Source organism: Mytilus californianus, unplaced genomic scaffold (assembly GCF_021869535.1).
Source record: "Mytilus californianus isolate M0D057914Y unplaced genomic scaffold, xbMytCali1.0.p SCAF_45, whole genome shotgun sequence".
Taxonomy (NCBI): domain Eukaryota; kingdom Metazoa; phylum Mollusca; class Bivalvia; order Mytilida; family Mytilidae; genus Mytilus; species Mytilus californianus.
In genome coordinates, this window is record NW_026262696.1 from 667464 (window position 1) to 739552 (window position 72089).

The 72089-nt window shown below is 32.1% G+C and overlaps 2 long non-coding RNA genes across 2 annotated transcripts; one reads left to right on the forward strand and one right to left on the reverse strand.

The window, feature by feature from the left end:
• Positions 1–23743: 23743 nt before the first annotated feature.
• LOC127699963 (uncharacterized) lies at positions 23744–30949 on the reverse strand. Its single transcript, XR_007981316.1, has 4 exons — positions 30832–30949; positions 26855–27063; positions 26136–26260; positions 23744–25651 (listed from the first exon to the last, which is right to left on the reverse strand). It is a non-coding gene; the product is annotated as an uncharacterized LOC127699963 (long non-coding RNA).
• LOC127699964 (uncharacterized) lies at positions 29314–38136 on the forward strand. Its single transcript, XR_007981317.1, has 3 exons — positions 29314–29374; positions 32996–33112; positions 37118–38136. It is a non-coding gene; the product is annotated as an uncharacterized LOC127699964 (long non-coding RNA).
• Positions 38137–72089: the final 33953 nt, after the last annotated feature.

The following is a 72089-nucleotide window of genomic DNA, read 5'->3' on the forward strand; positions in this document are numbered from 1 at the left end:
ATATTGTTAAGTCTAAGAAATAATTTTTTTAACGAATACACGTGCACAGAACAAAACCTTCAATCCATCGACTTTTAATAACACATTGTTGACTGTTGTGTCCTTATTTTTGACATTTTTACCTATTCTGTCTGTTTGTTTTGTTCACACAACGTTTTTAATATAATGGAATTTTATGCGACTATCATACAAGTGCGAGGTAGCTATAAAACCAAGTTTAAGCCATTATTTTCTACTTAAGAAAATGCCTATACCATGTCAGGATTATGACAGTTGTTATCAATTCGTTTGATTTGTTTAAGCTTTTGATGTTGCCATTTGATTACGGACTTATGTTCAAAACTTTTCCAGAGTTCGTTTGTTTTTGTTATTATTAGGTCTTTCCACTTTTCTGTGGAAAGACCTATTGTATTTGTTCTGATTATTATTTTTTTTTCTTCCGCCTAATTTTGTTTCGCAAGATGTCGCTTAGATATTTCTTATATAATATCATACAGTTTATGCGCTTTTTATTTTCACCAATTCTAAGCCGAACAATTTTCTTTGTAGGAGTTATCTCCCCGAACACTGTTTTCCTTGTGACTGCATCTCCTCTGTAACCGTAAAAGAAAGCGACAAATTTATTTTACCAAATTGCTCGTTATATCCTCAGGATGTTTTGTCCAATTTTGACCAAAGCGATACGTAAACTCCATATGAGAGTTATTTCCCCTTCTGTATTTGACACAAGGGATATATAAATGTATAGCATGAATGGTAAGTAATATAGACCTAAGGTATACTGATTTGAGTTCCTTGGTTCATTTAAATGAAAGTGAGGCCAAGGTCAAAGGTCAAGGTCATATTCTAAATTTTGACTTTTCCTTGTTATTTGATCTCCTCTGTCACTTTTAAAGATACAAATTAAAGAACAAGTGCAAAATGTTGCCTAATTGTGATTAAGATATGATACATTTGGTCTGAAACAATCCAATGACATCTTATAGGAGTTGTCCCTGAAATGATTCAATTTAAGGTTAATTGATTATTACTCCAATTTGGAACATGATAAAGCCATAGGGTCTTTTGCAAACTGTTGGTTGACATATGACTTTGAAAAATGTTAATCGGAAGTGACCTTGAGTGAACCGGAAGTAGTATTTTTTGCACTTATTTCATGGAAAAGTACCTAGAAACCATATATTTTTTGAATGATCATAGGTTAACCTATCTTTTGAGACCGGAAGTGACATTTTATAAACCGGAAGTAGCATATTATCTCCCTTATTACAGGCATAAGTATATACAAACTTATATTTTTGGAATCAGTGTGAATAAAGCTATCATATGAGACCGGAAGTGACATTTTCTAAACCGGAAGTTGGCAATTATCTCACTTATTTCAGGCAAAAGTATATAGAAACCATTTATTTATTAAATCAGTATGAAGAAATCTATACTTTGACGCTATTAATAACTTTGAGAAAACCAGTAGTAGCTTCCTATCAATTATTTAGAAAATTGATGTGGAAAGACCTTCATTTGTTCTTTGAACAATTGGTTTTCAATTTGACTTTCTATTTCTTAAGCATTCTTGCTATACTTGTTTATCATAAATATAAGCCGGTGATGTTTAAAACTTACCATGTTTACATATATAGAAATGCCTCCAGTAACTTTAAAACATGAAAACTTCAAATGACAATGTTGTTGATATACATGATATAGAGGTTAGAGGTTTTATTTATGGATTGTATACTAGAAATCTTTCATTAACATAACTTATTCGCTGACAATAAGAAAACCAGTGTTAAATTATAATATTAAACGTACCTCGACAAGAAGTTCTCGACGAACCCCATCTGAGGCTACTGAAGACTGAGCTGTAACTTCTATATATATAGGTCCTAATGACCGAGGTAAGATAGGAAAGTAAACTGATGTTGATTCTCCTGCTAAAACCTACATGTGAACACCACAACATTTTCAGTTTATATAGAATTAACAAGCAAAATAAGAAATAAACCAAATAAATTGAGAATGCGAAAAGGGAATGTGTCAACACCAAAAACAGAAAATAGCCGAATACCACTAATGGTACTTCAACATAGCGAGAAATTCTTGCACCTGGAGACGGGCCTCAGCTGGCCCCTTAAAAATATGCATGCATGTACTAGTTCAGCAAAAATGGATGTCACACTAAACTCCGAAACACATAAATGAACCAAAGTTAAAAAGAACATACAAGACTTACAAAGGCCAGAGGTTCCTAAATTGGGACAATCGCAACAATGCGGTGGTGTTAAACCTGTTTTTGATTGAGATCTCACCCCCTCCTTATACCTTTAGCCAATATGGAATAAAAATAAGCTTAGCAATACGCACAGTAAAACTCAGTCTACAGGAAGTCCGATTCCGGTGTAAGATAAGGTTACAGAAGAAACTTAGCAAAATTTCAATGATGCACATAATTATTTTAACAAAGGACTATAAACTGTTACTGACAAGCCAGCTACAGACCTCAATTAAACTGATTAAAAGATTATGTCTTCATCATATAAAAATTATTCAAAAATCCGATCCGTAAGGGTTAAGTATTATATCATCATAAAATGCACGAGAAGAACATATCCCGTATCATTTCACATTTGAATAACTGAATACATGACTTATTTCCAGCGCATAGACCTTATGAGCAGATGAGAGTGAATCAATATTTCTCTAAATTTTCGTCAATTTATCCCTTTCTGCACCCATTGTATAAAAAAAATGTAATCAACGTGTGGTTCGCTTGATCTCAGTTCTTCATTGGTTAAAATCCGATTATGACGTCGAATTTTCTTGCTTTCCTCTGAATTTCCTATTGTGACGGCATGAAAAAAGGCGACCATGCCTGATGACGTCACATAGAAAGAACACATCTTTTTGCAGATCATTCGAAAAGAAGGAATAAATTTGCCTGTGTATTGTTTGAAAATCATTAGAGAAACAGATTTCACCACCAAATCTCGTGTATAACGATATTTATCCACTCTCGACAGTTAAATCTTAAATATTTAAAATGATCGGCAAGCCTCGCGTTTTATATTTGAAAATTTAACTGTCTCGAGTGGATAAATATCGTATCACACTCGATGCAGTGGTAGAATCTATATTCAACTAAAAATTGCCATCTTTAATGATTTGATAACAGTAACGTAGCTATATCATACATATTCCTCCTGAATAAGTGTTTTTGAACGTTTCGGTAGCTTTTGAGTTAAAAGAAGGCATGAATGTGTTTTGTAAAGAATACTACAATAACAGGTGTGATGTGAAATACCTGAACGTACAAGATACCTGCACGTTGATGATATCGGATATGTTCCTTATGTCTACAATCCTGTCCCCTTTTTATGAATGTGACCTACCGAATTGGACTATTTACCGGATTTGTAATAACATGAGCAACACGACGGGTACCACATGTGGAGCAGGATCTGGTTATCCTTCCAGAGCACCTGAGATCACCTACAGTTTTTGGTTGGTTCCGAGTTGCTTAGTCATTACTTTTCTATTTTGTGTCTTGTGTAACATTATTTGTCTGTTTGTCTTTTTCTTTTTTAGCCATGGCGTTGTACGTTAATTGCCGATCTATGAATTTGAATGTCCCTCTGGAATCTTTCGCCCCTCTTTTGATTTATATTTACGAATTATCCATTAACAGAATTAAATGTACATACGAATGTATTCTCCGACTGAGTTTTTGAGAACATCAACTGTTGCGTTCCATTAACTGTTCTGACAACATTTTGGAAGTCGTCATTCTTCTTCAGAACAATCAAAACCTAAAACACGAAAATTGCCAGAATCTTTGAAGTGTTTTGTTTTTTTATTCTTTTAAACGTTCATAGCATGAATAGTGTCTATCACAACAAAAGACTTGATGGTGATGGAAGATTTTCGGTAGACTATTAAAATTAGTCAACCATAATTCGACCCACTTGTATGGATAAAATGAGATATGGTGTAACTTCTATAAGATGCAACGAAACAACACAAAAACTTCATCCCATGATACATTGTAAGCACGTTTTCGTCATCAATTGATGAATGTAGTTATACAATTTGTTAAGATCAAAGGTATACCATCGACAATCAGATGCTACCTAAATTGGTTTTTATTAACTTATATAAATCTGATCGAGTTTTGAAAGAAATATAAATGATAATATGATGCAAAAGAAATATTGGTACAATATAAATTAGATATATCAAATCAGCTTAAACAAAAGAATCCATTTTGCTGTCGGTTAGGTTCTCCATTTGCGTGAATAGATTCCACTACTTTACCAGAACTAAGAACTAGATTGTCGGACTTTATGTTGTGGCTTTTATATTTTTAATTGGTTTATCCAAGTGCGTTTAAAATTAAGAATGGAATGGGGAATGTGTAAAAGAGACAACAAGCAGAACAAAAAGCAAAAAACAGATCTTTTTAAAGAGGGATTGCTTTTAATATAATTGTATATAATTTGTAAAATTGGCAAATACATAAATCAAAAGGACTTATTTCATGTGTATCAAAATGTTAATTATGAGAAAACATTTTAAACAAACAATTGTGACAAAATAACTCTGATATGCTAATACTAAAAACGCAAAGATCAAACGTCACATTTATGATTCTTGTCAAAATTTCAAAAAAAAAAAAAGAAAAAAAATATAATCCTTACCGTCATATTCATATTCTGGTAGTTAAACATATTTACTTGCAATGCGACTTCTTCCCCTCTGACAACAGAGAACGGCAAATTGAGGCTGATGAAAAAAGTCTTTGTATCCCACAATCTAAAAAAAAACTTTATGAGTACAGAATGAGAGAAAATATTTTCACAGTAATAAGTATAAACAGGCAAATACTAAAATGACAAGGAGAGGGTACCAATGGGTAGACTGTAGCAAAGTAGAATAAACAGACAATAATATGGCGTTAAAAGAAAGAAAAAAAAATAAACATTAAATATGAAGACCTCTAATAAACATGATAGAAATACGCTTAGGATGTTCAATTCCTTTAGAGAGTACAGCTACAAGGGGTGGGGGCTTTGCTAGCTTCGGAAAATTCCTTGAGTTAGGTATTTTGTAATACTTTGTTTCTGTTTGAAACTGACATTGAATCATTGAATAATTATTAGTATAAGTAAAAGTGATCATAATGCCAAGTTGTCTAATACTAATATTGAAGTCTTGAAAATTTATATAGCTGGAATTAAGGGACAGTAGGTAATTTAATTGTTTGTACCCAAAAAATGAAAACAGTGTCACGTTGTATGTCGGGGCTTATTTTTTATCGTTATTAAGCATCTTCAGCGGTTTGAAGTACACATTTGAAAATATTATCCAGAATGCAGAATGAAGACCTCTGATTAACATGACAAAAATATGCTCAGCGTGTTTAATTCCTTTATTGACCTCAGCTACGTTAATCTAGTGAAACATGTTGATGAAAGAAGACCGATTTTGAGTTACCCACTTACACAATAATATTTCTCAAATTCTTATCTATACATAATAGGAATGTGATGATTTTAATCGAAAAGGAAGTTTACATAGAACAATGATAACAATCATGACAGGTCGACCACATATAGTATCACGTGCAAATGACGTGTGACACAGACATTCTTTCATTGTAAACAATTTGATGAAGTATATAGTGGGAAACATGGAATCATCTTTTTCGTCCAAAAATTTACTTATTTAACTGACAATCACTACGTGAATGTGTTGGTAACGATCTGATGCAGCGCTTAAGGTTTTGCGCAGTGTCCTTTGTTAGAATGTAAATCGGACAGACCAATCACCACATTCATGGAATTTTTAAACCAATCGAAATAATAATGTCTTCGAATGGATTAAACCCTGCGTGTCGAGAATTGACGCAAATGTATCAACTATCATTCTGTTGCAAAGTGTATTGAAATTATCATGTCTATGACCTCACCGAATCTATAATTATCCCATAATGGCTATTACTACAATAATTGCAGAACATATTTTTCTGTGCAAATTTGTACTTGAAGAAACGGCCTTTACTAGGAAAACATTAAAATAAGTAAGTTCCAAAATGATAAATTATTGCTAACAATATGAATAAAAGTCCATGCAAGACATAGCTGTTAATTCTCTGTGTCATTGTGTCTCTTGCTGAGAGTTGTCTCATTGGCAATCATACTACATCTTCTTTTTTATATAGATTGCTATACATGTTATTCATTGCAAATATACGTATAAACTGTTTTCGTTCAAAAGGGAAAAAAGGTAACAAATATATTAAAGTATGTGGGTCCGCACTTATATTATACAGTTAATAATATGATGACGACTGGTTTACTTTACTACAAATTGTAAAATAATACATAATGACCTTTACAGCAGAGGTACTTAAGTTGAACCCTGTAAGTTTGTTTACTACAAAAGCACTGGCCACCCATGAAGTAATAGTATCAGGTAGGACAGCTGTGATATTAAGATGACCATTAATTCTGAAATAGAGACGAACCTGCTGTTAATTGGTTGTTGTTCGATGTGTGGTTCATACGTGTTTATCGTTTTTGTTTTTTTATATAGATTATATCGTTGGTTTTCCTGTTTGAATGCTTTTACACTTTTCATTTTTGGGGTCCTCTATAGCTTGCTGTTCGGTGTGAGCTCAGGTATCGTGTTGAAGGCCGTACTCTGACATATAATTGTTTACTTTTACAAAGTGAGACTTGGATGAAGAGTTGTATCATTTGCACTCATACTACATCTTCCTATATCTATCTACAAATTGTTGTCGCTACATCCAACGTTTTAGTGTAGGGACTGAACTAAGGAATACTTGATGTTTATATTTTTCTATTTTAATCCTATTACTTTCTTGTCTCTTACAAGATTTAAAGATTGGACAATATAAGTAAAGATTGAAAAAGGAAAGCCATTACTTAATTCTAATCAGCTGTAATCGTAAGATAGGAAAAAGTGCTGTCGTCCTTTACACTGCATGCGGCGAAAACGTTATACATTTGGAACTTATATATTTAATAAGATCTTTGATTATTTAAAACTATGTAGATATGTTTTGTTGAATACCACTGTGATCACTGATCATTACAATAAAATGCATTTTCTCTTACTGTCCAAAAGTGATAACGGCAGCAATAGACATCAAACACAATCATGATTTATCGAGTTTGAATGGCGTCGTTAGTACTAGTAAATATTGGTCCAGGTTGTTGATTAGTGTACTTTCATTTGCTTTCCTAATCCTGCTATTCATTTAATACAATTTGATGTATCTAAAATTAATATAATTAGCCTTAGCGGTTTTAATGGCAACAATACACTCTGCATGGTCCTTAGATAGTCAATGTTTCCACTCGAAGTCCTGTTTAGTACGTACCTACGTATATTTATATGCAGATATTATACAAAGTTATGTCTGCCTAGGTTGCTAAAACCATTTGCTCAATACAACGAAATTACTAGTACAAAGAACTGTCATACAGGAAGGGGGTGGGGCTTTGCTAGCTTCGGAAAATTCCTTGAGTCTGGTATTTTGTAAAACATTTTGTTTTTATCGGAATCTGATATTAAGCATTGTATTATTATTAATATTAGTACCTAAAATTGTATAAGACAATTTTATGAAATAATCTATAGTAAAAACTGTGGGGTCTCAATAGATAAATAATTCTTAATGATCATTATGCCAAGTTGTCTAATACTAATATTGAAGTCTTGAAAATTATTATAGCTGGAATTAAGGGACAGTAGGTAAAAAAATTGAAAACAGTGTCACGTCGTTTGTTTGTCTTTATTTTTTAACGTTGTTAGGCAACATCAGCGGTTTGAAGTACACATTTAAAAATAATACCTAGAATGCATTATAATCTGAATTGGTGATTTATAATGGAAACTGCATTTTCTTCAGGCGACGTTGAACGGTTCAAACTGTTTTTGCAGGTCGTTGTGTATAAGTACTTTGCAATTATTATATATTTAGTGTTTTACTTTCTAAACTGTTGGTTTCGAACTTATCTGATAGATGTACATGAACAGAATCTCACCCTGTTAAGTAAGATGACCACATCCATGTTTCCGGGAATTTTTTCCGCGTTCTTTTAACAGGTTTAAAAAATGGATGAGTTTTTCCTGTAAAAGATCCGCTAGTCACTGTTCAAGTACCTGTTCCTGTCCCAGGCAATGCACCTGCAAACAAATCAGTCACATGACATTTTACAAGCATATCAATAATTTCAAGCGATTTTCAATAGAAAACAAAAAATGTTACACAGGCATTTCGTTAAAAAGTTCTGGATTTAAAATTTTACTGTTTAAATTCTGGGGTTTATTTACACATGTCTATCATATTCTTTGGTAACCAAGTAGTATCTGCTATTTTGAAAGAAGAAATTTAAGAAATATTGAGTGTTTTAACAACTAACAAAATATGTGATGTGATGCATTAGTATAACAAGTTTGTATCGAATGCTATGTAATCAACAATATGACAATGATGTAGGTACCAAACATACAACATTGAGGGGCCTCTGTGGCCAAGTGGTCTATGCAGTTCTACTACTAAAATCACTAGCCATTCAACACTGAGGTTGTGAGGTCGAACCCCGCTCATGTGGGTGCACTTCACTCCAATCTTAATTGACTAGGATTATCAATTTTCCTATCGAAGTTATGTGGTTTTCTCCGGGCACTTCGCTTTCCTCGACCATTAAAACTGGCCGCCACGACATTGCACAAACGTGGCGTTAAAACACCAACAATCAATCAATATAATAAATTGATATACTTTTTCAAAGATTTTTTTGTTTTTGTTGAAAGATAAGAGATTAATAATTGTACCAATGAAGAAAAGAAACCCATTTTTGTACGTGATGACGTGCCTCTTATTTTTATTACTTTTGTTGCAATTAAATAGAAAGTACATGATGTTGTTCATGTTCAAATGAAACCAAAAATTTATCACGTGAACGAAATTATTTAATGTTGCTCCTATAACGTCATACACCATTGTGTCTTGTCAAGAAATTGCTTCATAACGAAATAAGACAGGGAAGAAAGGGTGTAAGAAAAAAATTGGTATCAAAGAATTCAAAAATCACAAAATAATACAATTTGCGATTACACAACAGCGATTATTCACTCATGCGCTATAATCCGTGTATTTTTCATATCTTAATCGTGATTAATATTTTTTACCTTTTTTACTTGAAGAAGTTATCATATGGGTGACAGATACATTGATTTGTTCAATTAAAGTGCTAACTTTTAACCTAATCTAACAATATCCAAATGACACCAGTTAGATGGTTGTAGTACTTAACGTCATCAGGATGCTAAAGTTTTATTCTTAGTATATACTAGGTTTAATCTGCGAAACCATAACACTATATACATGTACTGTTTCCCCTGAGTATCGGACTATTCTATATAAACTCATCATAGAAACCAGGATTGAAAGTTTGTATTTGCGCCAGACATGCGTTTCGACAACAAAAAACTCATCAGTGACGCTCGAATCCAAAAACAAAAAAAATAAACAGGCCAAATAAAGTACGAAGTTGAAGAGCTTTAAGGACCAAAAAGTCCTAAGCTAATGTAAACTATTCCTGAGGTAGAAAGTATTATTGTTATGGTGAACGATTAGACAGAAATGTGAAATAAGCACTAAACAAACATAATTTAATACAACCACAATTATGAATTATTGTGTAGCAATGATCCAATTTCAGCTATTACTTACTGCACAATCCACAATATTTTATACAATTGTCCAATGCCCAAGTGTAGTAAATACCAGTGCATGCATCATCTCCATAATCTCTACAATTCGGTAGTTTATCTCCGCAATGAGGGTCTGGAATAACAAAATCGGCTTGTGTTAACGTTCTCTATTGCATTGTATTTTGATTCCATGAAAATTAGTTAAAATGATTTGTTTGTTTTAAAAGGACCTGTTTCCTATTGTTATTTCATTTTTAGATGGTGACGTTCCCTTGTCACCATCTCATGGTGTTTATATATCTCAACTTGTTCGATTCGCTCGTGTATGTAACAACGTATTTGATTTCAACGAAAGAAATCTCTGTATTACTGAAAAATTATTACACCAAGATTTTCGATATCGCAAACTAGTCAAAACATTTACAAAATTTTATCATCGGTACAAGGAAATAGTTCGTAAATATAAGTCAACGTCTAGACATCTTATACAGTCAGGTATTTCACATCCAGTATTTTATGGTAATATTTTTTAATTTACAAAGCACAAAAATGTCGGCATTCACCTCAAAAGCTAACCAAACCTTTAAACAGTTTTATTCGGGAAGGATATAGTTACAATACTGTCAAGTCAGTAAGGATTGCATATTTTGGTATTAATATTGATTCACTCATAGGGTCTTTGCATCGGATATAAACACATTTATTCTAAAACCAGTTGTTCATGTTGTTGGCATGATACAGGTTATATTCTTCTCATTTATTTTATGATGGTATGATACTAAACCCTTAACGGGAGGGATTGTACTTATCACTTGGCGTCCGTCGTTCGTCGTCCGTTAACTTTTACAAAAATCTTCTCCTCTGAAACTACTGGGCCAAATTTAACCAAACTTGGCCACAATCATCATTGGGGTATCTAGTTTTAAAAATTGTGTCCGGTGACCCCGCCAACCAACCAAGATGGCCGCCATGGCTAAAAATAGAACATAGGGGTAAAATGTATATTTTGGCTTATATCTCTGACACCAAAGCATTTAGAGTAAATCTGATAGGGTAAAACTGATTATCAGGTCAAGATCTATCTGCTCTAAAATTTTCAGACAAATCTGACAAACCGTTGTTGGGTTGCTGCCCATGAATTGGTAATTTTAAGGAAATTTTGCATTTTTTGGTTATTATCTTGAATATTATTATAGATAGAGATAAACTGTAAACAGCAATAATGTTCAGCAAAGTAAGATCTACAAATATGTCGTCATGACCAAAATTGTCAGTCAACCCCTTTAGGAGTAATTGCCCTTTATAGTCAATTTTTAACAATTTTTCGTAAATTTTTGTAATCTTTTACAAAAATCTTCTTCTCTGAAACTACTGAGATAAATTTAACCATACTTTGCCATAATCATTATTAGGGTATCTAGTTTAAAAAATTTGTCCGATGACCCCGCCGTCCAACCATCATGGCCGACATGGTTAAAAATAGAACATAGGGGTAAAATGCATTTTTTGGTTTATATCTCTGAAACTAAAGCATTTAGAGCAAATCTGTCAGGTGGCAAAAATGTTCATCAGGATATGATTTATCTGCTCTAAAATTTTCAGACAAATCTGACAATCCGTTGTTGGGTTGCTGCCCATGAATTGGTAATTTTAAGGAAATTTTGCATTTTTTGGTTATTATCTTGAATATTATTATAGATAGAGATAAACTGTAAACAGCAATAATGTTCAGCAAAGTAAGATCTACAAATATGTCGTCATGACCAAAATTGTCAGTCAACCCCTTTAGGAGTAATTGCCCTTTATAGTCAATTTTTAACAATTTTTCGTAAATTTTTGTAATCTTTTACAAAAATCTTCTTCACTGAAACTACTGAGACAAATTTAACCATACTTTGCCATAATCATTATTAGGGTATCTAGTTTAAAAAATTTGTCCGATGACCCCGCTTTCCAACCATCATGGCCGACATGGTTAAAAATAGAACATAGTGGTAAAATGCAGTTTTTGGTTTATATCTCTGAAACTAAAGCATTAAGAGCAAATCTGACAGGTGGCAAAAATGTTCATCAGGATATGATTTATCTGCTCTAAAATTTTCAGACAAATCTGACAATCCGTTGTTGGGTTGCTGCCCATGAATTGGTAATTTTAAGGAAATTTTGCATTTTTTGGTTATTATCTTGAATATTATTATAGATAGAGATAAACTGTAAACAGCAATAATGTTCAGCAAAGTAAGATCTACAAATATGTCGTCATGACCAAAATTGTCAGTCAACCCCTTTAGGAGTAATTGCCCTTTATAGTCAATTTTTAACAATTTTTCGTAAATTTTTGTAAACTTTTACAAAAATCTTCTTCACTGAAACTACTGAGACAAATTTAACCATACTTTGCCATAATCATTATTAGGGTATCTAGTTTAAAAAATTTGTCCTATGACCCCGCTTTCCAACCATCATGGCCGACATGGTTAAAAATAGAACATAGTGGTAAAATGCAGTTTTTGGTTTATATCTCTGAAACTAAAGCATTTAGAGCAAATCTGACAGGTGGCAAAAATGTTCATCAGGATATGATTTATCTGCCCTGAAATTTTCAGACGAATCCAACAACCTGTTGTTGGGTTGCTGCCCCTGAGTTAGTAATTTTACAGAAACTTTGCAGTTTTTTGTTATTATCTTAGATATCAATATAATATCTAATATCTAATACTATTAATTATGGTTTTATCCTTATTTTACATGATTTCCAAAGCATCAGTAAATACAGGTGAGCGACACAGGCTCTTGAGAGCCTGTAGTTCGTTAGAGTTATCATTAACATTCTAAAATAATTCCTTCTGCAGATATCGAGGCAATCAGAAAATAGGAAAAACATCATTTGAAATATGTTACCCTTACACTGTACGCACATAAATTACGCAAGAATCGGACTTAAATATATTTTAATCTTATTCAAATAGATATAAATCGGGTTAATTATTGATGTTCCGACTCATACATTCTGCAAAATTTCATTCAAACACTTACAACTGCATTTTCCATGAAAAATAAAAATTTTAACATAGGTGTACTGAAAATTCGACATTTTTTTTTTAAATGACCCATATCATGTATATATTGAATAGAGAAAAAAAAGTATTATGAATTAAGTTATTTATCAATTTATATGACAAAAAATTTTACTGTTTAAATTCTGGGGTTTATTTACACATGTCTATCATATTTTTTGGTAACCAAGTAGTATCTGCTATTTTGAAAGAAGCAATTTAAGAAATATTGAGTGTTTTAACAACTAACAAAATATGTGATGTGATGCATTAGTATAACAAGTTTGTATCGAATGCTATGTAATCAACAATATGACAATGATGTAGGTACCAAACATACAACATTGAGGGGCCTCTGTGGCCAAGTGGTCTATGCAGTTCTACTACTAAAATCACTAGCCATTCAACACTGAGGTTGTGAGGTCGAACCCCGCTCGTGTGGGTGCACTTCACTCCAATTTTAATTGACTAGGATTATCAATTTTCCTATCGAAGTTATGTGGTTTTCTCCGGGCACTTCGCTTTCCTCGACCATTAAAACTGGCCGCCACGACATTGCACAAACGTGGCGTTAAAACACCAACAATCAATCAATATAATAAATTGATATACTTTTTCAAAGATTTTTTTGTTTTTGTTGAAAGATAAGAGATTAATAATTGTACCAATGAAGAAAAGAAACCCATTTTTGTACGTGATGACGTGCCTCTTATTTTTATTACTTTTGTTGCAATTAAATAGAAAGTACATGATGTTGTTCATGTTCAAATGAAACCAATAATTTATCACGTGAACGAAATTATTTAATGTTGCTCCTATAATGTCATACACCATTGTGTCTTGTCAAGAAATTGCTTCATAACGAAATAAGACAGGGAAGAAACGGTGTAAGAAAAAAAATTGGTATCAAAGAATTCAAAAATCACAAAATAATACAATTTGCGATTACACAACAGCGATTATTCACTCATGCGCTATAATCCGTGTATTTTTCATATCTTAATCGTGATTAATATTTTTTACCTTTTTTACTTGAAGAAGTTATCATATGGGTGACAGATACATTGATTTGTTCAATTAAAGTGCTAACTTTTAACCTAATCTAACAATATCCAAATGACACCAGTTAGATGGTTGTAGTACTTAACGTCATCAGGATGCTAAAGTTTTATTCTTAGTATATACTAGGTTTAATCTGCGAAACCATAACACTATATACATGTACTGTTTCCCCTGAGTATCGGACTATTCTATATAAACTCATCATAGAAACCAGGATTGAAAGTTTGTATTTGCGCCAGACATGCGTTTCGACAACAAAAAACTCATCAGTGACGCTCGAATCCAAAAACAAAAAAAATAAACAGGCCAAATAAAGTACGAAGTTGAAGAGCTTTAAGGACCAAAAAGTCCTAAGCTAATGTAAACTATTCCTGAGGTAGAAAGTATTATTGTTATGGTGAACGATTAGACAGAAATGTGAAATAAGCACTAAACAAACATAATTTAATACAACCACAATTATGAATTATTGTGTAGCAATGATCCAATTTCAGCTATTACTTACTGCACAATCCACAATATTTTACACAATTGTCCAATGCCCAAGTGTAGTAAATACCAGTGCATGCATCATCTCCATAATCTCTACAATTCGGTAGTTTATTTCCGCAATGAGGGTCTGGAATAACAAAATCGGCTTGTGTTAACGTTCTCTATTGCATTGTATTTTGATTCCATAACAATTAGTTAAAATGATTTGTTTGTTTTAAAAGGACCTGTTTCCTATTGTTATTTCATTTTTAGATGATGACGTTCCCTTGTCACCATCTCATGGTGTTTATATATCTCAACTTGTTCGATTCGCTCGTGTATGTAACAACGTATTTGATTTCAACGAAAGAAATCTCTGTATTACTGAAAAATTATGACACCAAGATTTTCGATATCGCAAACTAGTCAAAACATTTACAAAATTTTATCATCGGTACAAGGAAATAATTCGTAAATATAAGTCAACGTCTAGACATCTTATACAGTCAGGTATTTCACATCCAGTATTTTATGGTAATATTTTTTAATTTACAAAGCACAAAAATGTCGGCATTCACCTCAAAAGCTAACCAAACCTTTAAACAGTTTTATTCGAGAAGGATATAGTTACAATACTGTCAAGTCAGTAAGGATTGCATATTTTGGTATTAATATTGATTCACTCATAGGGTCTTTGCATCGGATATAAACACATTTATTCTAAAACCAGTTGTTCATGTTGTTGGCATGATACAGGTTATATTCTTCTCATTTATTTTATGATGGTATGATACTAAACCCTTAACGAGAGGGATTGTACTTATCACTTGGCGTCTGTCGTCCGTCGTCCGTTAACTTTTACAAAAATCTTCTCCTCTGAAACTACTGGGCCAAATTTAACCAAACTTGGCCACAATCATCATTGGGGTATCTAGTTTTAAAAATTGTGTCCGGTGACCCCGCCAACCAACCAAGATGGCCGCCATGGCTAAAAATAGAACATAGGGGTGAAATGTATATTTTGGCTTATATCTCTGACACCAAAGCATTTAGAGTAAATCTGATAGGGTAAAACTAATTATCAGGTCAAGATCTATCTGCTCTAAAATTTTCAGACAAATCTGACAACCCGTTGTTGGGATGCTGCCCATGAATTGGTAATTTTATGGAAATTTTGCATTTTTTGGTTATTATCTTGAATATTATTATAGATAGAGATAAACTGTAAACAGCAATAATGTTCAGCAAAGTAAGATCTACAAATATGTCGTCATGATTAAAATTGTCAGTCAACCCCTTTAGGAGTAATTGCCCTTTATAGTCAATTTTTAACAATTTTTCGTAAATTTTTGTAATCTTTTACAAAAATCTTCTTCTCTGAAACTACTGAGACAAATTTAACCATACTTTGCCATAATCATTATTAGGGTATCTAGTTTAAAAAATTTGTCCGATGACCCCGCCTTCCAACCATCATGGCCGACATGGTTAAAAATAGAACATAGGGGTAAAATGCATTTTTTGATTTATATCTCTGAAACTAAAGCATTTAGAGCAAATCTGTCAGGTGGCAAAAATGTTCATCAGGATATGATTTATCTGCTCTAAAATTTTCAGACAAATCTGACAATCCGTTGTTGGGTTGCTGCCCATGAATTGGTAATTTTAAGGAAATTTTGCATTTTTTGGTTATTATCTTGAATATTATTATAGATAGAGATAAACTGTAAACAGCAATAATGTTCAGCAAAGTAAGATCTACAAATATGTCGTCATGACCAAAATTGTCAGTCAACCCCTTTAGGAGTAATTGCCCTTTATAGTCAATTTTTAACAATTTTTCGTAAATTTTTGTAATCTTTTACAAAAATCTTCTTCACTGAAACTACTGAGACAAATTGAACCATACTTTGCCATAATCATTATTAGGGTATCTAGTTTAAAAAATTTGTCCGATGACCCCGCTTTCCAACCATCATGGCCGACATGGTTAAAAATAGAACATAGTGGTAAAATGCAGTTTTTGGTTTATATCTCTGAAACTAAAGCATTTAGAGCAAATCTGACAGGTGGCAAAAATGTTCATCAGGATATGATTTATCTGCCCTGAAATTTTCAGACGAATCCAACAACCTGTTGTTGGGTTGCTGCCCCTGAGTTAGTAATTTTACAGAAACTTTGCAGTTTTTTGTTATTATCTTAGATATCAATATAATATCTAATATCTAATACTATTAATTATGGTTTTATCCTTATTTTACATGATTTCCAAAGCATCAGTAAATACAGGTGAGCGACACAGGCTCTTGAGAGCCTGTAGTTCGTTAGAGTTATCATTAACATTCTAAAATAATTCCTTCTGCAGATATCGAGGCAATCAGAAAATAGGAAAAACATCATTTGAAATATGTTACCCTTACACTGTACGCACATAAATTACGCAAGAATCGGACTTAAATATATTTTAATCTTATTCAAATAGATATAAATCGGGTTAATTATTGATGTTCCGACTCATACATTCTGCAAAATTTCATTCAAACACTTACAACTGCATTTTCCATGAAAAATAAAAATTTTAACATAGGTGTACTGAAAATTCGACATTTTTTTTTTAAATGACCCATATCATGTATATATTGAATAGAGAAAAAAAAGTATTATGAATTAAGTTATTTATCAATTTATATGACAAAAATAATTTCAAAATTGCTCAGTTGAAAACATGATAAAATTTAAATAGTCTTAGTAGACCATTTGATTTTCAGTGGGAGATTTTTTGCTGATTATATATTCATTTTACACCTGTACTGCTTATTTATTTAAGTGACCTTCTGTAAAGCAAAATTTCTGTCCCTTTTCATTAAACTCTCATTTTCCAATGGCAAATCCAAATTTCCCCGATCTTCATTCCGGACGGCCTCTAGTATAGTAATTATTGTTAATTTGTTCTCGTCCTGAACATGTATGAAAAATTGCCACTGGACGATAATCAACCAATAATCAATCAATCGTTTCCAAAATCTTTTTTTCCTGTTATTCTTACGCTACTTTATTGTTCAGGACGAGAACAAATTAACATAAAAAACAATGGTTTCAGACGAATTTTGTCACTTTCCTCCTAAAGAAAATGTATTTGTTCTATATAAAAATAGAACCTTACAATAATATATCTGCGCCTAACTGACACAAGGGTTACAGAGACTTTTTCAATTCAATTCTATGTAACGTACATTTAAACTACGTGTACACGTAGTTTATTGGTGTGAACAGGTAGTTAAAACCGATGTACCGATGTCATCATAAATAAATTCAAAGTGAAAATCGTGTTCATTACATGCAACGAATTGTCAACAGGTTTACATTACGCGACGTTTGGTGTCAAAACGGCATTAGATGTGAGAAATGTTTTGTTGGAACTGAAACATTTCAATTTTTGATTGCAAAGCGTCAACTTAGAACTGAAAAATGTAAATACATACAAATGGGATAAATTATTGCTACTTGATTGTGTTGATAAATGGCCTTAAGAGTAAAGGTCTGGATAACTGTATCATTCAAATTAATTCTGATTAAATCTTCATTTATGGCTGTAGGTTATGAACAGGACCAAAAAAACGTTGTTTTCATTACAGAAAGTAACATCTTTTCATATCGTTGTGCACGCATTTAGAATCAATAAAAAAACAAATATGAAAAAATAACAAGGTTGCCAACTAGCAATAGGACATTGCATACCAGCTGTGAACTGTGAACATTTGCCAAACATTAGTTAGTCAAATCTTTTGTTTTAATACCCACTTTAAAATTATAGGTGCGCTTTCTGCAAGACATGCATCAATTATGTTAGTTATTTAACCATTTTAAACATTTGAAACATTAATGATTCTACAATTAATAATAAATGTATGTTGGTTTGGGATGGAGGGAGCTCACAGTAAGAGCCTTCCTGTCATCTTCACTTGCACACTGGACATTGGCAGTGAGGTTCGACCGAGAACTTAATTGTACGGCATTTTGTATTGCCAACGTACATCATTGTTATTTGTGTTTCTGTAAAAGAAGTGGCCAAATCAATAGACGTTCCAAAACAAAACAAAAATAGTATACATTAAAGAAATTATATTTAAAGTAGTAAAAAACAAACCTTCAAACACGAGCACTTTCTCATAAAATGAAATAACTCTTTCTTGAAACTATTTTATTTTTAGAAATGCAGCATAGGTCAACCCTTGGTTGGAACTGTCAGTAAGATAACGACCGATAGTGTTGCATGCATGTTGATTTTTTTTTCTTGAACTTATCAAAAGTTTGTAAAATGATCAATAAAAGTTATTAATATTTATTGTGTATCCTTATTTACAAAGCACTGATGTTAACTAGTTTTTAATCCGTCTGTCACCTTGCGCACCCGTTTGTCACTTCCTTAGATTATTGGTCATCTTGGTTTTCGAATGGTTCCTCAACTATTTCATCATATTGAGAGAGAATTAAAACTATACAAAGATATTTGGCAAAATGAGGTATATCTCCATTGATTTGCCGGTTGTATGTCTAAAGTCAAGGTCAAAACCATTAAAAACAAAATAAACTGAAATTAGTATAAAAAAGGCTTTTGCACTGATAGAATTATAAATTATAGGGAACTTTGAGGTAAATAGGTACCGACATAATCAGCAGACATCCTTATAAAACGTCGGAATGATTCTATCAGACGAGAATTAACATTTAAGTTTAAATATGACTGAGTCATTACACTAGGGGCAATATCATTCTTCCAATTCAATTCTTTTTTATTTGAAAAAAAGTATCATTTATATTGTGAGGTGGTAAATAATCGTACCGTCTGCAAAAATGTGTCGATCAATTGTGTTAAAACATTTGTTAAAAGGGGTTCGTGTTGCTCTAAGTTTTGAGTGTTGATCTTTGTGCTTTTGATTTTCCAATGTCTGTATTGTTATACCGAGAACAGTCTTGTCTATCACTTTTCATGAAAAACGTGATTCAATTCAGTTTTCAAAATTCACATCCGGTCAAATTTTAGGGTTAGAACAATTTACATAACCGACGGTTTTTGATGACCACTTGATATAGCTTATCGAAGTAATGAATAGGTGTAATACGACGGGTCTTACATTTGATGCATCCTGAGCACCTGAGATCACTCTAGATTTTTTTTTGGTTCCTGTTACTCAGTTTTGTTTTCTTTGTACTTTGCTTTATATACTGTTATTTGTCGTTTTGCCGTTTTTCGTTATTTGACATGGCGTTGTCAGTTTGACATTGACTTATGAGTTTAAAAATATCTCTTTGGTATCTTCTGCCTCTCTTTTATTTTAATCCAAAACACTAAAAGTTAATTTTGTGAATTCCAGAATAATTGAATTCAATGAACATTATTTTTTTGTTTATTTGTTTCTTCATTGGTTAAATGAAATGTGACTTTATTAATCATATTAATAGCGTATAAACATTTAAATAAATAAAACTAAATCACTTATGTCTCACTACATTAGATTAAATCATGGCCTAATTTTCAATCCGGTAGACTCATGTACTTTGCCATTTCCATAAAAAACAAGAATGATATGGTTATTGTTTTCAATTATTTAACATGTAATTAAAATCTGAGAGTGAGCTCCGACATTTTTTCTCCCTTGGAAAATATGGAATAGGTAATGGTAACGGGGAATGAGGCAAAGAGACAACGACTCGACAACAGAGCAGAAAACAGCCCAAGGCCACCAATGGGTCTTCAACGCAGCGTCAAAATCCCGCACCCGTGGGCGTGATTCAGCTAGCCCCCAAACAATAATGTATTCTAGTTCAGCAAAATTGACTCAAAACTAAACACCGAAACAAACAGATGAGCTAAAATTTAAAAAAAAACACAAAACTAACAAATGCTAGAGGTTCCTGACATTGGACAGGCGCAAATATGCAGCGGGGCTAAACATGTTACACGTCCACTTTGTGTTTTTGTTAGATTTATTTCTATCCATCTGATAAGTTAAGCATAACCCGTAACATGCCAACATCTGGTTTTAGTATGTATTTTTGGCTTCTTACTAAAATGCTAGTATAAGAAATGTTTTTTCTCTACTTTTTAAATAATACTGTAATGTATGTAATAAAACGTTAGATGTACTTACTATAAGTGTGATGAGATGATTAAAGCGCCCAATTTCCCTTGACACCCTATATGTACATGTACGTTTTTGCAATACATTTTAACGACAGTTGTAGGTATTTCAATAGACATCAATTTCGCCCCTCCGTATGACAGACTTGTTTCTTTATCATGTTTATGTGATGAGTCTAAATGTCTGGCTATTTAATTGATTAATTTAAAAACATCTACCATTAAATTGATTACAATAATTTTGCGTTTAACAACCAAGAATTTTCTATATTTAATTCCTAAATGTATCCAAGGAAACTTACTTTGAATTAATGTTATATCAACAGCAATAACTGCCTACTCTTAAATTTAACTACACGACACGAGGAACCAATGGTTCGTTCCCTATTGCTTTTTCCATTTTTGAACGTTCCTTTGGATTCGTCTTCCGGAATGTTTATATACCAAGTCGTTCGCTATGCATATGTTTGTAGTGGCGTTTTATATTTCAATGAACATGATCTAGGTTACACTGGTAAGTGATTTCGTCATCACAGATTACTTGCAATAAAACTGTTATTAAAAACTTTCGTAAATACCACTACATGGTGTTGAGGTTTGACTACGTTTAAAAAAATCTTACTAATAGAGGTGAAAGATACCAAAGGGACATTCAAATTCATAAGTCGAAAATAAACTGACAACGTCATGGCTAATAAAGAAAAAGACACACAGACAAATGACAGTTCATACAACATAACATAGCAAACTAGAGACTGAGCAACACGAACCCCACTTAAATCTTGGGGTGATATCAGGTGCTCCAGAAGCTAAAATACTGCTCATGCAAACGTATCCCTCCTGTGACTAAACTAATTCTTAAATCTTGCCAATTTACCACTGATATACGATCCTTACATATTGTTTTCGTCGGTACTATCATTGCCAAATTTTGATAATCAATGAAAACGTTATTAAATATGTATTCCTATACAGATGCAAATGTTTTATAAAAAAAATCATTTTTAAACTTGAATAAATAACAGAACTAACACATATCAAAGACCAAGGACGTACTTTTTAACAAGAGAAGACAAAGTCTATTCATTTTGTATCATTTAATCCGTATATCTAATTAATGTCTTGCAGAGAAAATATACTACATACTGCGCTTGAAGTCCTCGAGGACAAGAACTGTTCTAACCTAGAACAGATTCGAACGGTTCTACCCTAGAACAGATTCAAACAGTTGTATCCCGAATCATTTATACGGTAAAACTGTTCTTAACTTATTTCAAACAGAATAGCACATCCTAAATTTTACGGTGATTTTGTAAACCGAGCCCGGAAGTTTAGATACGATCCGGGTAAACTTATCAATCCTTTAAATAAACTTATTCTGAAAGGTTACCTATTCAACACTGTAATTAAATCTTTGAATTTTGTTTTTATTGGTATACATATTTTGTTATCAGTAAATTAAAACCATACTAAATATTACACATATGTACTTTGACGGTACTACAATTTGTCGATACCTATAGTTTGGCATTGTACAAGGTCATGTTTTTACTGTTAAAGACGTCTTTACACTAAATACATTGGTTGTTAGATGTCTTCTGATTGATATTTTAGTCTTAGATACATGATTTTTTTCATTAGTTGTTATTGACTTTGAACTAGCTCTCAGTAACTGCGAGTACTCTCAGATCTGTACTTAGTGTCTTTTTGTTTTTGGGATGTATAAGTACCCGTCCACGTCCACTCTGTGGTTAGTTGGATGTATTTCTATTTGCTGTTACACCACTGTCTCAGGTTAGGAGGAGGGTTGAGCGCTCACAAACATATTTAACCCCGCCACATTCTTTATGTGCCAGTCCCAAGTCAGGAGCCTGTAGTTCAGTGGAAGCGTTGGTTCATGTCTGTCATATTTGTTTTTCGTAAATTGTTTTGTTATAAATTAGGCCGTTAGTTTTCTCAATTGAATGTTTTCATGTCGGGACCTTTTATATCCGACCATACGGTATGGGTTTTTCTAATTGTTGAAGGCCATACGGTTGCCTATAATTGCTAATATTTGAACTTTGGTGGATAGTTGTCTCATTGGCAATCATACACCGGGGTTGTAAGTTCGACCTCTGTAAACAGTCAGGAATGTTAAGATTTCCGAGCATCCATGCATTCCGAGTACCTAAACTTAGTAAACACATAAATTTGAATTAAATGTATTGGTTGTTGATTATTAACTCTCATTAACTTTGCACAAAATTAACAAATTCAAACAAATTTAATTATGAATAAATATTGAAGACATCTGGTATTCTTGTTTATACCTGGGTGAACTCACATACCTTATTTTTACAATCATAAAACACAACATTGAATAAATGCAAAATTGCAAGAGATACCCATATACCATATTTATTAAGTAACTAGAATGTTTAACCCAAAAGTACAAACAAGAACACAGTTTTAGACTTTGTAATGATATATATGACAGGAAGACATGTAACTTCATGTTATTATGAAAGAAAAAAAAAAGAATTACCGAACTCCAAGGAAAATTCAAAACGGAAAGTCCCTTATCAAGCTAAAAGCTCCACACCTCAAACGAATGAAATTCGTTCTCAACGGTGACAAATATTGAGAATTTTGTTTTGAAAACATATAAGACGCAATAGCATCACAACTTAATATAAAGGAAATATTGTAAATGCTATCTAAGTCTTGTTACTAACCACTGGGTTTGTTCTTACATGAGCATTACGTGAAACATTGTATGTTCACCCTTCCGGGGTACTTGAGATCATCCTTGGTTTTTGGTAGAGCTCGTGTTGATCAGTCTCCCGTTTTGTATATTGTGTTTTGTATTTAAGAAATAATTCCTTCATGTCATGCTCTATGCTCATTTTAACATGGGTAGGCATTATATTTGTCGATATTTTACACTGAGCGTTCCGTTTATTTCGATTCTAATAGGATAAAAACGGCGTTTTTATATGTCAAAGCGTACGAAAATACCTTAGGAATGTTTGGTCATTCATGCTTCCTCCCCATGAATCATGTACATTTCATTCTCATATTTAATTTTACTGTTCGGTGTGAGCCAAGGCTCCGTGTTGAAGACCTATACTGGTTTACTTTTATAAATTTTGACTTGGATGGAGATTTGTCTCATTGGCACTCATATCACATCTTCTTATATCTATTAATAAATTTAAAAACTAGTAGCAGGGTAAATATGTGATGTTGTAATAACAATATATATAAAATTTATATAAGCAGCTAAAATGTATATATTTTATTATGATAAAAAAGAAAATAACAAGAATGTTAACAGTAAGTTTGTGCGCATGTGTCAAACATATTTTGTGCTAATTAGAACACGGCTTTGTTTACAAAACGTAATAAGGACGTCATATTAGAATCTGCTGTTTGTTACTTGATGGTTTGTCGTTTTTGTTTTGCCATGGCATTGTCAGTCTATTTTCGGTGGACAATTTTCACTATCCCTTTTTTATCATTCGTCTCTCTTTTTTATTCTTCAACAATAATAATGCAAGAATGATTTTATTTAAAGCATAATGCATTCTAAATAAAGTAAACTGATTCCGTCTGGTCAGACAAAGCAGATGATGTTACCAATTTTCCTTAACAACATAGTGATTTACTGAAAAAAAAAAACGAACAGAAACAATGTTGAATCAGTGTTTCAGAATTATAAATAATATATAATTAGTTATGAAAGGTAATATATAAACCTTTCAACATAACGAAACTATTTCATATTATTTTGAAATTCACAAGGAAAGTATTAAGTTTGTTCTTGTTCAAATACATATAACGTTATATAGGTGTTAAATACAGATACTTTCAAATTAAAAGACTTTCCCAGCGTAAAATACTTGAAATTGCAAAAGGTTCTCGAAACAGCCGAAGGGAATATTACCAACTCTGTCCAACTGAGCAATCCCAACAATGTATATCGTTTCTGGATCAAAATTTTAATTTTACTTACAATACTTACTTATTCGCAAAATTAATGGTATAGCCCCACTAACTGGGCTCAATGAAATGAATCCTTTGCTCAGGTAATATTTCAAAGTGGCACATTTACATTCAAAATTTAATGAAACTACCATTCAAGAATTAATTAAAAGATTAGAGCGAAAATAAAACTTTTACAGATAATATAGAAAACTATTAAATTGAATGCTGATTCTGAAATCTACAGGCATTTCTATGTGCATTATTTGAATATTAATCAATCTTAATTATAAATTTGTTTTCTTTTAATCAGTTTGCCGTTGAAGAAACTTCCATGAACTGGTTGATTTTACAGAATTTTAATTGAATGATCCTTGTGTGATCTGGTATTAAGTTTTTTTCTTAACCAACAAAACAACCAACAAACATATACGGTCACCATGGCTTAAACAGAACATTGAAGTTCATTAATTTTCATTCAACTTATTGTCTATTTTTTTTAAACCACAATACATAAAATCAGCAGGGCATAAATGGACACATTGTTTTCTTTTTTCTATTAAGTATCTGATGCCTTCTTTATGGTGTTTTTCTTGCAAAACACAATATCGGCCAATTCTTTGATTTTTGCCTAACCTCTTCATAATTAAAAGGTTAATACAAACGTTGAATATTAACACAAGCACCATAGGAAAAATCAAGCTAGAATAACCCATCTAGCAAGAAGTGTGTGTTCTGTCATCAATAACTTAGATGTCTTTGGGAATGAAAAAATAATAGCAAACCAAATACATAATGAATTGTTAATGAGTCTCCCATGTCTGTTAAATTTATAATGTTAAACAAATCTGCATATTTTATAAGTTAAATTTCAAACTGTTTCAACTGTTTCAATACACAAACAAGAGTAATAAAACAGTTTTTTTTAGAAAGTGTGATCCTTTTAGATATTTCGAGTGACTTGTATATTGTATATAAATATTGAAACATCAATAAAAATTCCTATGTGTTCTGTGCTAAAATATTAAAGATGTTAAACTGCATCCACATTTGTTTAAAAAACTTTATGAACAGGTTTATTTTGATGTGTTACAGCTTAGAATGGTGTTTCCATCACAAAATTTATCAGGTGTTGTGTTAATAATGTCCAACTTGGTAGATTCATTGGTACTGGTATTCACTATTTTATTCATCAAAAGACAATTTCCTAAAATAAAACAGAAATTATGTTCATCTCACTCAAAATATCATGAATATTTCCAACAGTAGTTCAAAATTGAAGCATTTTTGGAAAAGGGGTGTAAAATGAGTACGTAGAGTGTGTGCAAGTCATACCTATGAGTGAAAGGCAGAAATTATTCTTTCGTGAAGGTTAAATTGAACGGAATTAAATGTTGGAATGAAATACGATCCATTATTTTTTAGATTATAATACTAAAAAAAAACAGAAACAGTGTCCATTTAAAATAAGAATCCTGAATATATTCACAACCTACCTTTTTAAACTCTGCATAATATATAACTTTGAAATTGAAGCTGTTTGCAATAAAACCGTGGTTACTCCGTCATGTTCGCGGAATGCACACATAGACTGTTTTATAAAAAGGAAGCGTAATTAATTTCTTCCTCAAAATTTATAGATTTTTGAAAAGAGGATAGACATCAAATGTGACAACGAAAATAGTCCTTACCTTTTAGGGTAATCACGCTCCACATATTTGTTTCCTCTGACTAGAACTATTATACATACTGGTGTCCGTTATACTATACAACATAAATGTTGGCAACCATAATCTTTTTCGCTTCTAACGGGAAGCTGCAAACATATATTATAGATTAAAATGACACATATGTACTAAATACTTACATCTTCATTTTACCGATATAATTCTATATGTATGCACAAACCTACATATAAAAATTTACCGACACATCAGACTTTATAAATGACCAGACACCCGAAGTTGTTTAAAACGGTACATGTATCATGACTTTAAATATTTAATAAAAGTAAATGACATATTTAAAAAACCATTCTATTTTAAGAATTTATTCATTGAAACTATTTTCAAAATTGAATTACTTATACTTAACTTGAATATATTACCTATTTATTAAAAAAAAATAATATAATTCTTTTTTAAGTTCCTTACACATAAGTAAACGTTAATCCGGTTCACTTCAAAATTTCTTTTGACCATACCATTAAAATATTATTGAATATGGCAAGTGGATATGCGGACTTATCTGCATTTAGAGAAGAATATACATGATATATGACGACAAAATTGCTGATTAAAAAAAAACTAATAAAAATTTGTTTTAAGCTAATTAAAGGGTTATAATTTTACTGTACTGTTTAAACGAAAGTCATTATTTTACAAACGTAGTAAAACAAGCCTCTTCGTACCTTGAGAAAAATTGAGAATGGAAACGCAGAGTATGTCATCTACAAAAAACCCGACCAAAGAGGAGAACACAACTTAACGCCTACACCAATTGTATCCATAACATTCTTTCTTGTACTGTCTCCTCTGCTTCTAGCCAAGAAATCCCATCATCTTTCGTTTTACTTTCCACAGTTCTTCTCCATTATTTGTATCGATAACATCACTGCAACTAAAATTGATTCCGAATTAGCTTTACTTTATAGCAATAGTTTGCAGAAAAAAAAAAACCTCACAGGCTGTACCGCTGTGACCTTTCTAAAGAAAAAACTATTAAATAATTTGTTATACATGTTAATGGTAGCAAAGGGATATTCAAACTCATGATAAGTCGAAAACAAACTGACAAGTGTAAGTGCTGCTCGCAAAATGATGTTGAAGATAAGTCATGTTTTCAATAAATTATTCATTATATAACAGTTTATATGGCTATTGTATACATCACTGTCAACATATTGGTACTATAAACGAAAAGGGTTAAGGGTAAGTTTGACGGCGGATGATAAAACCAAACCCAAAAGTTTTCTCAAGCACATTTTGATTTAGAGCAAAACTCTTTTCTCTCGACGGATTTAAACAAATATTCATTTATAATGAATCCTCCTAAAACAAATGGGTACTCCAAAAACGCATGTAGGAACTGGGATATTGAGGATATATTCTGAATTATACTAAATTCTAGGATGATCCAGGATATTACTGAAAACAGAAGGTACATGTAGCATTATTATTGATTCTACTGGATTTTTTTTACATTACTCCTTATTTTCACAAATGTACTTGACATGTGAAAAAAAAATATAATATGATGCCATTTTCAATACAAAATTGCAAACAAAATATTGTAAGATACATAAACGTTCATGAAATTCTTGTATTTATTATGATAATAATAATATACAATGACTGTCTTTAAATGAGAACAATGTGTGGTTTTGTTGACTTTATAAAGACTGATATTTATTGATGCCAACGTTAAAATGAGTAAAGATCATCGATTGGAAAGTACAATAATTTCTTGTTTATTCATATGTGTCTGATACAAACGGTCATGCTTATAAGATTTTCTGAAATATGCCATGACACTCACAAACAAGGACGGGTTCCTACGGATTATTTGTAAATGCCCTTTTTTGATTTCATTTGAACTTCATAAAGTTTTTTCCGAAAAGCTAGTTTTTCTCTGTATTGTAAGAAATATGTTTTTCGACAGATATAGCCTCTCTTTTCGAACTTGCGCTAAAACAATTGTTTCCAATTAGAAGGTTCCTTGGTTATAAGGGCTTTCAGTGTCAGTCGTTGTATATAGCTGGCAGTTTGCACACCTTTTGAAAGACTCTTAGCGTTCATGATCTTTACTTTTTATTTAAGTTTTGAGCATTATCATAGCTCTTTACCATGATTGAACTTTCGTTCTAAAATGCTGTACGTAATCTCAAAATAATGGATTTCGTGACACCGTCCGATTCTGCTATCATATATCTATTCTAAATTATAAAATAAACATTTAAAGATGTTCGCTTCTATGATTCCAAATAACAATATTTTTAAAAGACTGTTATAAATTGAAAGAATATGAATAAAGGAATTTAAAAAGCAGAACAAAATGAAGGGTGTATGCGCTTGTTTTCAAGATATAAGCCTTTGAAAATTTGTTGGGAAGTGATTCCCTCTAGATTTTTCATTAAATTAATAAAATAAAAAACAAAAGGAGCTAACATCCTTAACTGCTGGTAAAGCATGCCTCTGAAAAATTCATTATTACTTTGAAGTTTAAACCTTGTTTGTATAATTTCGTAATCCATAAAATGACAACCTGCAAAACAAAGCTTTGGGATATCATATGGTCCCCGAAAGTATACATTTAAAAAAATAAAGACAAAACTGATTTTTCTCTATCACAAAAATATTGATTTTTAATGATTTATCATGTTAATCTGTAACCTGCTTGTCATAAACTTCGAGGCTAAAATATATCTTTAAGGGCGACCCTTATCAACCCCGGCGATTTATTTTGTTTAAATTTCTCTTGAATGAGTAGGATAGGTCCTAGCCACAATCTTAAACTCATTAAAACATTTTAAAACTGTGAAATAAGTTACAGTATTAGTATCTGATAACAATGTTTGGAGAAAAGTATATAGAATGATGAAAATGTCATTTTCAGTGATATTAACATGATTGTGTTCCAATTATTTCTCGTATGACATTATCCCGTTTGCTCTGGTCAGTACGAAGCGTAGTAATACATGATCGATATTACAATGAATATATAACAATAAAAAGAAATTTTGCATGTTTCTTTTTATTTGAGAAATATTAATTGACAGTACGTTGATTCGATTGCATCGAAATATTAATTAATTCTGTAAAGAATTGTTAGATCGACCCTTTTTTATACGAACTATCTTTCACGGATGATGGTTGATATCATTGACTGGCATATAAACGTGTAAAGTCATATGGTAACAGTATCATACATGGTAAGCATACGACAATGGTTAACACAAAATCAATATTAATTATCGATACTTGGGATAAATTGTAACATTTTATGCAATAAAATTATTTCAGAACTTTTGATAATTATTTCGAAAGTTAGAAATATCAGAAGAAATGAAAAAACTAGGTCGCCATTTTAAATGGAGAATCCCATTAGAACACCGTTTTGTAGAAAAATGAGTTGTTTTATACATGTCATAATCAGTTAGTTTTCTAGAGAATTTGCATTTGACATATATAATGTGTATTTATGTCTTTCAGTTTGATATTCATCTCTGGGTTTTTGCTTGGTCATTTTTTCTTAACACAACAGCTAAGAGGAAGCAAATAATGAATCTCAATTAGTTATATAAGCACAGAATATGATATCATTTTTTTTCGATAAAAAACTACCTCAATATACGTGAAAAAAAAATCGTCATTGAAAATAGTTCTTATATTCAACTATAAGACATGGGCAGGATTAGGTAGTTTTATTCAATTTCTTTAATTTTAGAAGGCACATGCGCAGTGTTTTCTTTCAGTACTTAATATATATAAATATCAACCACTCAACATTGACGTCTTAAAAATAAATTTCGTGGGTAATTTAAAATATTACGTGTGTTTAAGTGTTACCTGATATACATTTAAAAGTTATTTGTCGATTTCTGCTATTTTAAAATCATATATATATATATATATATATATAATTATACACATGATTGCATATACATTTAAAATACACAATGATATATTAATATACATGTCTGTGAATATTATCTTCTCTATTCATATAAACTATCAATATTAAATTGCATTTTTTTGCAAAGTCATCATCCATTTAAATGTTCTGATTTAATTTTTGTAAACGAATAAAGGATGAAGATTTTTTTTGAAAAGTTCCAACTACCTGTTTATTACTTTTTTGTCTGCAAAAACACCAAATCACTTTACTATTGAGACGAATAATGTTTAAAGCAACGTTTTCTCTTACTACCTTTTTTCATAATAGTTACCAAAACATTATTCAATGGGAAATATTTCTTTAATGTTTAAGGGTGTTGGGGCTAGAATAATGACGTTTATATTTGTAAATTAAGAATAGTTGTTATATCTATCCTATTTATGACGCATCCGAGATTTTACATTAAGAGACAGGTATAACTTATAAAAAAGAAATAAATTTATTATCTAAGAATTTTTTTACTGTTCTTAAAACATGTAAAACATTAAATAATTATTTTCATTTTATTTATTCGTACATTTTTAATTGACTAAACATATACAAATGTAAGTATTCAGAATATACAGGTAGCAATCTCAGTTACTGTATTATTTGAATTATAAATGAAACCGAATATAAATTAACAAAACAGACTAAAACAAAACAATACTTTGTCTCGCGAAAACAAATTCAAATATGAATGTTCCCTTCAAGAAATAAATGTCTGCTTACCTTTGAGCACAAGAGAATGTGAAATTTTAAATACTTGGTATTTTAATTTCATGGTAAGAAAATCCAGCTATCAAGTACGTTATTCTTTATTCTTTTTATGTATACCAAAATTTGTTATTATGCCAATATACATATATAATGTAAGTATACAGGTATACTTATATGAAGTATTTAAATTACGGAACAATCTTTTTTCTAAATTTTAAATTCAGGCTACAATATGCATTTTGATATTCGTTTTTATCACGATAAATAATAAATCGCATATCCGTATATGTACGTAACACATCTTACAGTAACCGTAATCAATAATGATAGTATATTTTTTTAATATAAAGGTGTTGAAATCTTATTACGTTTTCAAAAGTATTAAAATGAGTAGTATAAAAACTGAACGTAAGTACACACTCAGTATTTTAGGGGTAAACTTTACTTTAAAATGCAGTGTTTATACCAGAAATTGTCCTGAATATCCCTTGTCCTCAAAACCGATGTAACAGTTACAAAATTTTCATTCATTACTAGATTATTAAAGGTGGTGTATTCAAGTTAGATGATGAATGTACCGCCGCTTAATGTCAGGCATCCGAAGCGCTTTTATGTTTTAACTCAACTAGGAATGTTCCAACCCCAACATTTGAAATGACGCATTTATCAATACGTCTAAAATTCCTGTTTTAAAGCCTAATCATCGTGTATGACTCATGAATTAATTTAATCAGAGTAATACTACGGGTTTTGCTAGTCCTCATCATACTTGATAATAATTTGTTGATGTTGACCGGATTTCTTTTTCTGATCATCTCTTCTTGACATTTTGCGAAATGACTTTTTTGCTGTAAAATATTTCACCAAGTATCATTTAATATACAACAGAAACATCTAAAACTCAAAATTTAAAGATTAAAATAAGTAAATGTCGTTTGGTGTATTAAAAATTTTCAGAAACAATTTTTTAATATCAAGCGCAGATAAGTATATTGAATTTTTATAGGACAATTTGGGTTTTAGGATAATTGAAGAAAATAAGGCCAATGACCCCCTATTTGTATTTCATATTTCGGAAGTAGTTATGAAATGGAATTCTCCCATTGAATTTAATCCAATTATATCGTCTAATGTCTCTTTATTAAGGAATTTAGTATCCCGTATATAACCCATATAAAATAACTATGATTTCGCTCAAATTCAATGCATTTCATTTGATTACGGACTTTCCGTTTTGAATTTTCACAATCACACCTGTTTCTCATTTGTAAAGGTTTAAACGTTGGATTTGATGGGGATTAGAAAATGTTACACTGTGACAGCTACCTTACAGACAGTATTTCTTATTGTTTTTAGTTTACTAATGGTACCGTCAAGTGTATCTCGATATACGTAAAAAGCTTAAATTTACTTCGATATGCCTGTTTATCCATACTAAAACGAATATGCGTATATTTAAGAAGAAAAATAAACAATGAACGATGGATGTGTACTGATTGATAATTTGGTCTTCGATGCATGATATTTTTATTACTTGTTATTGGCTTTGGACTAGCTGTCAGTAACTGCGAGTACTCTCAGATTTGTACTTAGTGTCATTTTTGTTGTTGTTGGGATGTACAAGTATACGGCCACGTCCACTCTGTGTTTTTTGGTAATTTGTATTTCTATTTGTATCCATCTGATGAGTTAAGCCTTTTTCAACTGATTTGCATAGTTCGTTACTATGTTGTACCATTACACCTCTGTTTCAGTTTAGGGGAGGGTTGGGATCCCGCTAACATGTTTAATCCTGCCAAATTCTGTTTGTATGTGTCTGTCCCAAGTCCGGAGCCTGTAATTCAGATGTTGTAGTTTGTTGCTGTGTAACATATTTGTTTTTCGTTTTTTTTTTGTACATAAATTAGTCTGTTAGTTTTCTCGTTTAAATTGTTTTACAATTCGGGACCTTTTATAGCTGATAATGCGGTATGGGCTTTGCTCATTGTTGAAGGCCGTACGATGACCTATAGTTATTAATGTCTGTGTCATTTGGTCCCTTATGAAGAGTTGTCTGATTGGCAATCATACCACATCTTCTTTTTTTTAATACGATATACGACATACGACAGTAAACGTTGCCAATGTTATTATTACTATGAATATCAATAACATCTATAATTTTTGCTCTCCATAGGCTCTTCCATCTGAAGATGTACCATCGACTAAAGACCAAAAGGAAAGAAAACGTAATGGAGTTAACGCGTTGACTAACACATTTTCGGTAAATGGACGAAAACAGAGAAAAATGCAGGTAACATTTCGTTTTAAATAAAAACCATGCTGCAGAGCATTTTGACTATATTCTCTGACTTGATACATCAGTGCATTTTAATCGAATGCAAAAGGCTGACAAGCAGGTCCATAGTAGAGGAATGCCTTCTTAAAACATTAAACTTTTTGTAGTTCATTGTTAAATTTTGAATTTGTTGGTTTTTTCCTTTAGTTTTGATGAATTGATATAACACCGTATTCATTTGATACAAATATGTTATAATAACTATGTTTGCTTAATATGAACATATATGTACGTAAATCAACAAGAATTTCACTTTATTGTGATTTTTACCGTTCTGGTGGTATATTATTCATCCGATTACACAAACTAATACAAAACATGTATGACTAAAACGGTCACTCAGGATAAGAAAAAGGAGTTCTGTTGCAGTAAGCATTTCTTTCAATGTCTATTTAGAGGTGATATAGCGTACTAGTGGTCTTGTAAATGTCCAGGTGAATTTTCGTTATGACTAAATAAATAGAGAGGACAAGTTTCGGCCATCAACATTAACATTCAAGGATAGTGATGTTCAAATGATTCGTTTCAAACCATCTTTTTTTAAATAAATCAATGAACAAATTTCAAGGAACACTTCAATTGAGTCTGGATATAAAATAAAAAGATGTGATATGATTGCCAATGAGACAACTATCCATGTTTGATTTTGTCCATTTTGGAATATGCATGACTTTGTCTGTAATATTTCCTTGGCCGGTTTTTTGAATTATCATGTTCAATCAAATGTCTTCTATATGCTTATTGCAGGTATAACAGTATAATGTAATCTCTCTTTAATAAGTAATACATATAAAAAATGGAAAAACAATACTTTTACAGCACTGCCTCTGCGGAAATTCGGGTCTTATTAAAACACTTTACAAATATTATCTACACATTCACATATCACATGTGTAGTTAAAATCAGTGATTCTCGAATCAAAAGAGTTAAAAGGCCAAAACAATTAAAAAGTATAATAGCATACATATTATCATCCCTGACTTAAACATGTTAAATCTGTTTGTAATTGATGGACGCAAGTAAATTCAGTTTAGCTTACCTCATTTTTAATATTTTTTAATAATGTTTTATATACCATTGGCAATAAAACTGCAAAAAAAATCAATACCCTTAGAAATCTGAAAGTACTGTTTCATATAAATTATATTGAGGAACATATTAGCAAATGATGTATTTTTGGCATTAAGGGAACATTTAAGTAACATCTTTTCTCGGGAAGTATATTGCATACACAGAAGAATAAAACACTGTACAGCATATATGCTAAAGGTCAAAACCTCTAAGACACTGTAAACATCTAAAAAATTGAAAACAACACGTTTAATAATTTCATAATAAAAGATAGTGACATTGTACTGTATATACTTGTATCTGACAAACACATTGATTTCCGGGTTAAGGGCTTTCAATAAGACCATATAACTCTTGATTATCTGATTATTTAAACCTGTCACAGCCAAATTATGTCTACCGTCGCTTCCCAAATATATCCGATTATTTTTTTTTACTCTAACGTGTCAATTTTACCTTACAAAAACATGTTCGGCAATTTCTATCCACTGAAACTTGTCAATTCAAAGAGGACAGAACGTCTTCATACGTTTAGTGCTCATATGTTTAATCAGCGTATGTGTTAACTGTAAATATTTCTACATGTGGAGCAGGATCTGCTTACCCTTCCGGAGCACCTGAGATCACCCCCAGTTTTTGGTGGGGTTCGTGTTGCTTAGTCTTTAGTTTTCCATGTTGTGTCATCTGTACTATTATTTGTCTGTTTGTCTTTTTATTTTTGGCCATGGCGTTGTCAGTTTGTTTTCGATCTATGAGTTTGACTGTCCCTCTGGTATCTTTTGTCCCTCTTTTCTATTTAAAACAAATAATTGTCTGGGTCAGAATTTCACAACATTAAGGCGTATTACTCTTCATATATCATTTAAACTTTATAGATATCGCTTGGTGGCAATGGGAAATAACTCTATTTAAGAAATATTTTGGTTACTTTTGAGTGGGAAGTAAAGATTTTTAAGCTTTCTCAGCATTACATGATTAGGTGGTTGATAACAATTTTTGACTACGGAACGGAAGATACTTGTAAAAATAAAACAGTTTATTATGTTTAAGTTCGTACCTTAGAATTGTGTTTTGCCATTAAACACCGTCCTTCAGATTAGCCTCCTTTTACATGACACATTGAAAATCTATCCCGAATTTCCTACAAACAAGGTAGCTTTCTTTAAAATAGCTTTAACAGTCAAGTTCATGTTGTAAATGTGGGATTATTCTTTCGTTTTTTTTTTTTTCGTGCGTCCCTGTGTTACAGACGTTGTATAAAAATCCTATGCTTTCCATATGAAATGGATTTCTAGAGTTGCTTTACTCCATTGAATTTTGTTTTGTGTATACAATATGTTTTTTTAAGGTTGTCGCCGTTTTAAGACAGTTAATGTCGCGATTCAATTATGTGCTAAGTTATTGTTTTCATATGATAACTGTAACACACGGATAAACCAAGTTAATTCTATCCAAACTACAGACATTTAAAATTATTAATATCATTACCTTGAATGAAATGTTAAAAGGGTGTTGAGGCTTTGTCTGTAACCTACAAGAAATGTGTGTGTTAAAACAATACTTATATTTGTAAAGTACAAGCTGTGAATTGAAGAAATTTTAAATTTACACCTTCATTGTTCGATTAACTGCCAAAGATGAAATAATCAGCTCTCATTAAACTAATAGATCAAAGGGAATGTGGAATGTAAGTCAATGAAGAAGCGATGTCTTGAAGAAATATTAAAGATAGTATTTCAATTTGAATTATACGTTTTAATAGTGTATCAAAGTTGTATGATTAATTAAAAAATTAAAAACACAATAAATAGCCAATATTTGTAGTATTAACCGAGATATCTAAAACATGCAATTTGTAAGATCAAAAGAACCAAGATTTTTTTTATAACTTAAAAAACAATCCTGACACAGTATTCAAACTAGTAGGACACGGTTGTGACAAAAAGAACTAGTTTCCTTCAAAAAAATTTATACCGTACGCCTCACATTTATTGTTTTGAAACATAGTTCGACATATACTGTTAAAATTGAGCCCGAAAATAAAACATGCTACACCGAAGAACAAGAGGTCAGTTTCTCATTGACAATTGTTTTGTTGAATTTAGAAATATAATTTTCGAGTAGGTTATCTGCATTCTTATGGGAACCATCTGTGCACCTCTGCTTGCAGACATTTCCCTTATGTTCCTATTACATGTATGAGTCGGATGTCCTTCAGACAATTGCCAATAACAGGAAAATCAAAGAAGCTAGATTATCCTATTTAACAAAAGGTATATTGATGATGTTCTTTCGATTAACAATCCAAACTCATTTGTGGTCCCATTAATAAATCCTTTAAATATTAGCGAAACCACAGATACAGCTTCCTCTTCCTTGTTTCTAGACTTTTACCTCGGATTTGACAACTGCTGTCACCTCAGTACCAGAATCTATGAAAAAAGAGACGGATTTTGAAATTATCAATTTTCCTCACATTTACAGCTTCATACCAACATTACCCGCGAATGGCGTATACATTTTTTAATTCATACAACATTCAAGAGCTTGAAGTTGCAACTCAGACTTTCTAAATTGTTACATGTGTCTGAGCAAAAAATTAATGAGCCAGGGTTTAATCAAAGAATGTGATATTCATAATCATATTTATTGTAATTGTATACTGATGAAGATTATAAGTAAGCCGATATGGTTAAACAAAGCAATTACTAAAACAAAGAAGGTGGTACAGTTCCTGTGCTTCCATGTTACTGTGCTAGTAAAAACAAAAACTATGGATTTTTTTCACATCTTAAATGTATCATTATATAATACCTATTTATTCTAAATTTGTACATAATTTCAAACATAAATTAAAGTTTTATAGTTCTGTATCTTCTATTTTCAAGACCGGAAAGGAAAAGAACAGCAAGTATTTGCAAATATACAACCAATGGATAACACAGAAGGATCGTCATCTTATAAGAAGAAAACAAATCAGGGAAATGAAAAGGCAGAAACAAGAAATACAGAAAAACAGAAAAGAAGATAGTATTGGATTCATGCATACTGGTCGTATAAATGAAATTTACGATCCCTGCATCGTTCCTTACAACAGAAAATTTTCACGACGTGTTATTTTCATTGATAGAAATAAATCCATCGAAAAGCAAAACGATTATGAAAATGGACAATCATTTTGTCGCGCTTTTTCAAAATTAAGAAATAGTTCCCAAAACGAATATCCAATTAACTTAAACATCCCGGAAGCACGTGGTTATACATATGATACCCATAGTATTGATGATCCGATGGTTTGTGATTTGAATTTACGGTGTAATAGATTTGGAAGCACTTTAGTATGGACCTTGGCTGACCCCCGAATCACAATTGATTTAAATCTAAGGAACAATAGGCCGATCGAATCGCTGACTTTTTCAGAATCGATTTTATCATATGAAATTCCTACTTTTGGGCATACAAGAGTAATACCTTCAATAACACTTGGACAAACCAATCAGATATCAGCCTATACGCTTGGACAAACTCGACCACTTTGAGTACGTTGATGTAGTTCAGGCGAAAACAGTATGGATTTTTGAATTTAAATGAACTTTGTTTAGTGTACGAATAGTCAAAAAACGCTTTTGAAATTATTGATAGCCCTTCTTGAATTATTAGAACTAATAATAAAAATGTCAATTGTAGAATCTAACGCAAATTCCCGTTTAAATTAATTATATCTGTATGATGATTAGATACACTTATCTTCATCATGCTTACGAGTTATGATATTTACAATGATCCTCCTTGAAAAGAAATTGTATTTTTAACTCAGCATTTGTTTGTAATTAGCTGGAAATGCCTTACATGGTGTTGTTTAGACTAGGCAATAAAAAGATACCAACAATAAAGATATTATCAATGATTAATGTAAATTTTTTTAATTGTTCTGTAATCGATCATAATTGGAACAATCTGTGATTGTCATAGCTGAGACATTGTCCAGCCTTACCAAATGCAAATGAGGGAATCGTTTTAAATGTACCAAAACCTTTTTATTGTATGATAGTCATGTCATATCTAACTAGGTGTATACCATATACCATATATAATTCAATACTTTTGATTTGGCGTTGCTGTTACTTTGCTGTTATTTCGAAGAACCAGTAAAAAGGAACGCTGCTATTGATTCAGCAGAACAAATCCTTCATTTTCCTTAAATACAAAATTATTGTATTCTTCTGCATCAACAGTTTCGTTAGCCTTATTTTGATATTATAATGACATTTTCGAAGTGATGACTTCAACTCCCTTAGGCAATGTTGACCTTAAATGGTTTTGATGAAACATTAAACCATTGAGGAACATATAATGGTATATCCAGAAAATTGTCGTCCGTTCATGAACTTACAAAATATTAAGAAACTTAGGTTTCAACTCCCTCAGGCAAAGTTGACTTTAAATGAATTTAGCTATCATTTTATATCCCTTTTTGGTCATATAGCTTTTCCATTGTTTCGGTTCTATTACAATCTGAGCATTCAATTATCAGGCTTTGGGCGTCCCTAAAGAAGGTAAATCTATAAAAGCGCTTCGAACGCAACGAATTTATAAAGTGTTGTTTTCATTTTTTACAGCACTGTGTCGATACCTTCTGTTAGTGGACTATCCGTCCCCGACAGTATCACCACATCAGTAGTCAGTACTTCTGTACTGGCATGATTTATAACAAACCTTTCTTAAAACTGTCTGTTTATGAATTTAGAAATGATAGAGAAACTGAGGTTTCTACTACTTGAGGCATATAGCTCTTTAACTGTTTTGCTTCTTTGATATCCTTGGCAGATATCGTATCTGAAGAAGGTAAGTCCAGAAAAGCGCTTCGAACGCTTAAAATTTATTCATTTTTGTTGGTCTCCTGCAAATTCATTTTGTACAAGTGTATATTAAAAACAAATATCAAGGAGGTAAATGCTCAATGATGCTATGACAAAATCATTCTCAAAAGTGGAGGTTTTTAGAGCGCAATGTGAATCAAACTATCCAAGGAGTGGATGACAAATGCCTGAATGATATTTTGCAAGGGAGTATTACTCTTGCATCCGTCTTTTTCTCTTTTCCACAGTTACCTCAAAAATCATACAAGACTGACGTAATTCGGTATACATCACAAAACGTCACGGATATCAGAAAATGCATATTTTCAAAATGCACATTTTTACACGCTGGTAATACCTTTACTAAACTGTTAACGTGTCAGGTCATCGGTCCAAGTCTAGGCATTTAAAGTCAATTTGAAAGTAGCCCAAAGACTGGATACAGATATAAAATTCTTACAGCTGATTATCCAACAAAATTCATCAATTTGAACAAGACTGGGATTAAAATTTTTCATAAAGTTATCAAGGATTCACAGTTGATGGTCACATATTGTTTTCGGGTCATCAGAAAGGTGATCACAGGCAGGTCAAAGGTCAATTAATTACAAACAACATGAACTCTAGACGAACTATTTTTATGACCTACAACTTGCTGTTGATTCGCAGAACCAATAAAAATGAACGCTGCTATTGATTCAACAGAACAAATCCTTTATTTTACTTAAATACAAAATTGATCGGACGGACACTGACTATTGGACAAGAATAGATTATTCACTAGGATTGATTTACCAGCTTAGTTAAAATATTGTGATAACAGGAGATTTGAACTCTGATTTATTTTCAATTCATAATAATAAATTATATGATACAATGAATCTTTACACTAGAAAATGTAATATATAAACCGACAAGGATGACTGGACGCAGAAGCACATTGCTAGACCCGATAATAATCAGCGACACCATTAAATATTCTATTGCCGACGTACTTAAATTACCGTCTGAAATAAGTGATCACGATGCTTCTTTAATATTTTTAGAATGTCCGAGATTTGTATCCAAATTATTCAAAAGAGAAATTTGGTTGTCCGATAAAGCAGATTTAAAAATATTTTCTTTAGGACTTTATTCTGTTAGTTGGAATGAACTTTTTCTGATGTTGAGGATGTTGACGAGATGTGCAATACATTTACTCAAAAACTCCTTGACATCACAAGGCAGAGCATCCCAACTCGACATGTTTATATACGAAACAATGACAGACCATGGTTTGACAACGTTAACGAGCTCGTAGAAGAGACCGATTTCGTAAAATAGCCTTAAAAACTAAAAAAAATCTGATATTAATAAATACAAAAAAACAGAGGAATAAAGTAAATAATTTGAAAAAAGCTGCAAAAGAAAAATTAAAAAAAACTTGGATAATATCATCTTAAATAACTTGGCTAAACCCAACACTTATTGGAAGAAAATGAAAATGCTCATAAAATCCAATAAAGGTTTTGGTGATTTACCTCCACTTAATATTATTATACACGATGAAAGCATAGATGATATAGTGATCGGAGACGACGAGAAATGTAATCTCTTGAATAAATATTCTGGTCTGATTTCTTCCCTAGAGGAGGAAGGTGTTCCAATCCCTGAATGGAACAATATTGTTTTAAATGATTTAGTAATTGAAAAAAATGAAATAGTTGATACAATAAAAATTTAGACCCTAATAAGGCATCTTGTCCAGATGTCATAAATCATAAAATGCTGAAAATGTGTCCTAAAAAAATAGCAATTCCTTTAACAATAATATTTAATAAATCCTTACAACAATGTAAATTTCCCACCAGCTGGAAGACTGCAAATGTAATTGCTTTTTTTCATAAAAGAAAATAGTTCGTTATCATCTAAATATAGGCTAATATCGCTTTTAAGTTGTGTAGGGAAAATAATGGAGCGAGTTGTTTATAAACATGTCTTCAATCATCTACATAAAAATAAATTAATATATGAATACCAGTCTGGTTTTCTTCCAAAATGTTCAACAGTTCACCAGCTTTTAGAAATTTACAACTGTATTTGAAAATCACTAGAAAATAACGAAATTAGCTGTGTTGTTTTTTTTTACTTTTCTAAAGCTTTAGATAAAGTTTGGCATCAAGAATTGTTACATAAAATGAAGTCATACGGTGTGGACGGGGATTAATTGAATTCGTTTAAAAGTTACCTGAACAACAGACAACAGCGAGTTGTTATTAAAAACAGTTTTTCAGCTGGTGTCCCATAGGGTTTTGTTTTGGGACCGATTTTATTCATTATTTATTAAAGATATTACTGAAAATTTGATCTCTTTATGTAGATTATTTGCAGATGACACATCTCTCAGCTACTCTAGTCGTGACACGGCACAAATAAAATCAGTGATCAGTCACGACATGAGTGAGCTGAGCGATTGGTCTAAGGAATGACTGATGTCCTTTAACCCAGAAAAAAACAGAAATTATATGTCGTTTTCATTCATACATTGAAACTCAGGAAATGAATTTCATATTCAATGGTAAGAATATTTGAGTTACAGATTTTCATAAACACTTGGGTGTTTCATTTAGTAGAGATGATAAATGGAACACCCATGTGGAAAGTATCATAAAAAATGTACTTAGCAAATAAAAGTACAGATTAAGAAGGAATAACTTAGAAAAGCTATACTTGACTTTTATAAGACCGTTACTCGAATATGCCTGTGAAGTTTGGGATAATATGGGTGTGGGTTATTGTGACAAATTAGAGCAGAGGCAGCTTGAGGCAGCCAGAATTGTAACGGGTCTTCCTATTTTTACTAGTAGTAGAATTATTTATGATGAGATTGGTTGGGAAACACTTGTTGAACGAAGAGAAAGGAGGCAGTTACAATTATTTTATAATAATCAACATAATAATGAACCAGCCTAACTTATGAATTTAATTCCACCAACAATCCAAAGTACAGCTGTTTACCCGTTACGTAATGGGAATAATATAATATACCCTTTTTGACTTTCATTGACCCATAGAATCCTTCATACCTTCATCTATACGACTGTGGAATAACCTTAATGTGGTGACCCGCAACATTGACTCTTCCTTTAGGTAAACTCAACTATATTTTGACTCAACTTAGAAGCTCAGCCTCTTTTTTTAATTATGATCTTAACAGAGTCAATATCATTTCAGATTCGTCTTGCAGCTCTGCGAATATAAAAATCAAACTATCTAATAATCTGAACTGGTTACCAGAGAACTCTCCACTAAATTTGAACATCTTAACCTCCGGTGATTCGTCAATAACTTATGATAAAAATGAAAGAATTTTAAAGAATGCATATGAATTTATTAAAGAGTCAAAGAGGTTTCTAATTGTATAATATAGCACACTAAAGTACATATACATGTATATTGTGTACAACCATTCACATCATCGCACATCATCTTTTTACATATCCAATATATATAATGTATTGTTTGCATGCATGCTTTGTAAATATTCTATTGTTATAAATTGTTCATGGGAGAAGACTTTATAAGTTTGATTAACTTGTGTCTCATCCCTTTTGCATATTTAGGCAATTAAAATATATTTAAACTAAACCAATTTGACAGCATTTCGTTTGCCATTGCAATAAGTCTCACAGCGCACTTCTTTTCTTTTACAGTCTTTTCTACATGGTTTGTCGAGGAATCCTTCACAGTTACTTTCGCATTCCATGCGAGATTCCTCACACACATCGAGACAATAATGGCCATATCCCAAAATGACTGAGAACATCATATCTGCCAGAATTAACATACAAAATCCCGTCGCCTAGAATTGAAATGATTGTATTATAGTAGTTATGGCTATTTACTATGATTTTCCGTGTAGGAATACTTATATGCAAGAGAGTTATTGGGTGGTTTAATACTGGTAATGAAAAGCTAGCGGTATTTTATGGATTACTTAATAATATGGACTTGACTCATTGCTGAAGGTCGTATGTCTTAATGTCGTTTGGTCGATTGTTGTTTAATTGGCAATCAAACCACTGTTCCTCACTTGTGAGTTAATCACTTGTAAAAGAAAAAATGTTTGCCAGTTTCAACCCATACTGGATCGTATTACTAATTCATCGTAGGACATGTAGAAAAATCCGTACGTTCAGAATAAATAATAACTTAAGTATTTTTATGCATATCAGCCCTGAATTTCATCGGGTGAATTAATGAACACCAATTTAATAAACCAATAGCATTTTGATGAATTCCGTTAAATGTGTGTCCTCGGTATAATTCCTCTATAATCACAGCTAGGTATTTGCAATTATACAAAAAACCACATCTCTTTAGAAATCGGACACAATAGGGGAATATTTTAAAGATAAACAAATTAAATAAATGACTATATCTTAAATATTTGATGACATGATTTAGAACGAGTGCCATTTTTTTAGCAAATCAAATTATATTTTCGTAGATGCTTTGAGTTTCGTTCTTTTGTTTTTCCTCAATCCGATATATTCTTCATTCGTTTGCTCGTCCACACGTCTTGTCATGCGCAGGTACCAAATATAAACATCGTTTAAATTGTTCATTATACAAATTTATCCCACTGAATTGTAAGAGATAATTAACCAGTTTTGAATTTTAAGCTTGATGCGCTGCTTCAAATTCTGAAGAAAAACTTCTTCATATATTGAAGAAACTATATATTCTACAAACATTAAAGCGAACTGTTCTACTTTACTTTTCAAAATGTAGCAGATGAGATTCCCTTCGAGACAATTTTATAATACTAAGCGTCTTTCTACTTTAAGTCTGATCTTGTTTCTAATTTGCTTACAATTTTTTCTTAGTTGTCGACATGATAAAATGCCATTCCTTTTTTTTTATTCAACACGTACCTGAAAGATTTTAAATGATAAACAACCTTACCTTCATTTCCAAAGTTCGTTTATCTTATTGTTCTCTATATAAGATATTTTGAGGACAACTAACAGCAAATCAGTTTTGATTTTGATTTGAAATATCAGTGCTCTGGAAAGTTTATACTATTAGTACTTAATTTTACACCTCACTCCAATGATCACAGGGTTAATCAGATCTCATTATTTTTGTAATGATATACAAATAGATAAATAGATATTGGTTTTTTGAAAGCTTAATTTTATAATTTGAATTTACACCTAGGAATAAAATATTTAATTGACATTTATGGATAATTATCTTATTAGATCGACATTATTAAATAGAATAATTTTTTGAATAGCCGATGGGATATTGTATTGTAAGTGAGGCCTGTGAATATCTTCGCATATTAGAGCTCGTTGTGATCGGTTTGATCCGTTTGTATACACCCACCCTTGTTGTGGTGGCAACAGTGCAATCACATTGTTCGTTCGTCAACCAGTACGTTATTTCTTTCGTCAAACAAATATTTGCGCCACTCTTTTCTCAGAAACTACAAAACACATATGGTCAGCAGATAGACAGTGGTGGATGAGTTAACACATGAACACTTTTTGAATCTGTCAAATACCTATTCCCTGTTTACTTTGGATTTTTTCAATCTGATGAATGAAATTAATTTTGTTCGTCACACTTTTCTCCAAGAAAACTAAGCAGAATACCTTCATATCTAATCAGTAGCTCAACAGTGATGAGTTGTAACGTGGGATCAAGTTTTTCGATACTTGGAAGTGAGGATATGCATATCACGACTTCTTTTTCAAGATATTATTATAATGGTTCCTTGTTTATTTAGGAACGAGGTAATTGTACCAGCGTTAATATATGTATTGAAAGCCTTTTAAAATGCATTGAATTACCTCCGTACAACCTACATTGCCTTGGTATAAGTACTAAAGGTTGCAATTCTGTAAATATAGACAATGCAATTTCCCATAGGAACTCCCTTTGCGGCTAAAACTGTGACACTTTTACTATGAAGTTTCGTGAAAAATAATATCCCAGAACGGAAAGTTTATATGCACTACTATTTTATTCAAAGGTCAAAATATAGGGCTGTGCGGCATATTTTCAACATTTATATGCCCTGAACTTCTAAGAGTTTAAACTTATACTAAAATTCTATACTACCCTTACCTTCATATTTGGAACTCCTAAGAATTAAAATTTAGGCGCTACCATGTTTTTCTATACTGGTTACATTCCCAAGTGATGTCTCTATGAGATGAAACACAGAGATCATAAATGGGAACCAGTACATTAACAAATTAACATATCTATGAATATTATATATCTCCCCAAAAGAGGCGTGGTTTGAGAAACAGCTGTATTTACAAAGTGCAACCTATTATACAAACATTTATTCAAATAGAAAACCTTCTAAAAACACTTTTTCTCACAACAATACTTATTTATCAGAATTATAGCCTTAAGGAAATCACTGCATATACTCTTAAGTTTCCTTTTACAGTACATTTTATACCCCTACCCCTATTTCAGTTTTTTAAAGAATTTGAAAACAAGACTTTAATCATTGCCAGCTTACCCTATGTGCATGTTTTCTGACATGAAATGTCTAAAACATGTTTGAAACTATTCTGATAACAAATTGAAAGCATTTTAGAATACTATAAATGTATTGTTTAGTAGCTAATTATTCCAACATTCAAGATTATACAAAGTATCCAATCCTGCCTGTGTCTCCAGTCAACATCTTACTGTATGCCTATTTGTCAATGAAAGTTCACAATTTATGTCTCAAATGGTCAGTTAAGAATTCTTGTCACAACAGTATCATCTCTAACCATATAACTAACATAAGTTAGTTAATGTATGAACTAGAAGTGTCTAAACAAAGCCATATTTGCAAAATTGTATTTAAGAAGATATCAGTCTGGTGCATAAATTCACTAAAAGTTTGATAGAAGTGACTGCTTACATATTATTTTTGCATAACTTTCCAGCACAGTTATTGTTTTGTTTGCAAAAGACCTTGAAAATAATAAAATCATAGCATTTACAAGTTAAATTATCTGTTTTATGACCCAGGGTAGGCATTTTTTTCTGTTTTTTGCCCCCTGGGGCCTCACATTTCCTTAATATTTTCCCAGTTTCTAGCAATGTGGAGTATTTAGTATATATTTAGGATAGAACACACTATTGTAAGTTTTATTGAGGTCTTTTTGTAATTCTAGCTTGTACTTTTTAATGCCACGGTCACAAAAAAACACATTTAGGTGTTACGGCTTACTTTTGGGTTATCGACAGAACAAAAAAAACCTAACAAAATTATTTAGGAAGGATCAACGAGTTGCAATGACTGCAAAGAGTAAATATAAGCACTTCTAAACAATTTAAATCACAAAAAGGCATATATTATGAATTTATTTTGAATTCAGGGCTTTAAGTAAACCATGCATACTGTAAACTGTGAATTTATGCTGAGTCATCATAGTTAAGGCTCAGGATTTTCTCAATCTTCATGAAATATTTATAAAACTTCATATTTGAGTTAAATTCTTTAAAATCTCTGAGATAAACCAGATTTTGTGAAATTCTGTATGTTCTATTTTTTAACCCTATATAGGTTGCAATTCTGTAAATATAGACAATGCAATTTCCCATAGGAACTCCCTTTGCGGCTAAAACTGTGACACTTTTACTATGAAGTTTCGTGAAAAATAATATCCCAGAACGGAAAGTTTATATGCACTACTATTTTATTCAAAGGTCAAAATATAGGGCTGTGCGGCATATTTTCAACATTTATATGCCCTGAACTTCTAAGAGTTTAAACTTATACTAAAATTCTATACTACCCTTACCTTCATATTTGGAACTCCTAAGAATTAAAATTTAGGCGCTACCATGTTTTTCTATACTGGTTACATTCCCAAGTGATGTCTCTATGAGATGAAACACAGAGATCATAAATGGGAACCAGTACATTAACAAATTAACATATCTATGAATATTATATATCTCCCCAAAAGAGGCGTGGTTTGAGAAACAGCTGTATTTACAAAGTGCAACCTATAGAAAGCAGGGTTTAACTACACATTTTGATAATCTAAAGAGTGATGCAAGTTTGATGATTTAATTTTCTTATCGACTTCATTATCATATCTGATATACATGGTTCATATCCCAAGGGTTGACATAGTTATACAAATATTGTCATTCGGAAATTTCTCGCCCTGTTGTAAAGCCACACCAAATGTGGCTTATGCTATAGATAATCCATTTCGTAAGGGGTTTCTTGTCGTATAACACATTGAGGGATGTCAGGATTATCAAATGAAAGACTGACCGTACGGAGTGTGTGTTATACGACATGAAATCCTTAAATAAGGGCAACAGTAGTATACCGTTGTTTAAAAGTCATAAATCGATTAAGAGTTACTAACTAAAACCGAGAGAAACACATCAACTATAAAAGGAAAACAACGGAACAACAGTGAAGAGCAACAAAAACAAACGCCAACATACAAAGAAACAGACTTTTTTTTTAAAGTGCGATATTCTTTTCTAATATGTATTAACCTGCCAAACGGCTCAATCATAGGTTAAATAAATAATGATTACTTACTTTGTTATCTTGAATAATACTCATTATTCAAGATAACAAAGTAAGTAATCATTGTTCTGTTACATTATACAATGCAACTTTATATGCATAAAGCAAAAAAAAATGAATTGTTACGGTGTATGACCTAACACGAACCATTATTTAATGCCTTGAAGCAGATTTCACTGAAACGTAGCATCTTCCAGGTTGATTCTTCAAAACAACGACCTATCATTCTGAGAGGATATAACATCGTATAGGTGTATAATACTAGGTAAAATGTCAGTCCCTAACTTAAACACACTATCTTTCTATTGGCTGTCTACATTTACCGTCATTATGTAGTTCCAACCACTTTACCTACGTATAGTTTCAATTGTTCCCTTTTTATCGTCCTAAATATGTAAACAAAATGTTCATTATACGTTAAGCAATTGACGATCAAATATTATGGTTGATATTTAAGAAAATACAGTAATATCAAATATAATAAATTAAGTTATTTTTATCTCTGAGCTAAAATTGTTATACATGCGTCATTCGTGTGGTGTGAAAACATCAATCATTACATTTGAGGTAAAGCAAATGTTTACTGTATTTGTTTCACTAACAGGGTCAAAGGACAAAGGTATTCAAATCAAACCGGAAATAAGATAATTAAGAGCCTTTATCATATACGATTAATATCTTGCAACAATTTTACATATTTGCGGTAAATAAAAATGTTATAAGACCTTCATGTTGCTGTTGAATGCATCTTGATGTAATTTAATTTTGAATGTAACACGTCTTATAATTGGCTGAAAGATTTTGTTTACATATTCTACACTTTTTCGTCAAATTTTGCATCAAGGGACATCGCTTTCCAAAATCAATTATATTTTATCCAAAAGACAATACATAGCTTCACTTACTGCAGTATTTGGTTTTGGTGACCAATGTCCTTGTACATTTTTGGAATAAATACTAAGAATTTAACACAAAACACTCAAAAGCACTATTGTATTATTGTATTAAACACAAGAAACATCTGTTGTGTCAAAATATTTGTCAATGCAATATTATTTCATCTATAATATTAATTTTTATTTCTACTATTACATAAACAAGAAATTTTAATATGTACCGGATCGTACATAGGCTTACAAAATAATTAAAATCTTCTATTTGCATTTTCAGTGACGAAAGCATTGTCCTCTTCCCTCATACACTCACTCACGCACTATTTTATTCAAACTCATTTACTTTTTCCTACTGACCCACCAATTTTAATCTGAAATGATTATGTTGATCTTAACAGCTCTTAAAGGACTGAACAATAATTCATTACGTATTTTTTCTGTTTTTCTGTCAATTTTTTAGACTTATCCACTGACGTAAAATCAGTACTTTTCAGTACTATTTAGACATATCGCTTTCAGTCAATTAAGATCTGTTCAGTCTTTGTGTAAACTTTGCTTGGTATGCTTTTAAATTTACCTGTACACATCAACAATAAACCAAATTTTCCAAAATGCAGCTCTGAATTAACTGCAATGGAACAGTCTGACTTTTTTAGATCCTGTTAAAATCAAAATGACTCACTCTATCATTTGCTATCTCATGCACGCCCTCTCATTGACATTCTTTCTCAATGTATTTGCTATCGCTCACTCATTCGAAATCACTGACACACCCACGCATTCTTTCATGCACTTAATCACTGTCGAGGAGTCACACTGTAACATGCAATTCGCTTTTTCATGCACTTACTCTAAGTCATTGACTGGCCTTTCTCCTTTTCTCTCCCCCTCAAACTGTCTGTCCGCTCATATTGTTTCCTTCTAGTACTCACTCCTCTATGCATACACACCTTCTATCTCTCTCTTTCGCTCATCTCATACTGTCTCTCCCTTTATCATCACTCACTATTTCCCACTTAATTTCTCTCTGCCCGTAGTACACCCTCTCCTGCTCTATCTCTCTCAGACACTCTCTCTTCCCATCTATTCCCCCTATCTCTCTCTCTCACTCTCTGTCTCCCACACTTTTCCTCTCCCACATTCTATCACTCCCTCTCTCCTTATCTATTACACCATCTCTCACTCCCAATATTTTCTCTCTCCCAAACTCTCTTTCTCACGCACATGACAGTACGGTACTACAATTTACGAGAGAATGAGAGAGAGAAAAAGAAAGTTTGACAGAAAAAGAGAAAAGAGAAAAAGAGTGAGAGAGAGTTAGAGAGAGCGAGAGAGAGAGACAGAGAGAGAGAGAGAGAGAGAGAGAGAGAGAGAGAGAGAGAGAGAGAGAGAGAGAGAGAGATAGAGAGACAATGAGAAAAAGAGAGAGTGTTAATTGTAAATGCATTCGTCTGGGCAATCTTAACCCACAATAATATACACCAATGTTTCAAGTGTATGGCTGTGACAGTATTGTGTTCTACTCCGTCAGTGCAATGATTTAGCACTGTCCATCGGGGAGGACACTACTGCCTACCACTAGTTTGGAAAGATTGGCACTCTTACCTTCGGTTATCTTCATTAGGTAAGAGCACACAATTACACAAAATTATCAAACATTTTATTTCAATAGATATAATGTTCGTTATGGTATTCTTAGTTTTTATTTCTTGTAGTTTAACTTTTATTAAGGAATTTGTTGTTATTGTGCTTTTATTTTGATTTTTAATGATGGTTTTCTATCAAAATAATCAGTTTAATTGAATTAGAAATGTTTTAATTTTCAAATAATTCGAAATTTTAGAAATGAGCAGATTAAAGGGTGGTAACTTCAATTGTTTTATATTTCTATTACTACATTGTTAACCTGTGTTTACTGATCTATTCACGTGTAGTCAGTAAAGTGTAAAATTACATATATAAGCACACTATTATATCTAACTGTATTTCATGGTCTAGAGATTTTTTTACTAATTTATTTAGAAAGCCTGAAAATTATTTGCAAGAAAATTATTTTTCTATCTCATTGACACATGCCAAACAGTTGGATCGAGATTTCCTTTTTGGGAAAATTTTAGGAGGAGATTTGCATAAAACCTTTTTACATTTTCGTTTCTATCAGTAACGTCATTACTAATGTTTGAAACGTTTTGTAACTTTCAGGTGAATTCATTCACTTTGGAATTAATTCGTTTCAACAAAATGTCAAGTAGCTTCCACATATTGTAAATTCATGGATTGTGGTAGCCGTATTAAATTAGTATTTCTATTGAATTACAAGTTCTTTGCTTATTTTGTAGATTTTTGATTGAATTTGAATGACATTCGATACAGTTAGTGTACACAGTGATATGCATTTGTCGTAATTTCTGCTTTTTGCTATGTTTTTGTATAGTTTTAAAGGCAGCAAATACGAATAAACTCACAAAACTTGTGACTAAACTAAGGGATAAATAAATACGGCCGTCAAATCTGTTGTCTGTTCTCTCTCATCATTGGTAGCGTGAATAAATAATCAATAGTAGAAAATGATACTTTTATTAAACTTCTAGAACAGCCGATATGTTTCCATACATGTACAATATTCGAGCAACAATAATATAATTTACATACGGGGCGGAGCTACTAAAATAACATTCTTTCTCTTGTATTTTTGCACGGACCAAACGGGATCATCTTAATAAATTCTACAATGACAACGTAAATAAATGCAAGGCATACAGCTATCTGCGCTGCTTCTTACCTCTAGACTACGACCCTTACTTGTAATATAAACTGCGAGGCATACAGCTAAATGCGCTGCTTCTCACCTCTAGAAACCCCCGGGCTGAGCCTTGCTGCAAGCCAAATGTAAACACAGCAAAGACTGACGAACGTGACGTTGCACTGGTATTTATTTGAAATTCCCGGAAGTAAATATTCTAAGCAGGAAGAAAAACATAACGTCAAACGCTGACATAAAATATACAAGTCCTCGACTCAAAATACTTATAATAATAAACTTTTGTTACTAAAACAATCAAGACATATTATTTCTTCCAGTTGAGAGCTCACAAAGGAACACTTTTGGGTTCACGATTACAATATTAACCCAACGGTAACGTTCTGAATAATACATGACAAATTTGCGCCATATATGACGTAATCGATACATCTAATAACATAAAGTAAAACGTACGTTAATTACTCATTCAATATACTAGAAATACTAGAAATAACTTCTGACAACTCATATAAACTCTCTTAATACAATAAGAACAACATTTCTTTACTTGGAAATAACCAATACACACATTTACAACACTGCCCCTCCCCCAGAATACATTTCGTCCTCGAAATATGGTCTTGTCAATTCTGACATTACATTTCAAAAATTCTTTTCACAATATTGCTATGTACGTAATACTCTATTATACAAATAAAAAATCTCTAATTTGCCAAAAAAAAGGAAATATTACAGCTATCTTAAAACTTAAACTTAACCATACATCAACAAACTACTGCGCCTGTTTATGTCATAAAAACTAATGTCTGTGTTAACAAACTAATGCGCCTGTTAATACTTAAAAGGCAAAATATACATTTTTCTTCATTGTGTCATTATCGAAAATATAAAAAAAAGTCTTTTTTTGCATCCAGTTACAGCACTAATACCGTATACTCCATTTAAAGTTCAATTCAAGATTCTTCATTCTATCAGACGCTGGAATTATAAACATCATGAAGCTCAACTTCATCTAAACACCAGGCTAACCATAAGCCAACAAATGTCCTATCAAGTTCTATACCACAAGGGTACCCCGCGTATAAATATATACACTATCTTCGATACTGATGCACCATACAAACATAAGTATAAAAATAGGTACAAAAGTACAACTAATAAAAAATGGTCATCAGTATTCCCCCGAGAAATATCTAAAATGGTGTAGACTATAGCTCAGCATACCCATGGTGTAACCAAAATGTATATTGCAATCTACACTAATGATTAGCCTTAACTTAATCTCCGCCAAAACAAAAATGGCTCCTTATAAGTATCCAAACTGTCAATATACACCCACCGAAAGCAGCTTCCCACCAAAATAGTATTAAACAATCTTTACTGCATTAAGGACAACAACGCCAATAGGACCATCAAATTCTAGATTCTGATAAAAAATCACCTCTTTTCTAAAATCTTAAAAACAATTTCAATACCACAATATATTTCTTAAAGTGCAACAATCTATACATATTTGTGCTTAGTGTACTGTATACTCAGTGGATAAACAAATATTACAAGTCTTCTCAATAAACCATTAAATCACTTTTTACATTTTATCAATAACAAAAAAATCACACAAGTTTCATATCTACATTATAAAAAATCCGAATCCACACAAAAATATTCTGATATTTGGCCAGTAGGCTTATCTGCTATATAGGCCCAACTATTTCTGATAATCCTGACTAGTAAATCCAAACTGGTTCCCTCTTTTTCCTCTCGAGAAAGGACAATTTCTAATAAAATGTCCTTCTTGGTGGCATGCGTAACATGTATTTACTCTACTACTATTGTTTGTATTAAATTGGTCTTTCTTTCTTACATTATGTCTATTTAAGGGATTAAAATTTTCTCTTTCTTGCTTCTCAGTTTTAATCAGATCTTTTATCTCATTTAAATCCTGCTTTATGTCTTCAACATCCATTTTGAACTCCTTTTTCAAATCATCTATGCCCATTTTAAATTCTGCATGAGTGACATATTAGGTTGGATTCTCCGTCCTACATACCTCGAAGTCTTCTGTTTTCTCTTGTGCTATACAGTTTGCATCGATATTTACTTGTCTTACATTAAAGTTTTTATTTACATTTTTTCGACAACACTCGTGCCATGTGACTATATTTATTGCATCCTGCAATGTTGCTGGCTTCTGTATGAGGACCTCATAAGCTAGTGACTGGTCTGGTAGACCCTTAATAAAGTGTTCTGTTTTGAAACGGTCCAGCAAACTCAAGTCATTTACATCAGGGTATGCCTTACCTGCTAGTCTCTCCACACGAGATGCATATTCTTGTATGCTTTCTTTGTGGTTCTGTTTAATAAACTGCAAGTTGGTCCTATAAGTCTCTGGTAATATATGGTCCCCAAATCTCTGTGACATAGCCTCATGAATACATTTTATATCTTTATGGAGTGGCATAGGAAGCTCATTTACATATACTAGGGCTTCATCTCTCAAGCAATTTAGAATTAGTTCCTCTATCTGTCTGTCATTGGACCAACTAAACCTATTACTGAGTAAAATAAACTGTGTCCAGAAGGCATTGAAATCCCCCTTACCATTAAAGAATGGACTTCTAGGTTTTGGTTCTTCCCTTTGTAGTTGCTGAACACGACTACTTTCTCTTACATGATTTGTACTAACTGGACGTGGTGTATAAGTGTTGTCAGTACTTGGACCAGCTTCTAACTGTTGGGTCATTGATATCTGGTTATTTTGTTCAGTTGTGGTCCTGTTAAAGCCTATGCTATTTTGACTGAAATTCTGCGTATTGGTGTTATTTTCAGCCACATGGTTACCCCTTGCTAATTTAGCTATATTTTCCTGATTTAACTTAACTTGCGTGCTCATCTCAGAAACTTTCGTCTTGAGCTCAGAAAATCTATCATTTTGATTTTTTAATTGTCTCTGAATGTCCATTAGAATCGCAATAATATCGTTATTATTCAAATTCGTCTTACTTTCCTCAATCGTCCTAGTATTCTGCACAGGCGAGTTTATAGGACTTACTGTGGGGTTGGATGTAGATAAATTAACATCATCTTCTATACCCAAATCTATTAAATTACAGGGCTCAACAGTTCCGCTCTGTGAAATAATTATATTCTTCATACTTTCCCCCCTTCCAAAATTTGGAGCTGGGATTTTTCTATTTCTAATATCCATTTTTAAAACAAACAATAATATGCCAATAGAAGCTAACTACACCTCTATTTCTCTAATAAATAATTATTTGGAAGCTAAATGCACCTCCTTTATATTTTTTTTCTTGCTAGGAAGCTAAAATGCACCTCCTTTATAATTTTTTTTTCTTTCTAGGAAGCTAAATGCACCTCCTTTTATAAATATTTTAAATTTTTTAGAAGCTAAATGCACTCCTGTATTTTCCAAAATAATCTATTTATTACAGTATAATGTATAGAGCTAAGTGCACTCCATACACAATATTTGTTATTTTGTGTTCCATACACATTAGTATTTCTAAAAATAGACGTGCCAAATTTCTTGAAACGTGAGAACTAAACCGCTGCCACCATTGTTGTAATTTCTGCTTCTTGCTATGTTTTTGTATAGTTTTAAAGGCAGCAAATACGAATAAACTCACAAAACTTGTGACTAAACTAAGGGATAAATAAATACGGCCGTCAAATCTGTTGTCTGTTCTCTCTCATCATTGGTAGCGTGAATAAATAATCAATAGTAGAAAATGATACTTTTATTAAACTTCTAGAACAGCCGATATGTTTCCATACATGTACAATATTCGAGCAACAATAATATAATTTACATACGGGGCGGAGCTACTAAAATAACATTCTTTCTCTTGTATTTTTGTACGGACCAAACGGGATCATCTTAATAAATTCTACAATGACAACGTAAATAAATGCAAGGCATACAGCTATCTGCGCTGCTTCTTACCTCTAGACTACGACCCTTACTTGTAATATAAACTGCGAGGCATACAGCTAAATGCGCTGCTTCTCACCTCTAGAAACCCCCGGGCTGAGCCTTGCTGCAAGCCAAATGTAAACACAGCAAAGACTGACGAACGTGACGTTGCACTGGTATTTATTTGAAATTCCCGGAAGTAAATATTCTAAGCAGGAAGAAAAACATAACGTCAAACGCTGACATAAAATATACAAGTCCTCGACTCAAAATACTTATAATAATAAACTTTTGTTACTAAAACAATCAAGACATATTATTTCTTCCAGTTGAGAGCTCACAAAGGAACACTTTTGGGTTCACGATTACAATATTAACCCAACGGTAACGTTCTGAATAATACATGACAAATTTGCGCCATATATGACGTAATCGATACATCTAATAACATAAAGTAAAACGTACGTTAATTACTCATTCAATATACTAGAAATACTAGAAATAACTTCTGACAACTCATATAAACTCTCTTAATACAATAAGAACAACATTTCTTTACTTGGAAATAACAAATACACACATTTACAACAGCATTTATTAAACTCGTGAAAGCGAATGTCGGTGGCTTATTTGACAATTTTAACAAAATACTAACTCAACATTATATGTACAAATAGTTGATTAGCTTTCCAAATCTTTACACTCAATGGTTAAAGTCAGCCAGGGAAATATACTGAGTTAATATCTATTTGACACTTACACAAACGTCCTTCCCGATTACGTACATGTATCTGACTCATCTAGCTAATTAAATTAACTTCAAATTGAGTGTCTTAAGTATGCAAATGACGTTAGTTGACCCCCAACCCCCAAAAAAAATATAAGGAAAATAAAATAAAAATAAAAGTCTGTTCTAGGTCACCACAATACATATAGCACAGAACAGAAATTATTTGATGACTGGTATCGATAAAACCAAAACAGTAAGGTTTAATTTATTTGTCAAATTTTACCGGATATATTCAATGTTCCAGTTCATTACTGGAACAGAACATGACGTTTTATCACAGAAACCATCACTTACCACTTCAAGTTATGTGTTTGACTATATAAAAGTATACTTATCGTGTTGTATTGCTTACTAGAAAAATGGGGGTAAGTATATTGATCTAGAGGTTAAATCAGATGACTGTGCAAACACCTCATCATAGATACCAGGATTAACTAAAATTATGCCATATGAGCATTTGTCTATAAAAAAAACTCATCATTGAAGCTCGAATCAAAAATGTTGAAAAGGCCAAATATAGTACGAAGTTAGGAAACTGCCATTTGATTTTTATGGGAGGGGGGTTTGACAAAAAAGGCAGGATGAGCAATTTTGCAAAAAAAAAAAAAAAAAAAAAGGCAGAATGACAATTTATGTAAAAAAAAGTCAGGATAAACTAAAAAAAAAAAATGCAGGACCGAATAGAGTAAAAAATAAAGAGACAGGACAGAGATAACAAAAAAAAGGCAGGACCTAGCCCACCCCGCTGGACCTGTCGAGAGACAAACTGACTTATTTTCGTATTAAACAAAAGCTACCAAATCATACAATGCTTATGTTATTAGACAAGAGACCACAAAATCTTAATTTTGCATTTTAAAATATAGCATCGAGCATTCATCTTGTGTAAAAGGGGGACTTGTATTTTCCAAAATAAATTGTTTTTTTCTGAATTGTTTTTAAATCGTTCCGGAGTTAGAGTCAAACAATAGTTTGTTTCCACTGGGAGTTAAGGCGGGACAAAAAACTTGTTTCTTTATTTTTTTGCAAGAATTTGTTGATTCTGAAAATAAAATACAAAACTTGTCCCCCCCCCTTTTTTTCCACAAAAGATAAAGATTTGCATTCTTTAATCAAATTATTAAAATTACATGTATAGTTATAATTATCTTCAATATGCCACGTTATTGATATTAAAATTCACATTAATTTTGGGTTTTTTAAATTGCTCGATTGATTTTTTCTTGCATACTATAAATAACGTATTTCAGCAGTATCAAACAAGCCCATACAGGTAATAAAAAACGATAAAGTATTTATACTTTTGGAGATGACCCTGTGAGACAGTGAAGTTTTGTAAAAAGTAGGGACCCCTATTTTTTATTATATTATAATAGTTACAATTTCAATACAGTTGTTTAGGTGGTTTACGGTATCATGTGTATCCTGCGAGATGCATCGGGCTTTATCATTATATTGCTGACAAGCCGACATACCACATGTAAAATAAATATTATGAAAATGTATTTATAATTCTTTATTCTTTCCCAGGTAAGAAGTTAAATTTTATTATATTTTCATTTTAAAGAAAGTTATAATTTCTTCTAAACTTTTTGGATATTTTTGAATCTTTAGTTAATTTTAATTGATTAATTGATTAATTTAACTGATTACATCTTTGTTTGTTTTGTTGATTTAATAATGATTTTCACTATTATTTTGAACATATATATATTTTAAAGCGTTAAGTATTTACAATTCTCCAGTTTAAACTATCGGTAGAAAGTATTAGTTTTGTTGATTAGTGTATTATTGTTTATCTCCTGAAATGGATGGGAATGTACGAATAACACGTGTCTTCAGAGAACAAAGGAATTCACGTGATACCTCGATATAGAGCTGTGCTCTAGTAGAAAATACATTGAATACTTTATTACATTTATATCTTTGTTATTAGATTAGTTTTTATATATTTTTATGTAGCCCTATACCCGTTAATTAGTTATTATTTTGTATTATTTTCTTATCTCATTTTTCCCTTATTGACCCTCAAGTTCATTACGAATTGGTATCAATGAAGAGTTTCCAAGATAAAAATAGATTACCGTAAATGTTCTAATGTACGTTCGGAGAAATAAAAACATCTTTGATTTAAGGAAATACCCATATTGTTTTATGAAAAGAAAGATTAGTTAATTAAATAAATGTCATGACAAGTTATTTAAATTAATTAATGAAGTTCGTTCAATGCGTAAAAAGTATTTTAAGACCCATTAAAGTGAATACTTAAGTTCAATTGACTCCTAGACATAACAGAGTTTAAGAAATGTATTAAGTAAATTATTCATTAGGTACAATCATATGGTTATTAATTATGTCAGATATTATGTTATTTGTAAAACCTATGAACAGTATGTTAATTCTTAATCATTATATTGCTGACAAGCCGACATACCACATGTAAAATAAATATTATGAAAATGTATTTATAATTCTTTATTCTTTCCCAGGTACCAACCAGACCCGGTTAACATTTTCTGGGGGCTCGTCCGGGATATGTTGGCTGCAAATATGACAACAAAGTGAAAGATCAAACAAAAGTCAAGCATGGTTAAAGAAACAGAGAAGAAGGATGAATTTAGATTGGAGGTTACAGGAAAGATTTACATTCAACCGTTGGTTGTTTTGAAGACCCTAATTACCGAACTAGAAATACCTGCCGAGGACGTTTCTCAATTAACCAAGGTAAAGGCAATAAAGTTGATCACACAGTTATTGAAAGATAAGCAGAAAGATGAAGATAAAGGCACCACGACCCTATTACAAATAAATGATCTTATCGGGAGTAAAACACCAACTGAAATACTGGTAGCTGAAGGAATAGAAGAAACATCTAAAGACGAGGAACAAGAGGTTGATGATCCCGAAATATCCTTTAAAAAGAAAAATAACGATGAAATAACACCATTATTAAAGGATAAATGCTCATTATGGAGAAAAGATTTCAAGATTTCTGGACAAATTGGCGACTCAAAATCTTGCATTTCATTCACTAGTTTAATTCGTCAAATAGAGGCAGGAACGGAAAAAGAATACGATGACAGAGAAATAATCCAAGTTGTAATCCGGTCCATCACTGCAGGGTCTAGTTTACGTAATTACTTAGAAGGAAGGAGTAACTTGACTCTATCAACCTTGAGGGGAATACTTAGAGCGCATTATCGAGAAAAGACAGCGACAGAGTTATATACAGAACTCTGCAATTTATCACAATCGCAAAAAGAAAATCCGCAAGAGTTTCTACTTCGGGCTCTTGATATAAGACAGAGAGTGATGTTTGCATCCAATGAAACTGAGGATGAACACCAATATCATCCAGATCTAGTTCAAGCTATGTTTCTACACAGTCTTATGACAGGCATACAAAGTGACAACATCAGGCAAGAAATGAGACCTATCCTGAGTGATAAAAATGTGCGGGACGAAACTTTGATATCGTCACTAAATCAGATGGTGTTACGAGAGAATGAAAGATTAGCAAAAAGTAAAGGGTCCAGGGGTAAAGTAAACAAGATAGAAGCGACAGAAGAGAGCGATGTTTTCGGAGATTTTAAGGATGAAGTTAAAAGGGAATTGGCAGAAATCAGACAGCTAGTCACAAATGCCTATAAACCACAACAACAACAACAACAACAGCAACAACAACATACGGCAAACAAGACCACACGAGAGAGAAAACCAGGATGTCCGCAATGTCAACAATCAGGAAATGGAGGACAATGTTCTCATTGTTGGATATGCGGAAGTTCCGAACATTTCAAAGCCGGATGTAAAAATAGGTTTAGAGCCAAAGACAAACAAGACAGACAGGATCCGAGTATACGGAAAGTGTCTGTAAGTGAATTGAAAGGAACTGTATTCCAGCTTTCATCAAAACAAAAAAAAAATTTAGTCAGACTAGTTGGATCGAAATGCGAGGTTGACTGCTCCATGAACGGGAAAGAATTTCGACTTCTATGGGACACGGGAGCACAGATATCAATCATCCCAGTTCAATGGCTGAAAGAAAAGATGAACGAAATTCAAATCAGACCATTGGGTGAATTGATGGATGGCGAACTAATGGTCCGTTCGGCAAATGGCAGCGAAATTCCATATGAGGGATGGGTACAAGTTAACTTCAAATTAAAAAGAAAAGAGGAAAAATTAGAAAATAGTCTAGAAGTGCCATTCCTAATTAGCTCTCATCCGGACATGAATGAACCGATTATAGGATATAACGTAATCGAACATTACATGGAAAAACATAGAGATGCTGCTGAAATTCTTAAATCTTCGATGGGAATCAAAGTCAATCGAATAAACACAGTAATGAACATCATCAAATCTAGTAATGGGGACATTTGCTCCGTAAGAAACGGGAAAAGGGATATCATTATTCCAGGACACTCACAGTCTGTGATTAAGGGAATTGCGCACGTGAGGGATACCAGCAATAGTACATCAGCTGTTTTCATGCCAGAAGGAAATTTCGATATACCAGAAGAACTAAGAATCCAAGAAAGTCTTGTAAGATGTGGAAATGGTAGCACTTCAAAAATTAATGTCGTTGTGGAGAACACATCAGCTCATGATGTCATTTTACCAAAGAAAGTAAATATGGGAATGCTTCAGAACGTTAAAGGCGTTTTTAGCATACCAGATAAGGACGATAAAACTAAAGACACATACAAACAAGATATATCGGAAGACAATAACAATGAACAACTTTGGGATCCACCAATCGATCTAGGTTCAAACTTGGAGCTAAGCGAGAAATATAGAATACAGCAACTGCTTAGGGAAGAGTGTGGAGCTTTTTCAAAGGATGGAGAAGTCGGTTGTGCACCGGACTTGAAAATGAAGATAGAATTAGCTGACAAAACTCCCGTAAATAGGTCATATACTTCAATACCAAAACCACTGTACCAAGAGGTTAAAGATTATCTTGCCGATCTTATACATAGGAATTGGGTTCGACGAAGCAACTCGCCCTATTCAAGTGGTATGGTCTGTGTGAGAAAGAAAGATGGTAGTCTACGTCTCTGTATCGATTACAGAGAGCTCAACAAGAAAACTATAGCCGATAGACAACCGATCCCTAGAATCCAGGATGTATTAGACTCTCTAGGTGGGAAACAATGGTTCACCGTGCTAGATCAGGGTAAAGCATATCATCAAGGATTTATGGATGAAGCTTGTCAAAAATTAACGGCGTTTTGTACACCTTGGGGTTTGTACGAATGGATAAGAATTCCTTTTGGATTGACTGGAGCACCCGCAGCATTTCAATCGTTCATGGAAAGAACGTTATCTGATATCAGAGATAACATTTGCATACCATATCTAGACGATGTATTAGTATTCAGTAGTAGTTTTGATGAACACCTTATGAATGTTAGAACTGTATTGCGAAGGCTCAAAGAAAAGGGTATAAAGTTAAACCCTTCAATGTGTGAACTTTCTAAAAGAGAAGTTCGATATTTAGGACATTTGATATCTGAGACAGGATACCAAATGGACCCATCAGACAAGGAAGCAGTGGTTGCTCTAAAAGAAAGAAAACCAAATACTATAGGAGAACTTCGAAAAATTTTGGGATTTGTAGGATATTATAGGAAATACATTCTTAATTTTTCAAAACGACTTAAACCAATTTACAACTTGCTCAAAGTCAATGATAAGTCACAGAAAAAGAGCAAAATTAAAGGCAAATCGACGAACCAGGCCTCGTCAGGCACAAAAATAAAATGGTTAGAAGAACATACAATGATATTATCAGAAGTGATAGATTGTTTAGTTAAGCCGAACATAATGGTTTATCCACAATACAAAAAGCCTTATATTTTACATACAGATGCATCACAAGAAGGGTTAGGCGCAGTTTTATACCAGACACAGGCAGACGGACGTTTAGGGGTAGTTGCATATGGATCGAGAACGTTGACACCGGCGGAACAAAATTATCACCTGCATTCTGGGAAGTTGGAATTTTTAGCACTTAAATGGGCAATCTGTGACCGTTTTCGGGATTACCTCTACTACACAAATGAGTTCGACGTTTATACTGACAACAATCCTTTAACATATATATTAACTACCGCAAAATTAGATGCGACAAGACACAGATGGGTGGCCGAACTTGCCGACTTCAATTTTAAGATTCATTACAAGCCCGGCATTCAAAATGGTGATGCTGACGGATTGTCAAGGATGCCATTCTGCTTTAAAGGTTACATGAATAGCTGCTCTAAAACGGTTGAAAATAATAGTATAACGACAACACTACAAACTGCAGACGCACAAGCCAAGGGTGAAATTGATTGGACTGTAACACTATCAAAATGCACCGTTGAAATGACAGACGATGAAGTTGAAAAATTATCAAGTCCGTTCGGATGTATGTCAGAGAAAGTGGATCAGGCAAATGATAAAACGCAGAGTTTGACAAATCCGGGAAACAAATTAGAAACTAATTTGCAGACAAGTGTTACAATACCATTAAGACATATTATCGAAGCACAGAATCAGGATCTCGATTTAGGGCCGATAATAAATTTGAAGATTCATAAAAGATCTCCATCAGATCACGAGAAACGTCAATTCAATCATGCACAGAAAATTCTTGTCAGGGATTGGAATAAACTACTGGTAAATGAAAAGGGGATCTTACAAAGAATAGTAACCATCGATGGAAAAATAAAAGAACAGTTAGTCGTACCTAAGCACTATCGTAAACTAGTGTTAAAACAACTACATAACGATATGGGACATCTTGGAAAGGAAAGAGTATGGGCTCTCACCATAGAAAGATTATATTGGCCTAATATGTTCAAAGACATAGAACAATATATTAACTATGAGTGTTCCTGCGTGAAAGATAGGATACCAAGGAAAAAGGAAATTGCACCAATGCAGTCCATCAAGACTACATCTCCTTTCGAACTAGTGTCAATTGATTTTTTACATCTAGAAAGTTCGGGTGGTTATGAATATATGCTGGTGGTTATGGATCACTTTACAAGATTTGCGCAAGTTTATCCGACACGCAATAAATCAGCTAGGACAGTCGCCGAGAAAATCTTTAATGATTTTATATTAAAGTTTGGTTTTCCTCAAAGAATTCATCATGACCAAGGAGGGGAATTTGAGAACAAATTATTTAAGCATTTACATCAACAAGCAGGTGTAGCAGCTAGTAGGACTACTCCGTACCATCCACAAGGTAATGGACAGGTTGAACGATTTAATAGAACTTTACTCTCCATGTTAAGAACGTTACCTAAAGACTTTAAAAGTCAATGGAAATATCACTGTCATAAAGTAGTTCATGCATATAACTGCACACGTCACGACACAACAGGATTTTCACCATTTTATCTATTATTTGGACGGAATCCAAGGTTACCAATCGATTTGACTTTTGGATTTGAAAATAAAGTAAACAATTCATGCGATACCTCGATGTATGCTAAGGAATGGAAATCAAACATGCAGAAAGCTTATAAGTTGGCCTCTGAAAATGCCTGTAAGTCTGCAACTAAAGGAAAACGTCTATATGACACAAAGGTGCGAAGTAGCTGTCTACAAGAAGGTGACCGTGTATTAGTTAGAAATCTTCTAGAACGAGGAGGACCGGGGAAATTGCGATCATATTGGGAAGAAAACGTATATGTAGTTTTAAGACGTCTTAATGACGAAAGTCCTGTTTATGAGGTTAAAAAGGAAAACGGAACCGGAAGAAATAGGGTACTACATCGAAACCTTCTCATGCAATGCGACAGTTTACCACTAGAAAGTACAACAAGTCCTCACGGAATTGACAAAAAGAAAACCGATTACCGAAAAACACAAAAATCTACGATCACACCACATAATGATGTCTGTGAAAAAGATAGTGACAATTCAAATGACTTAACGTACAAGGTCCGATCTACTGATAGATATTCAAAACTACCGACCGATGGAATTCACGTTGATAATGAAAATGACAATGTTCCTAATGCTGTATCAGACGACGAATCTGAAATCATTATACCGAATAACATCGAGAATGTAACAAGTAAAGACAAACCAACAAGGTTACGGCATCCTGCCGCAAGGTTTACATACGATACACTCGGAAAGCCAAGCATACAAACTTTTGATGTGAATAGTAATCATATACGACAAAATCCAACAACAGTCACATCTAATCATTTGGAGAGCAATCTAAATCCTAATTCGGTTCCATGGTTTCCGCAACATCAGCAACCGTATCAACATCCTTATGTCCGTTTCATACAGCCACGATATATGTTCCAAACATATTAAATTTCAGTAACTGTTTTTTTTTGTTACACCAGAACAGCTGTGTTTAAGTGAAAAGACGTGTGAAGAAACAACGAATTAAAACCACTCAAGTGACAGAAACAAAAAGCATATAGTGAAAGTACAGTTTAGTTGCGTGTCTGAACTGTTCAGTACCAATTGAATGAAACTTCAGTATGACTGTGGTCATCAAAAATAGGCTTAAATGTCAAATGACTTTTTGGAAAATGGCCATTTCTAAAGTGACATTATTATGTATTTGATTACATTATGGTGATATCCATAAAGACCAAATAGTCAGTTAACAGTCCTAAGAAGAAATTGATGTGAAGTATTAAATGGTTAAACATATCAGTTAAGAAAGAGGTTGTTAATTGTGTCATAGAATCTGCTTTTCTTTCTTATGTCGGGACGACATTTTTTTTCAGTGGTGAAGGATGTGAGACAGTGAAGTTTTGTAAAAAGTAGGGACCCCTATTTTTTATTATATTATAATAGTTACAATTTCAATACAGTTGTTTAGGTGGTTTACGGTATCATGTGTATCCTGCGAGATGCATCGGGCTTTATCATTATATTGCTGACAAGCCGACATACCACATGTAAAATAAATATTATGAAAATGTATTTATTATTCTTTATTCTTTCCCAGGTAAGAAGTTAAATTTTATTATATTTTCATTTTAAAGAAAGTTATAATTTCTTCTAAATTTTTTGGATATCTTTGAATCTTTAGTTAATTTTAATTGATTAATTGATTAATTTAACTGATTACATCTTTGTTTGTTTTATTGATTTAATAATGATTTTCACTATTATTTTGAACATATATATATTTTAAAGCGTTAAGTATTTACAATTCTCCAGTTTAAACTATCGGTAGAAAGTATTAGTTTTGTTGATTAGTGTATTATTGTTTATCTCCTGAAATGGATGGGAATGTACGAATAACACGTGTCTTCAGAGAACAAAGGAATTCACGTGATACCTCGATATAGAGCTGTGCTCTAGTAGAAAATACATTGAATACTTTATTACATTTATATCTTTGTTATTAGATTAGTTTTTATATATTTTTATGTAGCCCTATACCCGTTAATTAGTTATTATTTTGTATTATTTTCTTATCTCATTTTTCCCTTATTGACCCTCAAGTTCATTACGAATTAGTATCAATGAAGAGTTTCCAAGATAAAAATAGATTACCGTAAATGTTCTAATGTACGTTCGGAGAAATAAAAACATCTTTGATTTAAGGAAACACCTATATTGTTTTATGAAAACAAAGATTAGTTAATTAAATAAATGTCATGACAAGTTATTTAAATTAATTAATGAAGTTCGTTCAATGCGTAAAAAGTATTTTAAGACCCATTAAAGTGAATACTTAAGTTCAATTGACTCCTAGACATAACAGAGTTTAAGAAATGTATTAAGTAAATTATTCATCAGGTACAATCATATGGTTATTAATTATGTCAGATATTATGTTATTTGTAAAACCTATGAACAGTATGTTAATTCTTAATCATTATATTGCTGACAAGCCGACATACCACATGTAAAATAAATATTATGAAAATGTATTTATAATTCTTTATTCTTTCCCAGGTACCAACCAGACCCGGGTAACAACCCCACATCATATTGTATTCATCTTCCATCCAACACGAGCGCCAGCAGTAGTATCGACTTTTCTAACACGTCTATTAACATACAATGAGTATAAAATGGAGATAAAGATCCCCCTTGCATCATGCCAGTATTACATTTAAAAAAATCTGAAATTTTTCCATTACACTTTATACAAGTTTTTAATTTTGAATACATAGATTTAATTACAGTAAGAAGTTTAGCAGTAACTCCACATCTAAATAGTCTAAACCACAACTTTACACCAAAAACACTATCAAAGGCTTTAATATAGTCGATGAAACAACAATAAAGCGTTTACCCTTTCCTAACGACTTCAAAATCAAAGAATGAAGACAGGAGATGGCATCAGAAGTGCCGCGTCCAGGAAGGAATCAAAACTGTGCATCTGTGAGAGTGTTGTTAATCTTGCACCATGTTATAAGCCTTGAATTAATCAAAATCGTAAATAGTTTTCCTAAATGTGACACCAATGAAATACCTCTGTAGTTTCCAGGATCGTCATGATTTTCTTTCTTAAAGATTGGAATTAAAACACATTTCACCCAGATTTCAGGAAAATTTCCAGAACATAAAATGTTATTGAAAAGTTTCCGTAGTAAAGGACAGGTTTCAATAAAGTTTTACCAAAAAGTATATATTCGTTCATTATATCATGACAGTGGACTTGTCTCTTTTTTAATTTTTTTGGTGCATGAATCAAGTTCTTTCTGTGTAAACGAAAGATCAAGTTCCTCAAAAAAGGTTTCCAGAGTATCACTTATTCCAATATTCACTTCGGGTTTGGACATTATTTTTTTTTAAAATGATCCTCGAATTGGTCCAAGGAAATGTTATTTGTAATGTGCGTTTTACGTTTTTTTTAAATTCTTAACGAATTAGATTTTTCTTCCTTAATGACGGATGCATATTTCCTCGTTGATTCTTATATTGTCTTTAATAGTCTGTTTTCGCAGCACTTAAACTTTTGCTTTGCAAGGTTAAAGTTAATTCTGTTTTCATCCGAGCGGTATTTGTTGGAACTGTCTAGCGCATTTTGATGTTGTCTGTATAATAATTTACATTCATCAGTAAACCAAAGCTTGTCTGCATTAAAGTTATGTACTTTATCACAATTTTCACAAAATTCGCACTGTTTTTTGAATGATACTTCAGATTTCGTGTACTGTTCATATGTATCGGTTAAACGATTATTTAGACTTTCTACACATTTATCAATATCGCTGTTTTCGACAACGTTTCCTAGTAGATAATCAAACTTTTGTGTGTTGAGTATCAGTTTACTTCTGATATCATCTTCTGACCCCCCATTCCAGTTAAATACATCAAACTTAGTTTTATTACAATGACATTGGCCGTAATTCTGATAAATACCATTATGCTACAATTCATCTACTTTTGGAGCATGACATGAATATATATTAAATGGTTCAACATGAAACGATTTTAAAGATTTGAACATTTCACTATGTGTAAACAATAAGTAATCAATAACACTACTACCTTTTTTATTGTTAAATGTAATTTGTCACTGTCTGTTCCGAATCTACCGTTACATATACGTAGACCGGACGACTGGCATAACTGCAATATACGTTGGCCGAAACTATTTGGAGATTTAACGTCTTTAGATTTCCTATTACATATATCATTAACATAGTCAATAGATCTAGATCTCAGTATCATCAGTAAATATTATGATTTTTTTCTGTAAAAGGCTTTCATTTTAAAAGTTATTTGTTTTTGTGATCTTTTAATAAATTACCTGACTGATAGGTTAAGAAAATTTTGATTTGTACATGGGCCACCCACTTTCAAATATACCCTGAGCAAAGGATTCTTTTATTGAGTCCAGTTAGTAGAGATATACCATTTATTTCAGGAAGAAATATAATTGTAAGTGAGAACGAAATTTGTATCCATAAAAGTTATCTATTGTTGTGACAGAATTGGTAATTTTCCCCCTTGGCTGTTTCGACAACCTTTTGTAATTTCAAGAATTGTACCTAGAAAATGTCTTGAAGTTTCATAATTTCTGTATGCCACACCCAAATAACGTTACACATGTTGTTGAGATAGGCAGAAGCTCAATCAAAATATGTTTCATGTGAATTTCAAAACAATTTTAATCCGTTTTGTAATGCTAGAAGGCTTATATATCATCTATACACATGGAAAAAGTATTGCAACACCTGATGTTTTTAAACATTGGAAAATTAACCTCCATTTTGGGATAGAATATGATAAAATATTTGTATTATAATATTGATACATTGTTGATGATAACATTTGCATTAAAACAAATTAAAAAATGCATGAAAAAAAATTTGGATAACAAAATGAAGTCATCCGGATGTCTTTAACATCATCTGTTTCTTGATTTTTATTCACAATACGACTTATAGTGGAATGGTGATGACCAACAAAATGTGCAATTTGTCGCAGCGACATACCTGCTTCTCTCATGCCAATAATCTGCCATCTTGTCGCAGTTAAGAGTTGTGGAAGACTCATTTCATTGTGTCAATCACATAACTTTACAAACTTGGTTATTTAAAGTGTTGAAAACAATTAGGATGTAAACACCTGTTTTATTGTTTACGGGTACAGTAGCTGCACGTGCAGATTAGAACTTTTTGAGTCGAGATTTATTGATTACAGTCGGGTGAGATTCAAAAAATGTTTAACTAGCTCTATTTCAATAAATTATATCACAAAACATTTCTTTAATTTGCATTTCAATTCGGTGTTCAGATACTTTTTTCCATGTGTATATAATTCTGACACATTATTCCCGTTTGATTTTGTCTGCACTGTCATAATGTGTTTATTATATTCAAAATGTGTTTATGCTTTAAACAATATCAATCTTGCATTACTAATAATTTAGTATATAAAAGACAATTTGCCTTATATACAGTGTATTTGCTCTCTAAGTCAGTCTTGCATTTAAACTTGGCAAATCTTTTATAAATAAATAGAAAAATAATAGGATCAAAATAATTCTTTCCCTGACCAAACTATAGGAGTGTTGTTATCACCTTGAGTCTTAATCAATTAACAGTAGCATGTATTCAAACAAATGATATGATTTTCCGCCATTGTGTTAGCGTGCTATTATGGTCATGTTTTGTAATCTTGTATTTTATATTAGCTTAATTTACTCTGTGTATAGAGTGTCTGTATGTCATTTCGGTTTTTTTTTTCCTTTGTAGAATAGTTTTTTGCTTTTATAGTGATTACGATTATAACACTATGTTGACTGCTGTACCCCAATTTTTGACAATTTTACCTATTATGTCTGTTTGATTTGCTCCCACAAAATGTTGTCAATATATTTGAATTATATGCGACTGTCATACAAATGAGGTATTTAACTAGCTATAAAACAAGGTTTAATCCGCCATTTTCTACATAAGGAAATACTTGTACCAAGTCAGAAATATGACATTTGTTTTACATTAGTTTTATGTGTTTGAGCTTTTGAGCCTTTGCTTTTGCCATTCGATAAAGGACTCTCCATTTATAATCTTCAAACATAGAAAAAAGCCGCTTACGATATAATATAATGGATAAATGTTTAGTTACAAGAGTAATTTATAGATGCAGCTTATATGAGATATTTCATTGCTGATTAGTTTCTTTAGTTTAGGTGTTATACTGAAGTTTGCACATTTTCTATGTGAGAAGAAAGTGTATTTACCTTAGAAGAAATGTTTAGTTAAATACAAAGTAAAAACCTGGTGGGGGGTTGGGTAAAATCAGACTAGTACGGCTTTTCCACATGTCACAAAAATGTAAAGTTTGGCCAGAATCATACATATTAAATTAGAGGAAACCTCGACTGCTCAAGTACTTGAATGAAAAGTGCAAATTTTAACATAAATCATTTTTATTAAACACTATGTTAACACATGTCTCCATTTGCAATCAATAAATCCAGCTACATCTAAAATAAATCAGCTGAAAAAACCCAGAACAGCATAAAATAATAGTTATTGAGTAGACATTGTTTATGTAATAAACACAGTGTATTTTGAAGGAAGACAAGTATTGAAACTTCTCGTATGAAATATAGTTAAAGAAATATATTTCCGTATTTAACGAATATACAATACTTTGATATTTAACACTATTGGCATTATATGTCAATCTGCCTTTACTATAAAAATCAATACACTTCATGCGTTAGTCTGCAAGGATTTTTTTAAGCATTTCTTGGAGGTTTAAAACAGATATTCTGTATAATTGGTTGACCGAACACTGCATATGTAAAGATATAACTATATAGTAGGATTTGTAGCTGTGTTGATTCGTAAAAACTTCCCGCTAACTTAATTCTTGATTACACAATTCATGACTCCCTATTATTGATAGAACAATACTGGCTTGAAACATTTAATATGTGTAGAAAAAAAAATCGAAATAATTACAAAGGCGTAAACCACTTAAACATGTCCATATCGCACGCTACGCTTTTTCACATTACACAATTCCTTAATGAACGAATAACAATGAATACTCATTTTCCACTACACAAAACACCTTTTTCTCATTGAACCTTTCCCAATACACCATAGCCGTTTTATTTGGAAGTTTACACTGCTCATTGACTGTATGGATTAAAAAAATCATTTCTGATATTGACCCCAAAATCAAATACTTAATTACTCACTGTCTACACTGTGTGCATTGTTTACAAATGTCACAAATGTTAGACTTCTGAAGAATACCAGAATGGTAAAACGTCGTAAACTGGAGCTCTAAATATAAAAATGCTAAATCATCATTACTTGAATAAACATTTAAAAAGAATACAGATGTAGTTATTATATAGCTTAAACATATGATTTGGTAGAAAATAAATAAATAATCACTCAAACATTGAAACTATCGTTTTACCATGCCTCGAAGTTACATTGACATAAAGGCTGATGACACAAACTATTGTCTCTTTTTGTTAAACAGTTGTTTAAGTGGAAAACAATGCTTAATTCTTAGTGAATAAGAAGAAACCTGGATTCATTACATGCTGAGAGTGGGAAACTTGTCACGTCAATAGGAAATGAACAGTAAAGATTCAACGTACTATTTATTCACTAATTAACACAGAAAAGCATTAGTCTACTGTAAAATTTGTATATATTTCCTGTGTCAAATCTATTCTAGGATTAATGCTTTATCAATAGTTGATGAAAGGTTAACTTAGTATAAACAATACTCCTTATCTAAAATAACAATACATTAGATTTGAATTCATCAATCGCTCTCTGCGGTCAAAACCAGAAAAATAGAGCTATAAACCCGATTTTTATCAAATTAATTTAAGTCATATGAAACTTCAAAATCTTAACAAAAGTTGAACATGTTTTACATACTTGAATTGCTAAGTTTTACTCTCAAAGAAGTGAACATGAACTTTTTTTGAAAGAGAATCCTTCATTTTATCAAAATCTTCATAAATGTACCGATATCGAATTATTGACTTTCTAGACACTAATTCGCCGATATTTTCCCGTATGCAGTGACCTTAACTACGAGACCTTTCGTTATAACTTCGGCCATCGCACAGCGCAAATGCGAAAGGAAGAATGTCAACACATGCTCTGGAAGGTAAATAGATATAACAGATTCCTAAAGAACAAATTTGATACAACAAATTATTTTACAACTGTCAAGGAATAGTTAAATTAACAAATATGAACGTATGGGGGATATAAAAACACTTTCTTGGCTCATTCATTTCACTTATCTGTCCAACATTCCATGTGCTCTTTTTCATTGTTTATCATTGTCACGATCCTGTAAACGTCAGCAACAAACTCGAAAGTTAATTAGCTTGCGATCAACAACCACTGCATAACATATTGTTTGTCGATAATACGTTATTGGTACATAATGAATATAAAAAACGAGCATGCAAGACGTTGTTTAGTATATATGTATATGCATGCATTCGTTCAAAAATTTCGAAAACATTGAAATTTCAAGAAACTTGTTTCATATTACTTTAAAACGGACAAGTTATAAACATGCATCGGGATAAAAAAACTTTTTTTATCGGCTATAATTTTCTACTCTC